The sequence below is a fragment of the Neomonachus schauinslandi genome, chromosome 14, assembly GCF_002201575.2.
Source record: "Neomonachus schauinslandi chromosome 14, ASM220157v2, whole genome shotgun sequence".
Taxonomy (NCBI): Eukaryota; Metazoa; Chordata; class Mammalia; order Carnivora; family Phocidae; genus Neomonachus; species Neomonachus schauinslandi.
In genome coordinates this window covers 66,841,368-66,903,128 of record NC_058416.1, presented here as the reverse complement: position 1 = coordinate 66,903,128, position 61,761 = coordinate 66,841,368, and the positions used below count along the sequence as shown (strand labels likewise).

Here is a 61,761-nt window from a genome sequence, read left to right as displayed (position 1 = left end):
CGCCCCACCCTTATCCATTCGATGGGGGGGTTGGGTTAGTGTTTGCTGGTGAGGGGCTGAGGCAGTGGTTGGGGTGGCGGGAGACGGGGAGGGGGGGGGGGGGGTGGTCAGAAGGAGAAGCAGACTGCCCACCGAGCTGGGAGCCCGACGTGGGACTTGATCCCGGAACTCCAGGATGATGACCCGAGCCGAAGGCAGTCGCTTAATTGACAGAGCCACCCAGGCGCCCCTCTTCCTGGATTCTTAAGGCCCCCATCACAGCGTCTGCCTCTCCTCCAGGGCCCTGGGTGCCTCCTCCTCCCTGGCTGACCATACTAAGCCCATCTTCAATCCTGCTGTGGGCTCCCTGAGAAAAGACTCTGGACAGGCCAGGCTTAGATGGGGGAATGACTGAATGGATGAGTTTAGGCGAGGGCCATGCTAGTGGTGGTCATGCTGGCCACAAGTGGGTCTCAGAGACACAGGTAGTCTTGGGCCTGCCAGCCCTGTGGGGGCACCCACCCTATCTCATTCAATGGGCCAGAGCAGCCAGGGCCACGAGCACACAACCCCATCTCCTGCCCTTACCGCCATGTGTCCTTCATCAGCCTTCCTGCTCATGACCCCAGAAATGTAGGGGATGAGGAAAGGCTCCCCTGGGTCATGCGACTTCCTTCAGTCCAGGTCACCAGGGTCCTTGGAGTGACAGCCCCTAGACTCAACCTGTAGCCTCAAGGGTCAGGGAGAGGGCATGTTTGGAGGAGCATCCCCTATTCCAGAGTCGTGGAGAGAATCCTAGACTCCTCAGCCTGCTAGGGCCTCAGATGCTTACACTCCCAACCCCAGTGGTGTGGGTATCTGGTTGCACCCCTGTCTGGACATCGTAAGTTGAGGGAAGCCCACCTCCTCCCAGGGGACGCTTGGCCTGAACTGCCTCTGCCTGAAACCCAGCCTCATTCAGCCCCACTGAGGCCTCCAAAGCTCAGGTCTCTCATTCAGGATTAGGGACCCTACTGGACTCAAAGAGGCCAGCAGCTGTCCCAGGTCACACAGCCCCAGGGACAGGACGAGGAGGCAGCCCAGTTCCCACCTGGAAAGGTTCCTGTGCCTTTAAAGCCTCCCTCCACCCAAGCCGGCAGGGAGAGGGAGGGGAGGAGCTGGGTAACAACTGGGCACTGGGGACTCCCCTCTGTGCTGGAGAGTAGCAGGAGGACCAGCCCTGGAGCCAGGTGAGCCAGGAGGGGCATCTGACTGTGCCTCAGTACTATGTGACCCCAAAGGACAGCTCATCCTGTCTGAGCTACTAGACATTGTAGGTTGGGGTCGCCCAGGCTTAGGGCCTCCCGGAAGCGTGGGTTCCATTTCCAGCTCTGCCATGTGCTGGCCCCTTCCTCTCCAGCCTCAGTTTATGCACCTGAGTAATGGGAGTGAGCTGACCTTCAGGGTGAAGGGGACGGGGCTTGTGTGAAAGGCTCCTGAAGAGGGGTTGCACAGGTCTTTGTCTGACCGGCTCTAGGCTGGGGGTCCTCTGTTTTTTTTGTCTGGTAAGGGGGTTTGAGAGTGCCTGTCCAAGCTTTCTGGCTCACTGTGCCACAGGTGTGGGGTGGGTGGAGGAGGGCCGCGTGCAGCTGCTGGACTTCTCTAAGGAAGCCTTTGAAGAAGCCACAACACCCCGGAAGTGGACTTTTGGAATTAAGAGGGAGGAGCAGCACGGAGAAACTGAGGCCCAGGAGGATCTGGTAGCCTGGAGCGAGGGAGCTGTGACGGGGGCTGAGGTACTGTGTCCTCTGGCCATGCTTTGCCCCTCCCCGGGCTCCGGGTTGCGGCTGTGATGGGGCGCAGGGCAGGCTTAGTTGTGCAAGGGGTCATTGCACAACTCTGGGGGGCGCCCATCACCTTGTGGTCATTGCAGGCATGTAGAGCTATTTCGACAGGTATCTGGCTTAGTGGTTGTCAAGCACTGGGGGAGGGAGATTTTTCTAATTCCCCACCTTGTGCCACCAGGGTGGGCAGTGAGGGAGATAGATCCCAACCCGCCTGGGTAACGGTAAGCTTTCCGTTGGGGGTGTGGGCAGGGCTCAGGAAGACGCCAAGAGCTATGTTCTCATGCCTGGTCGGGGGTGGGGGTGACTCCTCACTGCGGGTGGAGGTGTTAGGGCCAGCCGTGTGGGTTCTGGGCTCACCTGCAGGTCCCCATGTCTCCCCCAACCCGGGGCCAGCTGACGCGTGAGTTGCTTCAACCTAAGCCTTGGTTTCCTATCTGTGAATGGGTCTGGGGTTGTGCCCCAGTTTCACCCCTGGGGCTCTGAGGTTGTGGTGACATAGTCCTCAAGCTGGGTTGGAGGTTTAACAGAGAAACTTCAGGCTTCCTCATGCTCCCCTCTCTGAGATTCCCACCCCTCCCCAAGCTACTCCACTCAGCCTAGATTCAGCGTGTGTGTGTGTGTGTGTGTGTGTGTGTGTGTGTGTGTGTGTGTGTTGGCTTTTATATTCCTGGGGACGGGGAGCTTACTATCTTATGTGCCTAGGACAGGAACCATGGGGCCTGGAGGAGACTTTTCAGGCCAGCCCCTGCAGTCTTTTCTGGGGTGACATGGTTTCCCCAGACCAACACCCCTCAGGTCCCTTCTCAGTGTGTAGGGGTTGGGGGGCCTGACCAGAATAGAATGTGACACACTCAACATGTGAGGAAGATTCTTTGTTCTGTAAATCATGCCTTTGGGTTTTTGTTTTGTTTTGTTTTTAAGATTTTATTTATTCATTTGAGAGAGAGAGAGAGAGAGAAAACACAAGGCGGGAGGGGCAGAGAGACAAGCAGACTTCCTGCTGAGCAGGGGAGCCCCATGCAGGCTCCATCCCAGGACCTGGAGATCATAACCTGAGCTGAAGTCAGACACTTAACCGAGTGAGCCACCTGGGTGCCCCCATCATGCCTTTGTTGACAAAGCTTTTAATGAGACCCCTTTCTCCTCGCTCCCCTCCCTGGAACCTTCAGCTGCTGCTGGGCTTTGTGCCCCCAGGCAGCTTCCCCTCCCCAGCTTGCCCCAGGCCAGGGATTTCCTGTTGGGACCACCTGGGGTTTTGGGCCACCCTCTGCCCACTCACATTCTTCGTACCCTCCGCCGCTGGAGATATGTCCATGTCTTACGCCTTCCCAGGCAGGGAGACAATTGCTGAGCAGGCTCAGGCTAGGGGCAGCCCCATGTCTCTCCACTATAGACCCCTCCCAGCCGACTGCCCTGCAGTGCAAATCCCCTGACATCCTGGCTGGTGTCTAGCCCTCAGGGAAGAGCCATGGGCCTTGGTCCCTGGATCCTGGCCTGTCCATCTTCTCAGTCATCCTGGTCTGCAGGTGATGTCCCGGGAAAAAGCTTAGTCATAGCACCACCATCCTGGGGCCATGGAGGATTTACGTAGAAATGCATTTTTTGGTGGATTTCATCCCAAGCTTGCTCAAGAGCAGTGGGTGAGAGGACAAGACTTGTTTTGATTGTGTGACCCAGGATGGGCAGCAATACCTGGTCTGCCTCTGTCTCTCTACCTGCTTATCAGCTGGCACAGCCTTGTAGGGTGGTCATAGATTAGATATTCCAGATGGTGACTGTGGGGGCTCCCAGGCAGCCTAGACACAGATGGTTGGGAGCCAGGGAAGGAACCGTGACTCAAGGAGTGGCTCAACCTTATTCTTGGCAGATGGAAGCCAAAGGGGAATGGGAAGCAGGGTCCAAGGTCTCCTGGACTGGGCATGCACTTGTTCCTGGCTCAAGCTCTCCTTGTTGGGCTGGTAGGGACACGCAGCAACTAGGGGGCCGGTATGGGGTGGCCTGGTGTGTATTGCTGGGCTCTGTGACTTGGACCAGCTCTGGCCCTCTCTGGGGGGCCTTTCCAGGCTGCTCAGGTGGTTTCTTGGGCCTGAGGTGCTAACATTCCTGCATAGGCAGTGGAACTGGTCTGGACTCGAGGCCCCAGGCTATGTTTCAGGAAGTCACCCTTGGCATCTGCCTGAGTGGTGTGGTAAAGGCTCTCAGGTCCTGGTTCTGGACATCATGTTTGGCCCTGGAGTTCAGGTGCTCTGAACAGGGACAGGGTGAGCCAGGAGGGTACCCAGCCTAGGGCTTGCTGGTGGGGTGCTTGCCAGTGGACTCTGCCCTTTGAGGGGAACCGAGGCCAAGAGAGGGGGACCCTCTGCCTCTGTCACTGCACCTCTCCTTCCCTGCTGGGGCCATACTCCTCACCTCCTGCCATTGCCAGGGCGACCCCAAGAGTCACTGCTGTTAAAGCACTTCCCATCTCCTGCCCAGGGCCCTCCCAGGACTGCGTGAACTTTAGTCACTTAGTGACAGGCCGAGTCACTGCGCCTCCCTGCTGCCTTGACGTCAGACTCTGGGGCTGTCCTCCCTGCCAGGCTGGATCTTTTAGAGGACAGCCTGTTCTCCACCCCACTCCGATACCTTCAACTGCTCCATGAGGTGGCTGGGTGTCACCTGGCCAACCGCTTGCCCGCTCTGGGACTCGGTGAGCAGGAGAGTTCCTCTGCCCTCTCCTGCCCCTTTCCTGCCTCTGTTCCTCCTCGGAGGTGCCCTCCCTCGGATCCCAATCCCAGTTCAGAGGCCCCCTGAGGAGCTCTGCAGGGGCTGCAGGCGTGGCTCTGGGCCACTCCTGGGAGTGTGGGGGGGTGGAGGGCCAGCCGGAGCTGTGGCCCAGACTTTCCCAGGCAGACAGATCTGGCTGTGTCCCAGCCCAGAACTTCTTCTGAGGACAGGAGCTTTCTTGGGCCCCTGCCAACCCCAGGCCTCAGGTAAGCCCCCCTGGGTCATGAGGAGTGGGGTGGGGGTTTGAGGCCAAGCGCTGTGCCCGACCTATTCTCTGGCTACCTACCCTCCATCCCCAGGAGGAGGGTTCCCCTCCTGACACCGATTTGGGTGAGAGCCAGGCCTCTGGACTTGGACATTATTTTAATAAGTCTTTGAGAAAAACGTGGGGTGTGGGAGGGGGGTGGGAAACGGAAGCCCAGTCCCCCGCAGGGTGTCTTCCGCAGGGCAGGGGATGTCTGCCTGCAGGGCCTGGGCTAGGCCTCCCTGCTGCCCTGCCCAGGGAGGAGAGGATGGGGGTCGGTGCTGTCCACCCCTCTCCATACTCCCTGGCAATCTGAGCCTTGCTGGGTGCCCCCTGGCCCTCTGGAAGCCCACCTGAGCCCTGGGGTGGATGGATGGATGGATAGAGAGATGGATGGACAGGGGAGACTGGAGTACAGACCACAGGAGGTCATGGCTGGACACTACAGGGGCCCAGGGGGAGGGGAGAGAGGAGGGCCCTGAAGGGGGTCTTGGCTCACAGCCCCAAGCCCAGGAGAAATGAGGCAATGCCCCCAAGGTGCCTGGTGGATGGGACTGGAGGGCCTTCTTGGCGGGTGTGGCTGTGCCCATGCTGATAAGGGGGTCATGGCCTCTGTCCTACCCCACCCACTCCCACCACGTGTGGTGGGAAAGTTCTGTGTTCCTGGCCCAGCTCCTAAGGTCCCTTGGACCTCCCAGTGCGGTTATCTCAAGGAGGAATCCTTAACCCTGACCCAGCCTCCAGGGTGTGCTCCGAGGGCTCTCAGGCCTGCGGGAGGGCAGAGGGCATAGACTGTCCCCTGGAGCAGTGGCAGGGGGAAGGGCCTGGTTGGCACTTTGGAGAGAGCCTTCTGCTGCTTTTCGGAGGACTGAGGAGCCGGTGATGCTGACGGGAGGGAGGGCGGGGAGGAGGCTTTGCAGGAGTCCCGCCAGAAAGGCTGGTGCCTGGATTCAGTCAGGGTGGGGAGGAGAACCTGGCTTGAATCCTCCTGGGGATGGAGGGTAGTGTCTGCCATGCGGCTGCCCACTGAGCCTGGGAGGGGAAAGCCCTTTCTTGCTGGCTGGCTTCTGGATGTCCCCGACGTGGGGTGGGACTCCATTCCTAGACCATTTCTGGGACACCGTGTCTGGCCCTGGAGCTCAGGCCCTCTGAATAGAGACAGGGTGACCCAGAGGGAGTCGCAGCCTGGGGCTTATCGGCAGACACCCCCCCTTTGGAGGTAACTGAGATTGCCTCTGTCACCACACCTCTCCTTCCTTGCGGGGGTCACACCCCTCACCTACTGCCAACACCGCGAGGACCCAAAAGCTCGCCGCTGTCTCTCCCTGCACAGCCCGGCAAGGAGTCAGCAGGGCAACAGTGAGCAGGAGGCTGATCAGCTTCCTCCTGCCCTAGCTGTAGGCCTCCAGGGCATCACCCTGGTAGCCGATGACCATTACAGCCAAGTCCCCTAGCACTCCAGCCTTTCCAATTTACTTAACCTCCGCAACATCCCCCTGCAGGATGCCTCTGTCATTCACGCTGGGCAGGTGGTCAGTGACGTGCCCAAGACCCCACATCAGATGAGGGGCAAGACTCAGATGGGATGAGCTGGCTCCAGGGCCTGCATGCCCCATCCCCTTGGCCCGGCACACGTGGGCTTCACCACTTTGTCACATGACGCTCACACCACTGAACCCGGGCCTCGCTCTGGGCAAACCCTCTCTCGGCAGTGCCTGGAGACCTCCCTCAAACGTGGGAGCGGCTGACAGCCTCCTCTTCGGCTCCAGAGTTCATCTGGAGGCAGAGGAACCTCACAGAGCTCCCGGGGGAGGGCTGACTCGGCCTGTTTCAGGTACACTGTCTCAATTTTCAGGAGAACAAGGGGGCTGTGTGGTCACGGTGTCTCTCTGGAGCAGACTCTGCGGTCGTGGGTGCCTGCAGTGTGTGAGGGAGACCCCAGTTATCTCATCAGCTGCTTCAGCCAACCTCCCCCCCCACCCCAGCTTTGGTGGCTACCCCTGCAGGCAAGGCGTGGGGCTCCCATCTGCTGAGAAAGGTAGGTCCCTGCCCTGTGGCAGCTCATCTGACGATTGGAGGAGACATGGCTGGCTGCTCTCTGAACCCCACAGTCTGTGGCAGGCCACTCTGGGGGGCCCATGGATGGTGCATGGCTCTGGGCTGAGGTGGGGGTCACAGAAGGAATCGGACCAGGCTTGTCCCTCGTGGAGTTCCCTGCTTGGCAGTGACTCCCACTGTAGGAGATAGACAAGGCCCGGCCGAAGCAGGAGCACGTGAAATCTGGGGGGCTCCCTGGAGAGGTTTCTGTTGGAGATGGGGTCTTTACCGGAATGGGGCCTTGAGGATAAGCAGGGAGATTTGGGAGGGCAGAGAATGGCGTGAGCAAAAGTCCGGGGGCTGGAAGGAGACACAGGGACATGTTTCTGAGGCTTGATTTTGGGCTGTGCGCTGTGAAGGTGAGGGTCAGGATGTGCCCAAAGGCAGTCCCCTGACCCTGTTAACCTCCACCCCTTCCCCCACCACCAGCGCCCGCAGAGCCATGAGGAGGCGCCATGTGTTCCTGGCCCTGCTGGCCGTGGTCCTAGTGCTCTTCCTCATCATTGGCCTATGCCTTTGGCTGCCCTCAGCTTCCAAGCCACACAACCATGTCTACGCCAGGGCGGCCGTGGCTGCAGACGCCAAGCATTGCTCGGAGATCGGGAGGTGAGTGGGCAGGGCGTGGGAACACAGGAGGACCACTGCAAGTGGACCTGGGCAAGACCCTCATCCCTCTGAGACTCAGTTTCCCCACCTGTCCATGAGCTACCCAGACAAGGAGTGTCTGATGCATGTGGAGCTGCCTGTCCTTTCCTTGGAACTTCTCCGCAGCCTCTGGTCAGGGCAGAAGGGGACACTAACTCCAAGAGCAGGGTGCAGGTTTCCCAGTGCTCTGCTGGGCCCCTTTTCTCAGACCTAAGGATCTCTGTCTCTTTGGATAAACTGCTGTTTTATGCTATTTTGGACCCCTGTCTCACATTATCTACAAAGATCAGGTCCCACTTAGAGACTTAAACAGAAAAAAAAAGTTACTGATAAAAGTAACAATTTTCCAATTTTCTTTCTATTATAAAAGTCATGTACATCTGTTTGCTTGAAAAGGAAGAACATACAAGCCCACTGGCTTTAAACTTATATGTAAAACCCCAGAACTATGGGCTCTTCTTCCATCCTCCTTTGGGCAGTGTGGCCCGGCAGGGTGGAGGTGAGTGGCAGGGTGCCCGTGTTGGGGGGGTTGGGGAGCCTTTAGGTGCTCACTCCCTGCCACATGCCACGGGTAGGGACGTGCTGAGGGAAGGCGGCTCGGCGGTGGATGCTGCCATCGCAGCCCTGCTGTGTGTGGGGCTCATGAACGTCCACAGCATGGGCATTGGGGGCGGCCTGTTCCTCACCATCTACAACAGCACCACACGTGAGTGCCCCCGGGGAGCTGGACTTGGGCTGGGGGCAGGCAGAGCTGGGCGGCCCCTGGGCTCACACCTGGGGTGAGGGGGTTGGTGCTGGTCCAGACTGCCCACCTGCTTCTGCTTCCAGGAAAAGTTGAGATCATCAATGCCCGCGAGGTGGCCCCGGGGCTGGCCTCTAATGACATGTTTAACACCTCGGAGCAGTCACAGGAAGGTGAGGTGTAAGCTCAGGGTGTGGGTGCAGAGCTGGGCTGAGCTGCTGGGAAGGCATGGGCATCTGGGGCTGGGGACAGCTCTGGCTGAGCTGATGCCTACCCTTCTCAGCCTTTCCTGGCCCCACAACAACCTCCCATAATGAACAGTCAAGACCATCATCACAGAGGGAAAAGAGACAGAGCTTCCGTTATTTCTGCTCAGGTCCCTCCAGAGCCACCCCGTGTTAGTACATGGAGAGAATAATTATTTCAACAGCTCGCACATACCGGGGGTCACTGGGGCCAGCCCTCTGCTCAGCCCTTTTCACCGATGAGCCCCTTGAATCCTCCCCGTATGCCTGGGAGTCCGGGGAAGCGCTGTGTTGATTCTCATTTTACAGGTCCAGAGAGGTCATGCAAACCAACTGAGGTCACACAGCTGGATGGTGCTGAGGCCAAAATTGAACCCAGGCTGTCGAAACCCTGAGTTTTTCAAAGGCATCTAAGTCATTCATTTATTCGTTCATTTGTGGGGCTAGCTCTTGAGAGGCAGCAGAGTCTTTTTTTAACAAGGTCTTATGCGGAGAAGAGGCCCCCAATCTCCCCATGCAGCTGAGGGGAAGCCAGTGGCCACCAGGGCGTGCTGCTCCCAAGGACCCGAATGGATTGCAGGGTAGGAGGTTGGAGGCAGGAAGTTCCGGCTGTTGACCGTAACCGATCTGATCTCTAACGACAGCCTCTGGGCGGGGCCCTGTGAGTAGCCCAGCCCTCTTAGCGTCCTCTCCAACCTACAGAATCTCCGAATTCTTACATCCATTGGGAAACTCCAAATGGGTAGAATTGAAATCATTCAGTGTGATTGCTGGAGTCTTAGACTTAGCACCTTAGGGACGCTTGGGATTCATTTATTTAAGCAGGGCTTATTGGGCACCTCTTAAAATGCCAGGGGCTGTCCCGCAAGCCAGGGGACAAAGCAAGGGCAACAGGTGAAATCCGTGGCCCAGTCAAGCCAGGATAGCAGAGGCGGGAAGAGCCGGAAGGCATGCGATTCACCAAGTACAGCCTGCTCAGGGAGGGTGTGTCTAAGCAAAGACCCGGAGGCTGGAGTGGAGTGAGGGGTGTGCAGGTGTCTGGGGGCAGAGCAAGTGGCCCACGTGGGAACCAGTGAGGCTGCAGTGGGTGACCCCAGGGTCAGAATGGTTCAGGTGGTGTCAGACCTCATGGATCATTGCGAAGACCCTGCCTCTTGTCTGAGAGAAGTAGCAGTGTCCCCTGGGGTGTTTGTGGGGGTGGATCTAGGCCTAGGTAGGACAGAACCCCTTGGGCTGCCGCAGAAGGGTCAGGGAGCAAGCTGCCTGCCTGTCAGGTGACCTGTCAGGAGGTCACCACGATAATCAGGGAGAGAAGAGGGTGTTGGGAGGCGGTTGGTACTCAACATACTTAGAAGGTGGAGCCTGTGCATCTGCTGATGGGTTAGGTGGGACACATATGCCAAGTGTCCTGGATGACTGGTCTTTGATCTGTATCTGGAAGGATGGGGTGCCCCTAAGAGAGAACGGCAAGGCTTCGGGGGACTGGGTTTGGGTGACAGGCAGGAGTCGAGTGTGTTAAGTTTGAGATGCCTTTTTGGCACGGGCAGGTGCATCCTCAGATCTGACCCTTAGAGGAGCAGGCCGGGCCAGAGAGTACATTTGGAGTTGTCGGCACATAAATGGAACTTGAAGCTCTGATCTGGGGGAGTAGACAGAGGAGGCTCTAGGAGAGCCTGGCAGGTGGGATGCAGAGGCGACCTGGAAGGAGTGAAGGGTTGGGTAAAGTGAAGTTAGGAGGGGACCTGGTCTGCCAGTATGGGGGTCACTGGTGACCTTGGCGAGCAGGGTGGTGTGAGACCTGATTGGCCCAAGTTCAGGGCAGCATTTATTTAAGTTGGGGGGAATTATGGGCTGGGTGTCAGACCTTCTGAGATGTGCAGACATGCAGATCCTAACAACCTGGCTCTCGTGCCCAACTTCATGTTGTTATGAACCTAGAAGCTGCCTAGTCTGGGAGTAGCTGAAATGGCCCTGGTCATCCAGGGTGAAAGCAAGAGGGTGTCTGGGAGCAAGGGCCGTGGCTGTACCTTTCTGCATCAGTGTCCAGCTTAGGGCATGGTGGGCGGTGGGGGTAGATGGGAATCAGGGTCCATGGGTGTTTCCACTGGAACTGTGGGTTCCTCTAAAGTCAACTGGAAGAGACAAGCTCTTTGTGGTCAGATGGGGAAACTGAGGCCCAGAGAGGGTACAGGGCAAGGGTTTGGGTTCAGGTGCTGGTTGTTGTTGTTGTTTTTAAGATTTTATTTATATGACAGAGCGAGAGTGAGCACACAAGCGGGGGGAGCAGGAGAGGGAGATGCAGGATCCCTGTTGAGCAGGGAGCCCGATGCGGGGCTCGATCCCAACCCGAGCTGAAGGCAGCCTCTTAACCAACTGACCCACCCAGGGGCCCCTTAGGTCCTGGTTCTGGGACAGTAGAAGGGAGGAAGGGGGAGGTCTTGCCTTGGCACTGGCTCAGTGTCGAGGGTGGCCCGGGCTTGCACTGGGGACTTTGGTGGGTTCTGGTGGACCCCTTGAGCCTGTGGGCGAGGAGGCTCAGACTGAGAGATGGCAGGGGTCTGGCTTCCCCACCGTCTTGGTGCGCAGCTGTGGGCCTGACACAGGATTTCAAACCTGGTGGCCCCTGCAGAGGCAGACATCTAGTCCTGGGACTGCAGAACCCAGCACAGGAGGCGCTTGTCCCCCCTGTGGCCTCCCTCACGTGTCCCAAGCCAATCTACACCCTTGCCTGCCAAGTCCAGATATGACAACTCCCATTTCTTTCTGAAACCTCACTAATCCCATGTGGGGACTGTGCCTAGGTTGTGGCCTGAGAGAGCATCCCTCCCGATGTCCCCGGCCCGGAGCCACTAATTGTGTGTGTCCCTGTCCCTGTGCAGGGGGCCTGTCGGTGGCGGTTCCCGGTGAGATCCGCGGCTATGAGCTGGCCCACCAGCGGCACGGGCGGCTGCCCTGGGCTCGCCTCTTCCAGCCCAGCATCCAGCTGGCCCGCCAGGGCTTCGCTGTGGGGAAGGGCTTGGCAGCAGCCCTGGAGAAAAGCCAGGCCGTCATCGAGCGGCAGCCTGCGCTGTGGTATGTCTGTGGGGGTTGGCTTGCCCTGGGCCACAGGCTGGGCAGACGTGGCCCAAGGTCCCTGCGGGCTCTGAATGACTGGCAGAGTGCTTTCAGGAACGTGTGCTGATGGAGGGACGAGGTCTAGAATCCAAGAACCCTTCCCAGTGTGTGTGGGATCACATTCTGAGCCTGGTGCCCGGGGTCCCAGGCTTGTGTGTCCTGAGTGGCAGGGGCTCTAGGAGGCATGGGCTGGACACCAGAGGATGAGGGCCACCCGCCTGTGGACAGGTGCTCACTGTCCTTTGATCTCCTGTGTGGTTGGGTGGGGCCGAATCTGCCCCGCCTGCCGGCCTCACGGGAGCCTCTCTGCCCCAGCGAGGTGTTCTGCCGGGATGGGAAGGTGCTGCGGGAGGGGGACAGAGTGATCATGCCGCGGTTGGCCGACACGTACGAGACGCTGGCCTTGGAGGGAGCCCAGGCCTTCTACAACGGAAGCCTCACAGCCCAGATTATCAAGGACATCCGGGCTGCTGGTGAGTGGGCAACCTCAGGGGCCCCAGAGAAGGAACCCTGAGCCAGAGCTGAGAGGCCTTAGGTCCTCTGGTCCTGCGTGGCCCAGGCACTGGGCCCTCAGGCAGCATCTGGCGGGGGAGGGGGAGGCAAAGGATACATCTGCAGTCAGTGACAGTCCACATGGATCTACAGATCTTGGTTAGGTCAAAACTGAGAGATCAGTGCAGTTCAGGAGAGAAAGTTCTCGGTGGATAAATGCAGGCCTAGGCAGGAGCTCGGGCTGAGGGAGCATTGAAATGCAGATCTGGGAGGACTTCCCAGAGGAGGTGGTACTTGAGCTACAGATGAGGCTGGAGAGAGGAAGAGCATTTCTGGCAGATGCAATAGGCTAAGGCCCAGAGAGAGTAAGCTATAATTATCCCTGAGGGTCACAGCAGATGAGGGTGGGCTTGGTGGGCTTGGTGAGAGAGGCCTTGGAGGGGCTGCAAGCCGGGACAGGTTCTGATGAATTTCAGCCAGGCAGCCTTCCGCAGCCTCTCTGTCCCCAGCTGTGGATTTCTTCAAACTGTTATTTTGGTCCGAGACACGGAAGAGGGTGATTAGCATGTTGACCTTTAGCACTGATGCAGGAAATTAGCCTATAAATACCTGGTCTGTCTGGAGCCTGTTCCCTGTAGAATTAAGAGCCTCCTTTCACCCACCTGTTCGTCTCTGGAGGAGAGGGACTGGGCGGGGGGAGATGGGAGCAGATACTTTCCACTTGGAGAAGACTCTCTGGCCGCCAGGAGGAGAGAAGGCAGACCTAGAGGCCAGTGGGGCAGACAGGTGGAGGGCAGCTGGCCTGAGCCTGGCAGTGGGGAGGTGGCATCTTCAGGGAGCACAGAGGGATTGGGGGGTGGGGCCACGGGGAGGTGGAGGGGCGGGGACCCACAAGGTGGGCAGGGCTTTCAGTTGGATGGTCTTGTCCTCCCCTCAGATGTGGGGCCCCATCCCCATGTCCACCCACTGAGCTGCTCTTTGCAGGGGGCATTATGACCGCCAAGGACCTGAACAACTACCGTGCTGAGCTAATAGAGAACCCACTGAACGTCAGCCTTGGGGACGCCCATCTCTACGTGCCCAGCGCCCCACTCAGTGGGCCGGTGCTTGCTCTTATCCTCAACATCCTCAAGGGTGAGCTGTCCCACCACGACCCTGCAAGAGGCAGAGCAAAGTGACCAGGGCTGTGGGGGGCGATGGTCAGGGGCTGGAGGAGGGGGAGGAGTGGTCGGGAGGTAAAAAGGTTTGGAGCAGTGTCCTGGGGTAGGAACAGCTCCTGCAAGGGCTTAGGGGTGACAGGGTCTGTCTGGCTTGCCCAGTTACTCAATGCTGGAAGTTCACAGCTCGGGGGGCCTAGTCCAGAGGATGCGTCTGGCAAATCTAAGTGATCTTCTGGGACTGGGTAAGACTGGGTAGCCCTTCCGGCTGGACGTTTGAGGCCCAGACACAGAGGTCCCTTGCCTCATTCCATCCTTACATTCCTCCAAAGTGTCCACTGGTAGTTATTAAATGTTCCCCTTCTCAAGCTGGGCCAAGCGAAGCGATTAGGGAGGTGTGAGCCTACCCCGGGGGCACCCAGCTGTCTTGGCCGAGCGGGGGTGTCCCAAGGGCCCCAGGACTGCCAACGTGTCCCCATCTCTGCTCAACCAGGGTACAACTTCTCCCGGGCGAGTGTGGAGACACCGGAGCAGAAGGGTCTGACCTACCACCGCATTGTGGAGGCCTTCCGGTTCGCCTATGCCAAGAGGACCCTGCTTGGGGACCCCAAGTTTGTCAATGTGATGGCGGTAAGAGGCAGGCGCTGGCCCGTGATGGGTGGGGGGCCTGCCGTGGAGGTGCCAGGATGGCTCCCTGGGGCCACCCCAGCCTCACACATGCTTAGTTAATCCATTCCTACCACCAACTTTGGTGGTGGGCCCGCCATGTGCTGGGGTGGACGACCCCGAGTTCGGCCCTCTGCCACAGGGAGCTCACAGTGGGACAGACTCGACAGTGAGTGCTTAGTGCCCCCTACCCCTGGCCACACTCCCACCTTGGGGGCTGTACCCTTGGCCTGGGAGGTTTGGGAGTGTTCAGTGTTCAGTGCTGAGGTGAGGAATCCCTGGGGGGGCCTTGCAACCCTCAAGGGTAATGAGGAGGATGGGGGAGGGAGGGGGTGGTGGACTGGGTGGCAGAGGCCTCGGCCACCGGCTTGCTGGTCACACCTGGGACCTAACGCTTCCCTGATCCCCACCCAGGCCCTGCACAGCCTGACCCACTCACGGCCAGATGCCCCAGCTCCAGGCTGGGCCTTCACTGAGACTCCCGTCATGGCCCCCCTTACCTACTTGGATCCCCCATCCCGGGGCAGACCCGCAGACCCCCTCACACGGACCTGTGCCTCTCAGCTGCCCCTCTGCTCTCCTGGATCTCTTTTCTTTCCCGAGGACCATTTCATAGTACTCCCCACTGCAGCCGTGACTTGGGGTCGCGTACCCCTGGGGCCACTCCCCCTCCGCCCTCCCTCCTGGCTGAGGCTGGCCCCTCTGCTCAAGCACTTGCCGACTCAGCATGCCCCTCTCACAGCACTGCTCTCGAGAGAGAGGCATATCCTTGTCACTTCAAGCTGCTGCCCCCATTCCTCTGCTTCCACTCAGAGCACACTGGGCCGCTCCATCCCTTTCTCACGCCCTCTCCCATAAGGCTCTGCCCTCCTCACTCCACATTCCCCCTGCCAGGACCCCTTACTCCACCCCCGGAGTCCAGCCTCAGTTTCCCCATTCGGCCCCCCTCAGCAGCATCTCATGCAGTTCAGTTTGCCACCTCCTTTCCTCAGCTTTTCATTTTGCAAAGTTGTGGACATTTTGCCACATTCCCTCCCTCTCTCCCTACCTCCATCCACCCCTTTATCAATATGCATGTGTTTTTTCGGGTCAGTCCCCGATATCATACTTTGGGTCATAGCTCCTAAGACAGGACTCCTACATACTGCCATCAAGAGGACCTGGCCTGTTAGACACCTGTGTTCCCGAGGGTCCCAGGCTTGTTTAGGTCCCGAGCCCCTCAGACTCAACCCTCGTTGTTCTGTCCCTCCAGTCTCTGAACCTACAATAGACCTCTTGGCTGTTTTGCTGATTTTTATTATTTTTTTAAGATTTTATTTATTTATTTGACAGAGAGAGACACAGCGAGAGAGGGAACACAGGGGGAGTGGGAGAGGGAGAGGGAGAAGCAGGCTTCCTGCGGAGTAGGGAGCCCAATGCGGGGCTTGATCCCAGGACCCTGAGATCATGACCTGAGCCGAAGGCAGACGCTTAACGACTGAGCCACCCAGGTGCCCTGTTTTGCTGATTTTCAAAGCCCAGGGCAGTCATGTTGCAGAACCATCCCACATCCTGGATTTGACTTTCTGTTTTCTTGGGAGTCGATTCAGGCTGAACATTTTCCTTGTGGGGGTGTTGCTGGAAAATTCTGGAGGCATTTCCTTTGCTCAGTCCCCAGGGGCCTTCCTTGCTGGCTCCTATGTCATCTCCTCTCCTCTTTGTCTGTCCTCACCGCCGTGGGGACCCTGTTCAGGCTCACGGCTTTAAGCAGCCACCAGAAGCTAGTGGCTCCATGTTTATCCCTCAGCCAGGTCTTGCCTGTCAACTCCACACACATAGATCCACCACCCACCTGAAACAGGAAAGGGCACCTGTTCAGAATCAAGCTCCCGACTGTCCCCTTCACTGACCCTTCTGCAGTGTTTACCTCCCCAGTTCAATGGCCGCTCTGGACGGAAGACTTCGGGGCCATTGTTTCTCTCCCATCTGGGTCAGCCACCATCTGTCACTTGGTTGATGCCATAGCCTCCCAGTTGGGTTCTACGCTACACCCCCCCACAGCTGCCAGAGAGGTCCTGTGAACTACCGGTGCGCCCCTTCCTCTGTCCCAGGCCCAGGTGGCTCAAAGCAAAAGCCAGACTCCTTATAGGGCCTATGAAGACTTACGGGATAACCCCCTGCTAACATCTTCCACCACTTCTCTCTTTGACCCTATTCACCCTCTGCCTGTCACTCACAGGCCTGCCTCAGGGCCTTTGCATTTACCACCAGACCTCATTCAGGCCTCTTTTCAGCTGTCACCTCCTCTGAGAAGCCCTCCCTGACCACCTCGCCCCCACCTCATCCCTCTCCATCCCCTTTACCTGGCTTGTTCTTTCCAGCATGTCCCTGCCTGCCTTTGTCTTCCCTGCCAGGAGGGCAGGGACCTGTGTGTCTGTTCCCTGTTGATCCAAGCATGCAACACAAGCTCCATGAATGAATGAATGATTGAATGCGGCAAGAGTGGGGGCTTGTGGGTGGACAGACAAATACTAAGAGTTGCTGGACTGCAACTCCAACAGCCGTTGCAGAGGCAAAGGCTGGAAAGGGGATCAGACGGGCCACGTGAGGTTGGGGGTGCAGGAGTGTTGTGGTCAGGGCCATGTCGGGGGGCTTCCCAAGAGCTGCTCGCACAAGCCTGTGCCCCCTCCCCCTCCTCCCCCCCCCACCTCCTCAGGCCAGCTCTGGGGTCTCGGCAGGTGGTCCGCAACATGAGCTCCGAGTTCTTTGCCGCTCAGCTCCGGGCCCGGATCTCTGACAACACCACTCACCCGACCTCCTACTATGAGCCTGAGTTCTACACGCCTGATGATGGTGGCACTGCTCACCTGTCCGTGGTTGCAGAGGACGGCAGCGCTGTGTCGGCCACCAGCACCATCAACCTCTAGTAGGGGCTGCCAGGTGGCCCTGGATGGGCCAGGGGCTGCTTGCATCTCCCAGATGGGAGCTCCATCAACCCCTTTCATGGGGGGGAGACCAAGGCACTGGACCTTGGTAGAGCACCTGCCCCCAGCCTCACTGGGGTCAAGCTGGAGAGCTTTGGTGGGTGGGGTGGGGCTGGGTCTGGCATAGCTGTCTGATTCAGCTGGTCTGCAGCTTTGGTTCCAAGGTACGATCACGGGTCAGCGGGATCCTATTCAATGATGAGATGGATGACTTCAGCTCCCCCAACATCACCAACCAGTTTGGGGTGCCCCCCTCACCAGCCAACTTCATCGAACCAGGTGTGGGGCGGGGGGCTCAGGTGGGGAGAGGGCTGGTGTCCTGGGCAGGCAGCTGACCGGCATCTCTGTCCCTGCCCACCCATCTGGTGACCACAGGGAAGCAGCCGCTCTCATCCATGTGTCCGGCGATCATCGTGGGCCAGGATGGCCAGGTCCGCATGGTGGTGGGTGCCTCTGGGGGCACACATATCACCACGGCCACCGCGCTGGTATGTGCCACCTACCTGTCCCCCCCAGCCCCTGCCCCTGGGCCACACTGACCCCTTCCCCTCCACCCCCAGGCCATCATCCATAACCTGTGGTTTGGCTATGATGTGAAACGGGCAGTAGAGGAACCCCGGCTGCACAACCAGCTTCTGCCCAACACCACGACGCTGGAGAGAGGCATTGACCAGGTGGGGCAGAGCCAAGGAAACTGAGTCACAAGGGGAGGGTCACAGGGTGTCCTAGGATGGAGGCCTGGATCTCCCGAGTCATCATAGACCACAGCCTCTGCCTGGGGCAGATGACCTTCACATCCACTGCCTGGGCCATCTTGAACCCCTGTGCGATGGGGGTCAGACCACCTGCTCCAGGGAGACCCAATAGGCCCAGTTGCCCCCAGCTTGTTGTTCCTGGCCACTGGGCTGGAAATGGCACCTCCTATGCGGTTCAGCGTGGCTCTGTGTGGTTCCGATGGCATCGTGGGCCCTGCTGAGGCCTCTCTCTCCCCTCCCACCCCCAGGCGGTGACTGCAGCTCTGAAGACCCGGCACCACGACACTGAGGTCACGTCCACCTTCATCGCTGTGGTGCAGGCCATTGTCCACACGGCCGGTGGCTGGGCAGCTGCCTCAGACTCCAGGAAAGGCGGGGAGCCTGCTGGCTACTGAGTGCTCAGGGCGGGCAAGGCTTACTGGCAACCTAGGGATGAGATGCCTGCTGGGGCCAGAGTGGGACCTTGAGGGATTTGCTTCCCCTGTGAGTGACAAAGCAGTGCAATAAATGGGGGTCGCAGCGTGAGGCTCTGGGCAGCCTTGCCGGCCCGGCTCCCATATCCCTGGGCCTCAGTATCCTATGTGTGAAATGGAGTTGTCTGGTGGGGAAGGGAGGAGTGGTGGGATTCGGAGGTCTTTACCCCTCAGGTGCTGGAGCTAGACTGAGAATGTTCTCGAGAGCCCGGCGGGTGGGTGAGTGGGGACAGGGGCAACTCATACCAAGTGCTGTCCTTCCTCACCCTGAGCCCCAGGACCAGGGGGCCCAGTCGTCCCTTTTCTGGCCTGGGTAGTGGCACTTGCTAGGATCGACCACCAGGGGGCGGTGCGGCTCTGGAGTTTTGGGGCAGTCCGCCGCCGGCAGATGCTTGTACCCCAGCTACCCCGTCAGCCTGGCGGGTGTCCCCTGCTCACACCGTGGAGGACACATGGAGGTGAATCTGAGGTCTGAAGAGTGGGATTGGGCAAGAGGCTGGAGCAAAACATCTTGGTCAGAGCCAGGCCTGGGGGGGTTTTCCAAGCACAAACCCAGAATGAAAACCAAGCTGTGATCAGCTCCAGAAAGAGGCCCAGTTCTCAGGAAACAGTGAACTGGGAGAGGTCCCCGGATCCCAAGGGTCAGGGCTTGGACCTGTGGGAGGCTGCATAATGCAGCCCAGAAAAAGGGGCCTGGAGGGGAGCAGTGAGACACAGCGGCCTCCCTCCTCCCCCATGCACCAGCCCCTCCCACCCTCCCTCAGGGTCTGCTAACTTGATGAAATGTCTGACTGAGGAGATGTGAGAGACTGGCGGGGGTGTGCAGGGGAGGATGGGTCACGGCCTGATGGCCAGGTATCCCCCTGACCAGGGAGCATAAGTGCAGACCCCTGAGGGCACGGGCACAGGGGCCACCCCAAGTCTGGACTCTCCTTCAGGAGGCAGGAAAACTTGGTGTTTCTAAAGTGCCCACAAGGAAATGGGGTTTTGTGTCTGCAGAGTCTGGGCCCTGAGCCCGGGAGGGCGGTACCTCTGGGGTCTTCTGGGGACAGGATGGAGGCTGGGCTGGTGGGGTGTGCAAGTCTCCTCAGCCTTCATTTTGGCCCCAGAGGAAAGGCCATGGCCCCGTTTGCAGGAGAGAAGACTGAGAGGCCTGAGGGCTAGTCTTGCTCTGGGTGGAGGTTAAGCTCCTTGTGTTCCTGCACATGGGCTGGGTGCACCCAGTTCCCCAGGCCCCATGGGGCTCAGCTGAGGGCTCCGTCAGGTGCTGGGGGACTTGGTTTCCTCTCTTTCCTTCCCATTGACCCCTGCACACCTCACCTCCTGCACAAGGATATTCAGGGCCTTTCCCAGCTCAGCCTGTCCAGCCATACCTCTAGCCAGGCCTAGCATGATGTTTTCCTTTCCTGGGACTTTGCTCCTCTGGTCCCTGCACCCTGACCTCAGCCTGACCAGGATGGCTGGGGAGATGGGGGAATGTCCCACCCTCAGCGCCTCAGACCCGCTGTCTCTGCTGCCCCTGCCTTCCCAGCAGGGGGGCTGGCCCTGGCCCAGCAATGCACTTTGTTTCCGGGCTAAGCAATGTCACTGGCATGGGGGACAGTGGGGGAAGAAGAAGGCGCCCACAGCCCTCCCCACCCCACAGAGCAGCTGTAGGAAGAGGCCCACTGGAGAGCCTGCCCAGGCTGACTGGGGGCTTGGGATGGGGCCTGGCGGGCTGTGTGGTTGTGTGGGCAGTTCCTCTGCTGTACCAGGAGCTGTCGAGAGGCCTGGGGGGGGGCAATGCTCAGCTGGGAAGGAAGCCAGAGAAGGGGGGGTGTGTGGGTGGGAGTCCTGCCTGTGGACCCTGCACCCTGTGCTCCTGCTAAGCCTGGTCAAGAGGGGCCTCAAGGGTCCCGCTCCCCCAGCTGCCTCCCTGTTGGGTACCCTGAGGCCTGGGCAGGGGAGGATCCAGGCTAGTGTCCCCAGGAGAGGAAGCACAGCCAGCACAGAAGGACACAGGGAAGCAGACACGCAGCCAGGGAAGCGCCGAGATGCTTCCCTGGGAGGGGAGGGCAGCCTCATTCTCAGGAGGCCCATGGTGGGCCATTTAGACAGCGGGCCCCAGGGGTGGATGGTCTGGTGGGCAGTGGGTGCCAAGGGCCAGATGCAGGCCCTGTTTGCTTTCCTCACACAGATGTCTTGTAGTCCTGGGCGTTTGATGCAGATTGGGAAGCTGAGCCCCGTCCTGGTCACTCCTGTTTCCTGGCTAGGCTGCGGCTGAGCTGGGACTCGAACCCGGGTCCTGAGTGACATTGCCTTGGGTCCCTCCTCCCTCTGTCTCTGGCCCCCTTCAGCCCCAGTGCTGGGCCCCAGACATCCTCAGTGTCCTCTGGCTCTGGGGATGCTGAGGCAAGCTGTTGCTGGCGGGAACCGCACCAAGAAGGCAGGAGCCAGGGCGTCACTGCGGTCCCCTTGTCCCTCGGAGACAGATCCAGGGGAGGGGACTGGGCAGGCCTGAGCCCTGCTGTCCCGGCTTTGCTGGGAACTGGAGAACAGCCGTGGGGGCTCTGGGCAGCCCGTACCCTGGCTCCCTCGGGGGCAGGAGGTGCCAAGTCCTCAAGCACGTGGGTTGGGATAGCCCTGGGCAGGAGGGGTGTCTGGACCATCAAGACAAGGCTGTGGGAATGAGGGAGTTAACAGCAGTTGCTTCTCCTCTCTGGAAGGAAAACTCCCCATAAACGCCCTGCTCCCTGGCCTCCTGCCAGGGCCAAGAACAGGGGCTGAACACTGAAAGTTCAGGCGCGCGGCCAGCCCTGCTTCTGTAGCAGGAGCTTAGGTAGGGCAGCAACCCCGCCGCTGGCTGCCAGTCCATATACCCACCTGGCCTCCGGGGCGCCGCCCTTCGTCTGTAAGCCCGTCTGTCCCTCCGTCTGCAATCCCGTGTCTGTCCAGCTGGCTCTCTGACCATCCTTCTCTCACTGTCCTATGTCTAGCTGTCTAGACTGTCAATCCGTTTGTCTGTCTCTGGACTCCATCTGTTTGTTCACCTGCCCAGTCACCTGCGAATCCGTCTGCACATCTTCTTGTGCGTTCATCCACGCATCTGTCTGTCCACCTGCCTTCTCTCCACTCTGAGCCTCCGAGCCATGGCCCAAGGCCGCAGGACCATAGTCAGCATGGTGCTGCTGGGGTTGGGGCTGGCCTTGGCCATTATCGTGCCCGCTGTGGTCCTCTCCCGCCGGCACACCGGCTGCGGCCCCCAGGCCTTTGCCCATGCTGCGGTCGCCGCTGACTCCAAGGTCTGCTCGGACATTGGACGGTGAGTAAGAGGTGGGTGGGAGCTGGGTGGCTCTCGGTGGCTGGCCCCTCCTGGAGACTTTGTGACTGGTGGTGAGAGTGTGGAGAAGGTGTGTGTGTGTGTGTGTGTGTGTGTGCGTGCGTGTACTCATTGTGGGGGCCACACGGGTTTGGATTCCAGCAAGGACGTAGCCCCAGGACCCTTGCACAGAGCAGGAGGCAGATGTGTGCCCAGGACAGAAGGGGGGTTGGGGTATTGACGGAGATGGTGTGTGAGTCTCTTCCTAGCTCTAGGGCTCAGGAGGCCTGGAGAGGGCACTGCCACAGCGTCACTGGTCTGGCCCAGGCTGACCCTGGTGACTGGTGCTGGCCCTTCAGAGAAGCCACAGCCATTCTCCAAGGCTGGGGTTGTTCCCCAGAAGCATGGGCAAGTCCTGGCCTGTCAGTGTGCACTCAGTGCTGCCCAGGGCCAGTCTCTCATCCTGGCCCAGGCCCTGGGAAACCTGCCCTTGCCAGCACCATGTCCCCCACTGCCTCCCCTTCTGATGTCAGGGCCTGGGGCCCAGCCAGTGACTGTTGGATGTTTGCGGCCCGGGCAAGGTGGGTGTTAGAGAGGGGCCCCAGCTGGTGTTTTCCAACCCTTTTCCAGGAAGCCCAGCCCATGGAAGCCTTCCGCTGCCCACCGGGGCAGAACATAGCAGGACACCCCTCCTGGCCCTTGGCCACCAGCCCGGGCCAACGAGAAGCTCGAGCAATCATCCCCCTCCCTGCGGGCTGGGTCTGTTTCCTGGAATAATTGCCTCATGGATCATTGTCAGGATCAAAAGTGCTTTGTAAACCCAGGGGACAGTCCCGGAGCAAGGGGGAGCGTGGCCAAGTCCTGGCCCAGGTGGTGTCCCATGTCACCTTTGTGCTGGCTTCCCCATTCCTGCATGCTTTATCTTTCTGTTTCAATCATTCGCCTTCTCCTTCTTTCCTTCCTCCCTTTGTCTGTCTGTCCATCTGTCTCTCCTGACCTGGTCCTCTTTCCCCTCCCTCAGTGCTCCTTCTAGGATGAGGGTGGCAGCTCAGGCGGCATGGTCTCCCCAGGGGCCTTCCAGGTGACGGCAGGGGAGTGGGCCCCCCTGCCCCCTGCTCTGGACAGCGTGCAGAGGTCCCGAGCCCACCGGAACCTATAGCTGTAAAGATGCAACCAGGGCCCGGGGCTTCAGGCCCCAGAGACCACTGACGGGGCGTGGCCCCCAGCAGTGGGAGCCACTGACACATTTCTCTGCGGGGGAGGGGTCTCTGTGGCATGTCCTGCTGTGCGTGTGAGGGTCGGGCTGGGGGTCTCTGCTCGGAGCCCATGATGCCCCCTGCAATTCTCCTTGGTGAGGAGAGAGGATGTGGTTTCTCCCCGTGTTTTGTGTATTTGTCAAACAGCGCTCTCCACTTCCTGTTCTTGTTTTAAGAAGCCTGGAGTGGGAGGGAGCCTGGAGCTGGCCCCAGCTGCTGTGGAACATGGGACAAGAGACCCTGGCTGGGCTGGGGGCCTCCTGGCCAAGGTCCATCCCCTTGAGGGCTCCTGGCCATGCTGTTGTGGGGTCTGAAAGGAGCTGCCGGTCTGAAGCCCACTCTCCTTCCCCTTGCTGTTCCCAGCTTCCCCACCACCATCTCCTCTCTCCAGCAGGGCCTCCCAGACCCAATCTCCTCCTACCCGACCAGCACCAGGTTTACTCCTTTGGGGCTGGGCCTTCTGCTGCAGCCAGAGCTCCTGGGGGAGGGTTCTTTTCTTTTTTTTTTTTTTTTAAGGTTTTATTTATTTGAGAGAGCGAGCGAGAGAGAGAGAACACAAGCAGGGTGATGGGCAGAGGGAGAAGCAGACTCCCCGCTGAGCAGGGAGCCTGATGCGGGACTCGATCCTGGGACCCCGGGATCATGACCTGAGCCGAAGGCGGGTGCCTAACCGACTGAGCCACCCAGGCAGTCCTGGGGGAAGGTTCTTAAGGTTGGCATGATGAGGACCCAGTCCCATGAGTAATGGATAAATAGACACACGGTGATGGTGAGGTCCCTTCCCTTCTAGTCTGTCATCTTCCAGCACTATGTCCCAGCGTGTTAGGCTTGTGTGCAAACTGGGTGTTCTGAGGCTCTGAGTAAGTGCTTGTCTTCTAGGCAGACTGTGAGCTTCAGGGTCGTGGTGTCTTTTAGGTCTGTGACCTGTGTCTGCTATGAGCACTCAGAAATACCTGCCCTCCCATAGGATCCTCAGTGTGACGGTTCACTGCTTTTCCCAGAATCCAGTGGGATTCATTGCTGCACTTGATTTATAAGGAAATGAGGCCTGCCCAGAAGGGAGCTCTCTGGTGTCACAGAGCGAGCAGGCCCAGCTGGGACTGTCCTTCTGTGCTGCCTCTGCAGGGGTAGAAACAGTCCTGAGCTGCTGGAGGGGTGGGGTCCTCCCAGAGCCCTCCATCGCCTGTCCTATATCCCAGTGCCTGCCCAGCCCCTAGCAGGCCTATAAAGGCCAGAGTTTTACTCGTAAAGGGAGGAGCTGTAGAAGAGGATGGGGAAGGGGGGGCGCCTGGGTGGCTCAGTCAGTTAAGCGTCTGCCCTCGGCTCAGGTCATGATCCCAGGGTCCTGGGATCCAGCCCCGCATCGCGCTCCCGGCTCCCTGGGAAGCCTGCTTCTCCCTCTGCCCCTCCCCCTGCTTGTGCTTGCTCTCTATTTCTCTCTCTCTGTGACAAATAAATGGGTGAAATCTTTTAAAAAATTTTTTTAAATCAAAATTAAAAAAAAAAAGAAGAAGAGGATGGTGGGGTGCAGAGTGCTCACCTTCTAGAGCGCTGAAGTCTGGGCTGGTACTGGACTGTAGAGGTGAGGATGGGGATGGGCCCCTGAGAGCTGGGTCTTATCAGCTGCTCCAGCCCCATCCAGCAGTCTGTGGGCCACGCTCTTGGTGCAGAGGAAAGCAGGGACTCTGGCAAGTGGTTGCAACCTTCGAGCCTCAGTTTCCCCACCTGTGAAATGGGACTCAGCCAGTGCTTCCTTCATGGGGGTAGGGGGCACCTGAACCTCGCCTGGTCCGTAGGACGTGCTCCCTTGATGGCAGCAGTCTGACCACCAACTGTTACAGTGGCTTGGACTGGATGTGAGGAGCCAGAGTTAGGGCCCAGAGTCAGAGCGGGGGACCCTACTATGGGGAGGGCTCATAGGGGTGTGACCCCACCCCTTCCTTCAGTCCCAGCTCCCATGACTCTAGTGGCTCTCCAGACTCCTGGCCAGCTCACCAGGAGATTACTGCATTTCCTCCCCTCCGGGGCTGTGCACCTGGACGCGGTGCACCCGCACGTGGGAGTGTGCATACCTGGATGGCTGTGTGACGTGACGGTGATAGCAGACTCTCAGCTCCTTGGGGACAGACATGTTAGAAATGCACAACCGTTCTGCACGGCAGCTCTCTGCTGGCCAGGCCTGCTCCCACTCACAGCTGAAAAGACCCAGGTTTGGGGTTCTGGGCTGGCTCAGTCTGTAGAACATGTGACTCTTGATCTCGGGGTCGTGAGTTTGAGCCTCATGTTGTAGAGTTTACTTAAAAAAAAACAAAACAGGGATGCCTGGATGGCTCAGTCGGTTGAACGTCTGCCTTTGGCTCAAGTCATGATCCCAGGGTCCTGGGATCGAGTTCCGCATTGGGCTCCCTGCTCAGCAGGAAGCCTGCTTCTCCCTCTGCCTGCCGCTCCCCCGCTTGTGCTCTCTCTCTCTCTTGCTCTAATAAATAAATAAAATCTTCAGGGGCGCCTGGGTGGCTCAGATGGTTAAGCGTCTGCCTTCGGCTCAGGTCATGATCCCAGGGTCCTGGGATCGAGTCCCACATCAGGCTCCCTGCTCCTTGGGAGCCTGCTTCTCCCTCTGCCTCTCTCTCTCTCTGTCTCTCATGAATAAATAAATAAAATCTTTAAAAAAAAAAATCTTTAAAAACAAAACAAAACAAGGGCGCCTGGGTGGCTCAGTTGGTTGGGCGACTGCCTTCGGCTCAGGTCATGATCCTGGAGTCCCTGGATCGAGTCCCGCATCGGGCTTCCTGCTCGGCAGGGAGTCTGCTTCTCCCTCTGACCCTCCCCCTCTCATGTGCTTGCTCTCTCTCATTCTCTCTCTCTCAAATTTAAAAAAAAAAAAAATCTTTAAAAAAAAAATAAAAACAAAACAAAACAAAATAAAAAAACCCCAAAAACCAGGCTCAGGGAGGTTGAATCACATGCCCCGTATCATGCAGCTGGAATGCAAGGATGGTTTAACATATTTTAGAAGACAGAAAAATTATTTGATTGTCTTGATAATGCCGAAAATGCATTTGATGTAAAACCTGATAGGAAAGTGGGCAAAAGATTTTGACAGAAACTTCATGAAAGAGGATATTCAAATGGCCAGGAATCACAACTCCTCAGCATTGGGCATGGGTTTGTTGATTGTCTGTCTCAGCCACCACAAAGGCAAGGACTCTGACCATCTGGTCACCACTGTGCCCCCAGGACAATGTCTGCCTTGCAGACAGTAGGTGCTGCATTCCTATTTGATGAAGGATCCTGCAGGTAGAGAAGCGTGTATGCACCTCACGCATCCACAATGCCCACTGACTTGTACTTCATACACACGTCCACAGGCATGATGGTCCTGGCTCAGGACTACCTGGGCTGGAGTTCCTACTCACCAGCTGCGTGATACAGGGCACGAGATTCAACCTCCCTGAGCCTGGGTCTTTCTTTTTTCTTTTCTTTTTTAAATAAACTCTATACCCAACATGGGGTTCAAACTCATGACCCTGAGATCAAGAATCACATGCTTAGCTGCATTTCACACATTTTTTTGCTGTTGTTTTGGCTATTTCCCCCCAAATGCTTATATTTTTATGTTTTCAAAGATTTATTTATTTATTTTAGAGAGAGAGAGCGAGAGCTGGAGGCGCCGAGGAGGGAGAGAGAATCTCAAGCAGGCTCAACACTGAGCACAGAGCCTGATGCGGGGCTCTATCCCAAGACCCTGAGATCATGACCTGAGCCAAAATCAAGCATCAGACGCTTAACCCACTGTGCCACCCAGGCGCCCCTGTTTTTATTTGGAAAAAGTTTTAAACCCACAGAAAAATGGAAAGAATGCTCATTTACACTTCACTTAGGTTTACCAATTGTTAATATTTCACCTCATTTTCTTTTTCTCTCTCCATATATTATGTATCTACAGTTTTTAAAAGTTGCATTAATCATGGCACTTTATCCCTAAATACTTAAGTATATATCTACTAAGATCATTCTCCTATATAACATTGATACCATTATCACACTGAAGAAATTTGACCTTGATATAATAGTAGTATTTGATACCTCATCCAATTCAGATTTTCCCAATTGATTCAATAATTCTGTCATCTATCTATCTACCCATCTATCTATCTTCTATTATCTCTTTAGATCCAGTATCCAATCAGTGATTGTCATGTTTTTTTAGTCTTCTTTAATCTAGAACTATCTCCTACTTCTTAAAAAAAACCACAAACTGGGGCGCCTGGGTGGCTCAGTCGGTTAAGCGACTGCCTTCGGCTCAGGTCATGATCCTGGAGTCCCGGGATCGAGTCCCGCATCGGGCTCCCTGCTCGGCGGGGAGTCTGCTCCTCCCTCTGACCCTCCTCCCTCTCATGCTCTCTGTCTCTCATTGTCTCTCTCGCAAATAAATAAAATCTTAAAAAAAAAAAAAAAAAATTAAAAAAAACCACAAACTGATCTTCTATGACATTAAGTTTTTAAAGATTGATTGATTGATTTAGAGAGCATGTGGGTGGGGGGAGGAGCAGAGGGAGAGGATAGAGATAATCTCAAGTGGACTCCCGGTTGAGCATCGAGCCTGATGTGGGGCTCAATCCCAGGACCCTGAGATCATGACCTGAGCCGAAATCAAGAGTGGGCTGCCTAACCAACTGAGGCAGCCAGGCGCCCCTATAACATTAACGTTTTTAAAGAAGCCTGTCCAGCTGAATCACAGCCTTGCTTCACAATCCTGGTTTGTCTGATTATTTCCTCATTATCAGATTCTGGTTCAACATGAAGGCTCTTTCATCATTGGTGATGCTGAGTTGGATCACTTCATGAAGGTGATACCTTCCAGATCTCTCCTTTGTAAGGGATATCATTTTCCTTATTAAATTAGTAACATATGGTTTGATACATTGAGACCAGGTGAATATCCTTTTTTCAAACAACACTTGACCCCATGTTTTAGCATCTATTCTGATCCTTGTCTGAATAAATAAATTTGTGTTTGCAAAAAGGTGATTTCTAAACCTGTCATTTCTTCAACATTCAGTAGTTTGCATTCTTCTGTAGAAAAAAGAACCCCTGCTCCCAAACCTAGATGTTCTTGAATATCACTATTGACTCAAGGATTGTTTTGATTCAATATGTTATAATCCATCCCTGTTCTTCTTTCTGATGCCCAAATCGTCACAAATTTGACCAATGGGAGCCTCTGTAAGCCAGCAACTATATTCTTTTACCGCAAATCCATTAGTCTTAGAAAATTTTCTTGACTTCCAGCCCAGAATGTTCCAGGATCTACTTGTATATTCCCTCAGCCAGATCTGAAATCAGGAATCAGTAGACTATGGTATTTCAGAAATCAAGATCTGAGGGCTAGGGGTGTTCATTGAGACAGGGAAACCATTGCTTCTACATTGTGTCCGTGCATAGAACCAGAAGAAATGTACAAATATCATGAGTCTGTACCGAGACCTCCAGTTGAGATCCACGACCATAGGCTTCTTTCCATTTCCTCGGTCTGATACTGTGTGTCTCTTCTGCCATGGTCAAAGGAATTCCCATCAATGTTAATATATTTACGTACTCGTTCTATCTCCAGTAATCACAAAATAGTTTCAAAATTACTTCAACAAGACCACTATGAACAACAAATCTACTAAGTAAAATTTGAGATGCCTTTGCAGGTTGTTTTTGTTGTTGTTGTTGTTTTGTTGTCCTTAGGTTATATCCCACAAAGGATGTATGGTGAAGTTAAATTATTTTTCCTCTGTGGTTATCAGTTCAATATACCATTAGCTTAATTTTTTTTTCAGTTTGTATTCAGTTTTAGGGTTTCCTTTTTGTTTTAATTTTACTTTTGAATATAAGTCAAAACTATGTAAAAAGATATCCTCAAAGATCTCATTCACATCACCTTCATCCTGTTCCTGTTCAGTCTTTTAGAGGGAATGATTTTCATTTGTCTCTGATTTATTTTTTTTCTGTGTTTTTTTTTAATTTACGTATCTTTCTTTTCATTTCCTTTTTTGCTCTTCTTTTTGCTATTATTTCTGTATTTCTATTTGCAAAACAAGCAAATATATCACTTATTTTCTCTTTTTGGCATAGCTTTTGATATCAAGAAAAGTTTGTATTTTTGCTCTAATGGTTATTATATTTCTGTTGATATCTTTATTGTATGTTATATATTATATGTAATTACAATATCAGATATATAAATATGGTACTTTTAGTTCTTCTACTTTTTTTGGATATTCTTTATTTGCTCTTCTGATGGTTAAACTAGGCTATGGTGCCCAGTCATTTGGTCAAATACTAGTCTAGAATTTGCTCTGAGGGTATTTTGTAGATGTGATTAACATTTCATTCAGTTGACTTTAAGTAAAACATTACCCCCAAATGTTGGGTGGTCCACATCCAATCAATTGAAGGACTGAAATGCAAATCGGGTTTCCCAGAGAAGGAATTCTGCCTCAAATCTGTGACATAAAAATCCCATCTGAGGGGTGCCTGGGTGGCTCAGTTGGTTAAGCATCTGCCTCTGGCTTAGGTCATGATCCCGGGGCCCTGGGATTGAGGCCTGCATTGGACTCTCTGCTCAGCGGGGAGTGTGCTTCTCCCTCTCCCCCTTCCCCCACCCATGCTTTCTCTCTCTCTCTGAAATAAATAAAACAAAATCTTTAAAAAGAAATCCTGTCTGAGTTTCCATCCTCCTGGCCTGCCCTACAGATTTTGAACTTGCCAGCCTCTGTAATAACATGAACCAATTCTTTAAAATAAAAATCTCTCTTTCTACATCTATCCCATTGGACTGATAGACTTCCCTACTATGAGTAATACTGAAACCACCTAGAAACTTCTTATTTCCCCTGTTCCTCCTCTTTCCCAAGATAGGATCTGAAGGGATATGGGATATCTTTTTACTCTCAGTTAATACCTATCAGTCAGTCAATAACCTTATTCTACTTCTCACATAGCCTCTCCCTTCTCACTCCTACCCTCCTTTTTTTATCCACACAACAGGCCTTACCACCCATAATAGCTTTAGCTGTTTCTACTGTTTTTTTCAGTTAATTTTCTCTCTTTCCACCAAATGAGTTTTCTGTCCACACAATCATTAAAAGGAAAATTTTCACTGGTTCATTTAACACAACCAAACATCCGGTTTCGTGCACAATAACAGAGGCACATTTACTTTTATCAATACTGGGGGCCTGTAAACCAGAGTATTTTTTTTAACCTGTCGTTTGACTGGCCCATAAGTAAAAGACAACAGTCATGTCCTCAAAACCATATCCCCACTCCATTTTTTATGGTTGTACTGTGCCTTCATTTTCAGAGCAATAGACATTACATTGCTGTCCTGTTTCCATAATAACTATCATTTTTAGTCTTAGATCTAGAGTAAATATATATTTAATTCCTACTCCCACTCATGTCAGTCTTTCCCATTATTTTGGTTGTCTGAAGTTTGTTTTCTATTAGATTCCTCAGGGAGTTTTCATGGGGAAAATATTCACTGAGTTCTTGCATGTTTATAACAGTTTGTGGCCTTTGTAGGTGATGATCAGTTTAGCTGGATATAAAATCTTTGGTTCACATTTTCTTTCCTTGAACGTGTTGATTATAACACTTCATCATTCCTGGCACAAAGCATTGGTGTTGAAAAGTCTGATGACAATTTGATTTTCTTTCTCTTATAAGTGAGTTAATATTTTTCTCTAGATACCCAAATAATTATTGTTATTAAAGTCCAATAGGTTTGTTAGAATATGCCTCAGTGTTGGCTATTTAATTGATTTTTCCATGCAGTGGAGTGCCCTTTTCAATACAGAGTAAGTTTTGTGTTTTGTTTTGTTTTTTTCTTTTTAAATGAAGAAAGTTATCTTGAATTATAGTGTTTATTATTTTCTTTGTCCCAGAGATTTGGCTTTCCACTTTGGGGCTCCTACTAAGTTTATGTTTGATCTTCTTGCCTATCTTTTATATTTTAAAATCTCTTTTCCATTTCTTTTTGATTAAAAAAATTTCCCCCTTCTCATCTTCTCTTTCTTTTTAAGGAAACTCTGTAGGTGTTTGCTCTGTGTTTATCTTTGTTTAGCCTTCATTTCTGAGAGTTTTTTCTTTTATGTTTTATTTTTTCCTGAGTCATATAATTTTAGTTTTTTTTTCTATAATTGTGTTTTTTAAGTCATCTTTTCCAATCTCTTCATTTGCAGTTTTTCTAATTCTGATGTATGCTGCCCCTTCATTGCTTCTATAATCCTTTTAATTTATTTTGGCACATTTTGAAATATTAAGTTGCTATTTATATCTGCTTTGTAGGCTTGTCTTTCTGGTATGCCTCCATAGGTCATTATTCTGCTCCTTATATCTTTTTTCCTTATAACATCTCTGTAGGGGGTGTGACTTCAATATGTTTTATTGTTCATGTTCAAGCAAGATGAATTTTCCTATACTTTTAGGCTGGAAGGCAGGTCAAAATAGTTTTATCACTTTGTGGCTCTTGAATTCCTTCTGCTGTTTTCACAAAATGGACATATATATCTGGTCTCTTACTTTCTGATAATTGTTTTCTCTTTCTTTTGCCTCTGTGGTTCCAGTCCTGTTCAATTTGCTTCTACTACAGGAGCTTCTCATCAGGGCAGGTCTCTCTCCCCTGGAGGAGAACATTGGTTTATTCATTTTGAGAATTCTCAGGATCCAGAACTCTTTAGCACCATGCCTTCCCTTGTCCACCTTTCACTCACCCATAAGCTGGAGACTACCAAACCCAATCTGTAACACTCATCTGAGTGAAGATTCTCAGATTGATTGGCCCTCCAGACTTTCCTATGACCTTGTGGCGAATGTGGGAATTCTTCAGACCCATTGCCTCCCTTCCCCGTCCTCCCACACCATTGCTGATTACCCCACACATTCTGATGTTTGGTATTTTCATTGCACTTGGTTCAAAACACTTTCTAATCTCCATTGTAATGTCTTCTTTGTCCCATGGGCTATGTATCAGTGTTTTTCTTGATTTCCAAATACATGAGGATTTCCTTTTATTTTCATTTTTTAAAATTTAAATTCAATTAATTAACATATAGTGTATTATTAATTTCAGAGGTAGAGGTCAGTGATTCATCAGTCTTAGATAATACCCAGTGCTCATTATATCACATGCCTTCCTTAATGTTCATGACCCAGTTACCCCATCCCCTCACCCCCTTGGCCTCCAGCAACCCTCAGTTTGTTTCCTATGATTAAGAGTCTCTCATAGTTTGTCTCCCTCTCTGATTTTGTCTTGTTTTTCCCTCCCTTCCCCCATGATCCTCTGTTTTGTTTCTTAAATTCCACATGAGTGAGATCATATGATAATTGTCTTTCTCTGATGGACTTATTTCACTTAGCATAATACCCTCTAGTTCCATCCACGTCGTTGCAAATGGCAAGATTTCATTTTTTTGATGGCTGAGTAGTATTCTATTGTGTGTGTGTGTGTGTGTGTGTGTGTATACCACATCTTCTTTATCCGTTCATCTGTCAATGGACATCTGGGCTCTTTCCATAGTTTGGCTATTGTGGACACTGCTACTATAAACATTGGGGGGCACCTACCCCTTCAGATCCCTACATTTGTATCTTTGGGGTAAATACCCAGTAGAGCAATTGCTAGATCATATGGTAGCTCTATTTTCAACTGTTTGAGGCATCTCCATACTGTTTTCCGGGGTGGTTGTACAAGCTTGCATGCCCACCAAGAGTGTAAGAGTCTACATGGGGATTTTCTTTCCTTTTCTTTTTTTTAAGATTTTCTTTATTTATTTGAAAGAGAGAGAGAGATAGCAAGAGAGAAGCACAAGCAGGGAGGAGAGGGAGAAGCAGGCTCCCCGCTGAGGAGAGAGCCCCATGTGGGGTTCAATCCCAGGACCCTAAGATCATGACCCGAGCCGAAGGCAGCCGCTTAACTGACTGAGCCACCCAGGCGCCCCTACATGGGGGTTTTCTAAGTCATTTATATTATTTCAGTTTTCTGACATTTGATGATCTGTTTATATAAATATTCTATGTGTTCTTGAACATGTATTCAACTGCTTGACTGTTGAGTACTGCATTCTGTACATGTCAATTCATTCAGCTTATTATAGTGGTGGCATTCAAATCTTCTATAGCCTCACTGATTTTTTTTCCTGCTTGTTCTATAAGTTTCTGGGAGAAGTATGTTAAAGTCTCCTACCATGTATATTTGTCTACTTCTTCTTTTCATTCTGCCAAGTTTTGCTTTATATGTTTTTAAACTGTTTGTGTACACACATCCAGATTTTTATATCTTCCTGTTGAATTGAGCTTTTTATAATATTAATGTGTTCCTGTTGTCTCTAATAATGTTTTTCTTCTTAAAGTCTACTTTGTCTGAAATTAATATAGTTATACATGTTGGTTAGCGCTCACATGATATATATATATATATATATATATATATATATATATATATTTGTCATTTTATCCCTGTGTCTCTTAATATATTTTCTATATGTTCTATACTTTTTTCCCCGCTCTGTACTTAAATTTCAATATTTTGTATTGAATTAATCTTTTTTTTTTAATTTGTGTCCAGGGAGCCTGGGTGGCTCAGTAGGTTAAGCATCTACCTTTGGCTCAGGTCATGATCTCAGGGTCCTGGGATCGAGCCCCGCATCCGGCTCCCTGTTCAGGAGGGAGTGCGCTTCTCCCTCTGCCTCTGTCGCTCCTCCCCGCTCATGCTCTTGCTCTCTTTCTCATACTCTCACTCAAATAAATAAATAAAAATCTCTTAAAAATTTTTGTGTCCAATCTGTTGTTAATGCACTGTTAGCTTTGAGCTCCTAATTCCATGTTTTATCATTGCCATTTCTCTGGGGAAATCCTTAATCTTGTCTTTTATATCCTTAAATGTAGTTATTTAAAGTCTGTGGTCTGACAGTTTCATAATCTGGAGGTCCTATGGGTCTCTTTCTTCTATTGTTTGTGCTTTCTCTTGGGCTTTGTTTATGTTGTATTACTGCCTTGTTTGCTCGGTTATTTTATTTATTTATTTTTGAAGATTTTATTTATTTATTTGACAGAGAGAGACACAGCGAGAGAGGGAACACAAGCAGGGAGAGTGGGAGAGAGAGAAGCAGGCTTCCCGCCGAGCAGGGAGCCCGATGAGGGGCTCGATCCCAGGACCCTGGGACCATGACCTCAGCCGAAGGCAGATGCTTAACGACTGAGCCACCCGGGCGCCCCTGGCTCGGTTATTTTAAAGTTAACCTTTGGAAAGTGTGCTGAAAATTGTTAAAAATAATTGTTAGAAATAATCTGAGGCCCAGGATACCAGCATTCTGGAACTAATTTAATCCCATTTGATTGAAAGTGATGATTTGAAGCTGGGCCACTGGGCTTGTTAGGGCTGGCTTATTTCTCTTTTTACTCCCAGAGTGAGGACCCATTGCCAAGGGCGGTTCACCAGCATGGCCCGGCCCCAGCCACATAAGGATGTCAAAAGCACTACGTGGCCTCTCGGCCACTTCTTTCAGGACTGGCAAACATCTTGAGGGGGAAAGCACCTCCAAATGCCAGGTTCCTCCGTCTCTAGGCCTGCATTTCTTCCCTGCTTGTGGTGCCTTTAAGTGGATATTTTCTCTTTATCTGGCTCGTCTAGAGGTCTGTGGGAAATCTGACCTGAATGATTTCATTTCCCATTACAGGGATGTCTGATTTACATTTTGCCAGATAATTTTGTTAAAACGGAAGGGGTAAGGCAGATGTGGGGGACCAAGTAGGAGACCGTTGCAATAACCCAGTGAGAGACGCTGGTGGCTTGGATCTGGGGATGAAAGAAAGTGACCAACCAAGAGTGACTCCAACGTTCATGGCCTGAGCAAAAAGGTGAATGGTTGTGTCCTTTTCTAAGGTAGTGAAGGTAGGAAGGGAGCCATTTTGGGGGGCAGAGTTGGGAAGGAAGTGCAGTTTAGGTCATGTTAAGAGTGAAATGCCTCAAATAAAAACTTAAAGAAACAAACAAACCCAAGCCAATCCAAAAAAAAAAGAAATGCCTCTTAGACGCCCAGAGGAGTCATCTTGTGAATGGCTGGGGATGTGTCTGGAGTTTAGGCGAGAGGCCTGAGCTGGAGATAAAACTTGGGGGTCATCAGTGTGGAGGTTGCATTTTAAGCTCTGAGCCTAGATCAGCTCATCTGGGAGAAGATATAGGTGTAAAAGGATGGAGGACTGAGCGCGAGGCCCCCAACAGCATGAGGCCAGGGAGGTAGGGGGAAACGAGAGCACGGTGGGTGGTGGTGGTGGGAGCATGTCTTCTGGAAGCAGAGTGCAGAGAGCACTTCCAGAGGCAGGGAACAATGGGTCAGACGAGATGAGGCTTTTGTGATGGGAATTTTTTTTTTAAATTATTTTCCAGTTTGTCTTTTGTTTTTGTTTGTGGTGTTTTAATCTTATGAAGCATCTGTGTTTCTCTCTGTCTGGATGTGACCGTCTTTGTTGTGTCATGCTGCTGGCTTCCGCCCGTTTCCTTGTTCCAACATTGCATGTATCCACGCTGTAGCCATGTGTGCCCACGGGTGGGCCCAGAGCAGGGGCATGTGGCTCAGGGGAGGCTGTGAGCCCAGGGTGGAGTGGTCAGGCTGAGGTGCCCGAGCCGAGGGAGGCCCTGTGGGGTCAGAGGTCTTATGGGGTGCGGGAGGGCCACCAGTTCCACTCCCTCTTTGGGCCTTGGTTTCCCCTTCTGTAACTGGTTTAAATGCTTGCTTCCTTGAAGTGCTGGGGAGGATTCCTGAGTGTGCAGGAAGAGGCAGCTCCCCCGTGAACTGGGCAGGGCTGTGCCCTGGGAACAGGGTCATTTCCTCAACACAGACCAGTCTGACTAGCACCTTGGAGCTAAAAGGCCCACCCCTTGGTGCCCACAGACAAGTGGGAGACTGAGACCAGAGAATATTCCTCCAGACGCTGGGGCCCCAGGAGCGGCTGGAGAACTCATTAGCCCAAGCCCCTGGTGGCAGAGCAAGATCCTGGGGTCACCTGAAAAAGTCCAGTTTTAAAAGGGTTGGGACCTGTTGTAGCCCCACTGGGATGTGGATTGGGGGCTGCCTAGGCTGGGCTCCTGGACTGCTGGGAGGGACTGGGGGTCTGGCTCAGGCAAATGAGCCAGGGCTGCTGGGAGGGGCTAGGGAATCATGGCGGCAAAAGCCCAGCACAGACTGAGAAGTACCTTCTATAAGGCAAGGGGCAGTGTAAATGGTATTACAATTTGCAATCTGTAGAGGGCTCTGGACCTGTGAGCAGCTGGACTTGAGGGGGCAGCCCAATGTGGTCTCTGACCAGAGTTCGGTGGCAGCAGGTGGTCACCCACCTGTCACCATTCCCTGGTAAATGCCAGCCAAGCAAGCCCATGTTGGGAGGCTGGGGCTGGGGAGCCAGGCCTCTTATTCTGTGCTGTGTCCCCTAGAGCCATCCTCCAGCAGCATGGCTCACCTGTGGATGCCACCATTGCGGCTCTGGTCTGCACCGGAGTCGTCAACCCTCAGAGCATGGGCCTGGGCGGAGGGGTCATCTTCACCATCTACAATGCAACCACAGGTGAGTTCATACCAGGGACCCCATGGGGAGGACGGACACGTCCACAAGCACTAAGAGTGAGGTGCTTACAAACATCTGAAGTGTTTGCCGAGCTGTCCTGTGTACCCATGGCCCTTCTTGGGTCCTCTTGGTGCCCCCCACTTCCTCTACCTTGTCTGGGCAAAGCCATCGCAACCTATCTCAAATAGAAGCATTGTCAGGGAGGAAGAAATTCTTCTGCCCTTCAAGGTCCTTCTAGCTGGACTAAGGATTAAATTGACATGAGATAAATTAACAGGACAAAATCGAATTTAATTTCCCATGTATGGGGAATCCACACAGACATGGAAATCCCAAAGACAGACAAAATGAGCTAAGGAGAAGGGGGTAGGGGTCTGGGACTTCAAAGGGAAGGAATGCAATTCACGGGAAGATAAAGAAGAGTAAACTGTTTGCGGGGCCACTGGGCAACAATGGGACACAGAGGACTTTTACCAAAGGCCTTGCAATGTCCCTCCCTGTCGCCCCTTACTAGTTCATATCCTACTGTAGTTATCTATGGTGATGGCTCTCTTCCTGGAGCAGGTCCTCTGTCTAAATTCTTTCAGGCAGCAGTAGGGGGGAGGTATAAAGCTCTTCTGGATTCTTTTGGGTCTTAATTGCTTTTAACTCAAAAATAATCTTCAAGCCAAAGTGGCCTATCTTTGGGTGGCCCACTCTTGGCCCCTACAGCACAGAGGCCAGTTCAAAGTACAAAGAGAGAAACTGAGGCCTAGAGCAGGGCCAGGGCCATATGAGGGGGGACTATGGTGTGGGGTGAGGACTGGCAGCCCCAGGAATGCCCCTGAGCACTCACATGCCCTGCCCCAACTCTAGGGAAGGTGGAAGTCATCAATGCCAGGGAGACAGTGCCTGCCAACTACATCCCGGGCCTACTGGACCAGTGTGAACGGGCCCAGCCACTGGGCACAGGTGAGGCCCTTGGAGGGGCCACCCTCTCTCATCCCACCAGGCCACTGGGGTGGATCAGAACCCTCCCCCGAAGGGGCTTTGTGGACAGGCTGTGCAGCTCTCGAATGGGGATCCCCCGGGGAGGTCCTGACCCGCCGGAGTTGGGGGAGTCTTCCTGGGACAGGGCTGAGTAGGGAGTGGTGATCCAAGCAGAGGGACCAGCCTGGCAAAGGCCTGGAAGGTTCAGTGGAGATGGGGTGTTGGGTGGGGTAGGGGGTCCCGGGGCCTGTTTGTGCTGGGCCCTGATGGAAGGCAGTGGGGAGCCACGGGGCGATGGGGGGGGGGAGGGTTGAGCAGGGAGGGACCAAGTCAGGTGTGGGCTCCAGAAAGCTCATTCTGGCTGCCATGCCAGGGGGACCAAGCGGGTGGGCGAGTGTGGGGGTGGTGGAGAACCCCTGCGGAAGGCTAGGGGGCTGAGGGCAGGGACATGACACCACTGTGCCTTGCAGGGGCCCAGTGGATTGCAGTGCCGGGGGAGCTCCGTGGCTATGCCGAGGCCCACCGCCGCCACGGCCGCCTGCCCTGGGCACGGCTCTTCTGGCCGACCGTCTCCTTGCTCCGAGGGGACTACCGCATGCCCTCCATCCTCAGTCAGTTCCTGCAGAACGACTTCCTACGGCCTTCCTTGTACAAGACATCCCTGAGGTGAGCACTTCCCCAAGGCGTCCCCGGGCCCCCGCTCAGCTCCTGGGTTCAGGCTATGGCCTGTCTGCCTGGCTCCCACCCCAGTCCCACCTCAGCCCCTCCTTGAACTGGAGTAGGGTTGACCCTGTGCAGGTGTTGGGGGCCCGAAGGCCAGGAAGGCCCGTACTTTGCTGTCTCGGTTGCCAGAACTTTGAGCAAGGTGGCAGAATAATCAGAGGGGCTCAGGCCAGAAGGGGTTTATATCCAAGTGATGGGACTCCAGGATGTGGATTTGGGCTCAGCCACCACCCTCTTGTCCCGCCCTTCTTCTCCACCCCCCAAGCCCGTGTCAGGCCACTGACCCTGTCTTCCCAGGGGTGTCCCAGGCCCGAGGAGGGAGCGTGCCCTCCCCCAGCCAGGGTGATGAGTGAGGTGAGAGGCTTCAGCCTCCCAATCTTAGAGGAACTGTCTCCCCTGATGTCTACACCAGCCCCTCAGGACCCCAGACCAGGACTGCCTCCCTGAAGGGTCCCAAGGAACCCACAAGAGCCCCTGCAGGAATGTGGCTGCCTCCCGGGGCCCCGCTCCACCCTGAGGCTGCCCCCACCTCCCCAGGCAGCTCTTTTTCAACGGCACAGAACCCCTGAGGGCTCAGGACCCATTCCCCTGGCCCGCACTGGCCGCCACCCTGGAAACCGTGGCCACGGAGGGTGCAGAGGCCTTCTACACAGGGACGCTGGGCCAGACGCTGCTGGAGGACATTGCCAATCAAGGTCAGCTGCGCTGAGGCCCCAGAGCCCCCAGCCCTGCCAGAGAAAGAGTTGGGCTCTGGGTGCTAGGGGTGAGGGCAGGCCCTTCCCCAAGCCCTGCCGGAATGTCAGCTGCTCCCAGGACTTGGGGAAGCCAGGCGTCCAGGCCTGCCCACTGCTGGCCTCAAGGACCCTGTGGTGGGGGCCCTCGAGGAGCAGAGCCCCCCATAAATTAGGGAGCTAGTGGTAGCCATAGGGGGTCACAGTGGGCTCCTGGGCCTGGAGCTGGCCACCCTCACGATCTGTCAGAGTGTGACTGACACTCTCTCACCTTCCTGTCCTCTTCCCACCAACCTGCCCGCCTCTGGCCTCTGTCCACCCATCCCTCGCCTGGCTCTAGGGTCCAGCCCGGACGGCACTGCCCGCAGACCCTCCATCACCCCTAGGGCTCTCAGAGGCTAGTTGGTGTGAGGAGCCCCAGCATGTGACCCGGGATCAGGGGCTGTCACTCTGCCTGTTTTCCCGTCCGTACATGGGGTCTCTTCTGTCTTGCCTCAGGCAGCAGGCTGACCCCGCAGGACCTGGCCTCCTTCCAGCCGGAGGTAGTGGATGCCCTGGAGATGCCCCTGGGGGACTACACCCTGTACTCACCGCCACCACCTGCAGGGGGCGCGATTCTCAGCCTCATCCTCAACGTGCTCAAAGGTAAGACTCCCGGTGCTCCCACCCAGAGTCCTGCCCCACTGGGAGCTCTGGGCCGGCTGTCGCTTTGGGCCGCCTTCCTTTTCCGGCTCAGCCCCTCCTCGGACACCAAAGATGGGGCTGTGGAAACGGGTCAAGACATTGTGTCCTAGAGCTGGCCTCTGGCGCAGTCCACGCTGGGGCTTCACTGAAGGGTCGGAGGTCGTCCACCCGGCCAATCCGGCCCCACAGGTGGGCTCGGAAGGTGGTGAGCGGCCTGGTCAGCGTGTGCATCCAAGGCTGAGGCTTGGCCTGTGGGATGGCGAGGGGGGTTCCCGGCTGTGCCCAGGGTTGGGGCTGCCTGCAGCTAGCCTGTGTCACTTCCCTGTGACTCCCGTGACAGAGTACCACAAACTTGAGGCTTAAAGCAACAGAAATCTATTTTCTCCTAGTTCTGGAGGCCAGATGTCCCAAATCAAGGTGTCAGCTGATCCATGTCTCCTCTGGGGACTCTGGGGGGCAATCTGTTCTTTGTCTCATCCAGCTCTTGGTGGCCGCGAGCGCTCCCAGGCTGCGGCTGTATCCCCGTCTCTGCCTCCTGCTCACTCACACAGCCTCGCCCTCTTCTCTGTGCGTCTGTTTTATAAGATTACATTTAATTGTGTGATTACATTTAGAACCCACCGGGATAATCCAGGATAATCTGCTCTTCTCAAGAGCCTTAACTTAATCACACATTTTGCCATATAAGGTAAAATTCACTCTTGCCATTTAAGGTAGTATTCACAGGTTCTGGGGATTAGGACATGGACACGTCTTTTCTGAGGGGGGCCAACATTCCACCCACGACACAGGGTGACCCCGACCTGCGCCCGGCCCCTCCCCAGGGTTCAACTTCTCCTCGGAGTCAGCGGCCAGGTCCGAGGGGAGTGTGAACTTGTACCATCACCTTGTGGAGACGCTCAAGTTTGCCGGGGGACAGAGGTGGCGGCTGTGGGACCCCCGCAGCCACCTGGATATCCAGGTGAGGCGGCTTGTGGCCGCTGGAGGCCCCCCTTCCCGGCCCCCGGGCTCAGCATGAAGGGAAGGTGAGGCTGTCCCTGGACCCCGAGAGTCTGACTGGGTGAGGTTGGAGGGGTGTATATGGAGTTTTAGGACAGGACAGCCTGGCAGTGGCCCAGGGCAGGGAGGGTGAGTGGGTCTGTGGACTAGAAGGGGCCCAGAAGTGGCAAGTACTACAGGGACCTTAGTGGGTGTTGGCACCATGCTTCAGAGGACCTGGAGGATGGGCCGGGTCTGGGGGTAGCCTGGGCTCGAGCGGCACACACTGGGGAGGGCCTCCCAAGGGACCCTCTTCTCTGTGGGCCCCCCCGGCCCCTCACTGACCTGCCACCTGCCCGGCCACCCCAGAACGCCTCCCAGGACCTGCTGGGAGAGGCTTTGGCCCAGCATATCCGCCAGCAGATCGACGCTCGGGGTGACCACCAGCTCAGCCACTACAGCCTGGCCAGGGCCTGGGGCCACAAGACGGGCACGTCGCATGTGTCTGTGTTGGGGGAGGACGGAAGCGCTGTGGCAGCTACCAGCACCATCAACACGCCGTATGTGCCTGCCGGGCCCCGGGCCCTGCCCCTTTGCCCCCTCAGCTGGTTTGACGAGCCCCCGGTGTCCCCTTGCTTGTGTCCATGGGGCAATACCTTGCTTTTCCCTTTGCTTCTTCCTCTCTGTCGGAGGGGCCATCCACCTCTGGCTTCTCCGGCTGGGAGGCTGCTGATGGGTGGCCCGGAGCCAGGACCTGCTTGGGCATGAGCTTTACCCAGAAGGACACCCTGATGGGGGGCACAGGTGCATCTTCGGGGGGAGTGGCGGCTCCGGCGTGCTAGCAGGCTGTCGCGAACACGAGGGGCTCGGGCACCCGTGCCGGGCCGGGAGCCCAGACTCCACCTCTGCCCGCAGCTTTGGAGCAATGCTGTACTCCCCACGCACGGGTGTCCTGCTCAACAACGAGCTTCTGGACTTATGCTGGAGGCGCCCCCCGGGCTCCAAGGTCACCCCCCAACCCGGTGAGCCTGAGGGCCCCACTGGTGAGAAGGGGGAAGGCGGGCAGCCCCTGGGCCAGCCCCAGTGTGCACAGCGGTGAATGGAGACACAGACGGAGGGGGGTTCCGGAGGGTGCTGGCTGAAAGTGAGGCCGCAGGTGACACTTGTCCGGCCTCCAGTTCCAGGTGAGCGGCCTCCATCATCCATGGTTCCCTCCATCTTGGTCAACACAGCCCAGGGGTCAAAGCTGGTGATCGGTGGGGCTGGTGGGGAGCTCATCATCTCTGCTGTGGCCCAGGTGAGTCAGGGAGCTCCTGGCTGGAACTTCCGCTCTCCCAGGGCCAGGGATGGGTTGGTGTACGGTGGCCCTGGGAGAGCGGAAGTTCCAGCCAGGAACTGGTGGGTCCACCACCCAGGGCTGGTGACCCCTCCTTCCCCTCCTGTGTTCTCCTTCTCTCCCCCAGGCCATCATAAACAAGCTGTGGCTTGGCTTTGACCTGAGAACTGCCATTGCAGCCCCTATCTTGCATGTCAACAGCAAGGGCCATGTGGAGTACGAGCCCAACTTCAGCCAGGTAAGGCCGCTGTCCCCGCCACCACCGAGACACATGCCTCAGTGCATGCTGCTCAAAGCCCCCTGTGGGATCTCAGCCCCTGAGTGTCTTAGGCTGGGCGCACTTCCCCTGCTGGGGCCATCGGCAGGTCAGAAGCTCAGTGGGGAAGGCACCAGGCCAGTCTTGTGGCCTCCAAGGCAGAAAACCGGGTGTCGTCCATGCTTCTCCCAGGCCAAGCACCTCTGCACGTTGGTCTCCGCTCTGTTCTGTTCCCTCTGGGCGCTAGTGTTCCTGGCTGTGGCCTCTCGGACTCTCTCTCATGATGATCTGTTTCCTTGTATGACTTGTGGCTTTTCTGTGTGAAGTTTAGTTGTAAGAGTATTATTCTGTGACAGTCTGCATAGCGATTTCCTTCTGAGGCGTGGGGGTCACATTAGTGCTGGTGCTTACGAACATTTCTTGCTTCCCCCCACACGAGCAGGTCCCCAGAGCTAGATTCTCTCATCCAGACTGCTGCCCAGCAGATAGTCACCTCCCGCAGAGCTCCTCTGGGCGGGCAGACACCCTTTGCTAAGGTCTAATTTAAAAGTCTGGCAGCTTTTGGGGCGCCTGGGTGTCTCAGTTAGTTAAGCATCTGCCTTCTGCTCGGGTCAGGATCCCAGGGTCCTGGGATCGAGTCCCACAACCGGCTCCCTGCTCAGCAAGGAGTCTGCTTCTCCCTCTCCATCCACCTCTCCCCTGCTTATGCTTTCTCTCTTTCTCTCTCACTTGCTCTCGCTCAAATAAATGAATAAAATCTTAAAAAAAAAAAAAGCCTGGCAGCTTTTGAAGGCTCTTAGCTTCCTGCCTGGGGTCCGTTCAGCCAGCTGGGGTTTAAGGTCCTCAAAGCTGCCTTGTCCATGGTGAGGTGCTCTTGGTGTCAAGGCTTCCTCCCATGGCGCTTAGAGCGCCGAGGACCATAGAGTGAGGAACTTTACTTCAAGGGAGTGTGTAGTCCCTGAGAACCTTGGCCTTGGGGGCTGGAGACTAAGGACTCTCGGAGTCTGAGGCGCTCCCTCCCTATATAGGGTACTCCCCGGGGTGTCCTCAGATCCAGGCCAGAAATGATCTTGCATCTCAAGCTCCCTCTGGCCTGGGTGATGTCCTCCCTGCCATGCTCCCTGGGGCCCAGCTTCTCCACTGGGACTTTTTGTGGGAGGCCACAGACTCCAGGCCCTCCAGACGAGGCTACACCCAGTGCCCTCCCATCCTCACCGCCACTGATGCCCAGTCCTGCCTTCTCAGTCGGGACTCAGATCTCTGCCCGGAGCCCCGTCCCCTGGACAGGTGGAGCTAAGCTGTCTTTACCTGTGTACTGGCCTTCTCTCCCCTCCAGGAGGTGCAGAAGGGGCTCCGGGCCAGGGGCCACAACGAGACCAAGAGTCCCTTTTTCCTGAATGTGGTCCAGGCTGTGTCCCAGGATGGGGTCTGTGTGTATGCCGCAGCAGACCCAAGGAAAGGTGGGGAGGCCTCCGGCTACTGAGGACACTGCTCCTGAGAGCTGCAATCCGGCCCACCATCAGTGTGTGCCCAGGCTGGCCTTGACTGTGGGACCAAGCACTCAGGCAGGATCTGGACCCTTTGGCGGAGGGTCGGCCTGGGGCTACAAGAGGTGGGGACAGCCTGGAAGATGGACAACTGTGGGGGCTGAGCCCTCTCCCAGAGCCCCCTGTGGCCCTGCCCTGACCCCCAAGCCTTCCCTAGGCCTGTCACCCAAGACTGTGGCCTACCCTCCCCCCAGGCTCCACTCCCCATCTGTATACCCTCTAGTCCAGGATTAAAGAGGAGGGTGGATCTCAGCCTGATTTGGGGTCTAGTTGTGGGAAGGCGCCCTTAGAAAGCACACACACGGAGTTCCTAAGTCCTCCACAACACACCAGCAGGGAGGTGCCGGGCCTCCGCAGTATGGCTGTCTGGGGCCTGCCTTTTGGTGGGAAGGCAGGGCTGTGGCCAGGGGCACCTGCCCCTGACTCTTGCCAGGCCTTAGGACCATCTCTGGATCTTGCGCTCTGTGCCAGGAAAAGGTTGGATGAAATAGGACCCCGCCCCAGTCCCCAGGCCCAACAATTGCCCATGTTCTCACGCTCAGCACTGTTGACATTTTGAGTGAAATAGTCTTGCTGGGGAGCTGTCCCGCCATTGCTGTGTGTTGAGCAGCATCCCTGGCTTCTACTTGCTAGATGTGACAGCACCTACTACCACCACCACCAGTAGCCAAATCATCCCGAGTTGAGAACGGCTCTCCCGGACCCATTAGCCCCCAGTTGCTGAGACGGCTTTGCCAGTTGCTGGGGGGACTGCCCTCCCTGAGGGTGCCTCGCTGGACTGGCCTGGGGGTCCTGCCCCACACTGGGTCCTGGGAGCATTGGGTGTTACCCCAGCGTCCTGCAGGGGCATACCTCCACCTGGCAGGGTCTGAGGCCTGGTTCCACTGTTGGAGCCACGGCCTCCCACCCTGCTCTTCCTATTTGGCCAAACAGGACGGGAGTGGCTATTATTCCCCTGTGGCTGCTGAGACAAATACCACGGAGTGCATTCAAACTACAGAAATCTACGCTCTCACAGGCTAGGAGTCTGAAATCAGTATCACCGGGCTAAAAGCAAGGTGTAAGCAGGGCTGAGTTCCCTCTGGGGGCTCCAGGGAGACTCCTTCCTGCCTCTGTCCGTTTCTGGTGGCTGCTGGGGTCCCTTGCTTTGTGGCCACATCACTCCAGCTCCTCCCTCTTGGTCATGTGGCCTTCTCCTTTGCATGTGAAGGCTCCTTCTGCTCTGCATGGGTCTGGGTGGAGAAGGTGCCCCCAAAAAGGGGGTAAGGGCACCTGTGGGCATCTAGGTACCATTCAGATAACCCAGGATACTCTCTTGTCTCAAGATTCTTAACTCAGTGGCAAAGTCACTTCCGCCATATAAGGTAATATTCACAAGTGCTGGGGATTGGGACGGGGACCTGATGTCAACCACACATTGGGAGAGGGGGCTGGATGGGGCAGATCTCTGATCTGAGCTTGCCTGCGCGGGTGTGTGTTGGGGGGTATTCTGACAGACTCCAAGAGAAACGACTGGGGACAGGGGTGGCTGACTTTGAGAAGGGGGACAGGCTTGCCATGGTCACTGTGCTCCATGGTGACCTCGGGGCCACTCACTGCTGCACTCAGGCAGCCTGGAGGTCACAGCTCTCTCAGAGTCTGACTTTGGGAGGGAGTGGGAAGAGGACTTCTGGGAAGGGCAGGTCTAGTTCAAGAGTCAGGGGTGCAGAAAAAGTGGGCTTAGACAAGCAGGAGTGGGAGGGCAGTTTCTGACCTGGTGGGGTCCAGAGTCTGGCCCTGTGCTGTCAGGAGCGTCCGTAGTGTGGCCTCCCCCTAGGGGAGGCGCCTTGGCCGCTATCCTGATGACTCTAGCACATCGCTCACTGAACTTCACAGCCAGCGGGGGTGACAGAGCTTCCCTCCACGCTGCTTTTGAGGCTTAACAAAAGTCTCAGGTGCAGCTCTCATGGGCCCAGCAGGTCCCTCCCTGAGGCTGTTACCACTCGTGAGCTGATGGGTCCCCACCCCGGCTCTGTCCCAGGTTTCTGGATCATCAGACCCCACACCCACACACCAACAGGGGCCACAGGCACTTCAGACTCAACACACCAAACTGGAAGCCAGCTCTGAGGCAACCAGAGGCTCTCTGGTGTCCACCTCTCCCACTCTGGGCACCCAGTCCTCTCTCTCCCTCTGCGTGGCTCAGCCCTGGCTCCGTCTCCTTATCCCTCTCCACCTCCTTGCTGCTGCCCCGGCCTCCATCCACTCCCCACTCATGACAATGATGGGCCTTGGAAAACGCATACCTGATCCACGAGGCAGCACGGAGCTCTCCTTGGTTCTTGGTGCCCCTGGAGGAACCCCATTCCTCTCCCTCCCTGCTCATCCCACCCTCGGAGACCTGCCCAGCCCGTGCCCACATCCCACCCAGACCACCAGCAACGCCAGTGATGCCCAGTCAGGGACTCTTACAGCTGGCTCTTTGAACGTCTGGTTACACAGGGGCAATCAGACCCAGGGCTGCAGTATCTTCAAAATCACACTGGCACAGTACAGATCAACCCCTACTGCAGGATCAAAGGAAAATTCATTGCCTTAAACAATTGCATTAATAATAAGAATCAAAATGAATAAAGCATCTAAGTGAAAGTTAGTGAAGGAACAGTCAGAGCAATCAGGAAAGCAGGAGGAAAGGCTCAGTAACAACAGCAGAGATTGATAAATCTGAAATCAGAAAAACAGGTCTTTGAAAAAAAAATAGGTTTTCAACAGCTTACAGTACAAATGAAGAAATGGCAACGGGGAAATGAGTTAAGATATAGAGGAAGTTAAAAGATCATTCATCCAAATAAATTTGGCTAGTTCAATAAAATAAATTACTTTCTAAGACAATGTAAGTAGGGTTGCAATATGTGAGACTTACACTGAAAATATTGTTTATCTGAAATACAGATTTAATTGGGCATCCTATATTTTTGGTTGCTAAATCTGGCAACCTTAAATATAAATGACAGATCCAAGAAAGGGCAAAGATCTAGATGTGACAACAATCATCACAAAAAATTAAGAACATTGCAGGAACACTAGCCTACCTCAAACACCCTTCTAGAAAGTTCCTCAGGTGAAGTGTGTCCTGCCAGCTAAGCCCCACAGTGAGGAGCAAGAAGGAAAATGTCCACACTCACTTTATGAAGCCAGCAAAAGACTGACCCCAAACCTGCCAAAGCAAACCACGGACCGGTCGTGTTTATGACACTCAACACGAAGTTCCTAAAAACTATTAGCAAGGAGATTCTAGCAACGCATGAAAACATGACATGTCCCACCTCCCCCAGTGGGGTGGACACCAGCGCTGCAAGGAAGGTCTTCTCTCGGTGTGTCCATGAGCGTGACTCTTACCTCTTATTTTTCACCCTGAGGAGAAAAGGTTTATCTCCACAGAGAATGAAGGAGCATTTGAGAAAATTCAATAACACCCATTCTTTTTTTTTTTTTTTTAAGATTTTATTTATTTATTTGAGAGAGAGAGAACATGAACGGGGGAGGGGGAAGAGGGAGAAGCAGGCTTCCCTGCCGAGCAGGGAGCCTGGGGTCATGACCTGAGCCAAAGGAAGGCAGAGGCTTAATGACTGAGCCCTCCAGGCGCCCCTCAACACCCATTCCTGATAAAAACGGACAAAAAAGAAAGAAAGAAACCCACCAAAAAACCACTGAATAGAAGGGGAATGAATGGATACTCCTTTAATATGAATATATGCCCCAAGGCGACAATAGCAACCTCTCTGGGCATTGACTGTGGGCTGGGTACTAGTCTATTGCTTTACGTGTATTAACTAATTCATATAATTCTCCTTAATGAAGTGGAGCTATGATTATCCCAATTTTACAGACGAGGATCCTGAAGTCACAATGGACCAAGGGTCATGCAGAATAAATGCCAGAAGTGAACGCCTGATACACTGATGGAGAAAATGAATCTTGAACCCTACCTCACACCGAATATAAAAATAATTTAAGATGATCTTAGGAGAGGCGCCTGGGGAGCTCAGTTGGTTAAGCCTCTGCCTTTGGCTCAGGTCATGATCTCAGGATCCTGGGATCAAGCCCCTGGTCAGGATTCCTGCTCAGCAGGGAGTCCACTTCTCCCTCTCCCCACCATCCCCCCTCATGCTCTCTTGCTCTCTCAAATAAATAAGAAAAATTTTTTTAAATCAATTAAACAAATCCATCCAAATTTGTTTTAAAACAAATTATAAACATACAGTTGTTAAAGCAGCATATGAATAAACCTAAGAAATCATGGGGCGCCTGGGTGGCTCAGTTGCTAAGCATCTGGCTCAGGTCATGATCCCGGGGTCCTGGGATGGAACCCCACATCGGGCTCCTTGCTCGGCGGGAAGCCTGCTTCTCCCTTTCCCACTCCCCCTGCTTGTGTTCCCTCTCTCACTGTGTCTCTCTCTGTCAGATAAATAAAATCTTAAAAAACAAAACAAAACAAAGTTTTGGGCAGCCACCTAGGAAAATAATGAAGTGGGATCCCTACCTCTTTATTTACACCAAAATAAATGCCAGTTGGGTCAAGATGGAAGTGTTAAAAGTGAAACCATATAGATCTATAAAAAAACCAAACCAAAACAAAACCTCGCAAGGAAGTTTTATTTATATTTTTAGAGTGGGGAAAGCCTTTTCAGGCATGACATAAAAACAAGAAGTAAAACAAAAAAAAACCACAGATATATTTGAACACATAAAAAGTAAAAATTTTGATGTGGAAAACTTCTTTAAAGACCGACAAACATTTGCAACAATGTGGCTGGAACTAGAGTGTAGTATGCGAAGCGAAATCAGTCAGAGGAAGACAAATACCATATGATTTCACTCATATGTGGAATTTAAGAAACGAGACAAACAAGCAAAGAAAACAAGAGAGGAACCAAAAAACAGACTCTTAACTATAGAGAACAAAGTGGTAGTAACCAGAGGAGAGGTGGGAGGGGGGAGGGGAGATGGGTAAACTAGGTGATGGGAATTAAAAAGTACATTTACCATGATGAGCACTGAGTAATGTACAGAATTGTTGAGTCATGATATTGTACGTCTGAAACTAATATAATAGTTTATGTTAGTTATGCTGGAATTAAAGAAAAATCTTAAATTTTACACAATCGCAGGGATCAAGGAAAATACACAAATAAAAATAAAAAATAAAAATAAATCATAAAGGCCAATGAAAAATTTGGGGAAAATACTTTCAGTACATAATATGATATGGGGTTGGTCTCTTTAATATTTAAATACTTAAGGGCGCCTGGGTGGCTCTCATTAAGCATCTGCCTTCGGCTCAGGTCATGATCCCAGGGTCCTGGAATCGAGCCCCGCATCTGCATCCGGCTCCCTGCTCAGCGGGGAGCCTGCTTCTCCCTCTCCCACTCCCCCTGCTTGTGTTCCCTCTCTCGCTGTCTCTCTCTCTGTCAAATAAATAAATAAATACTTAAATATTTAATGTAAAAGACCAAGTATCCATTAGAAAGACGCACAGGGATATGACTCAATTTAGACCACAGAAAGAGAGCTACAAATGGGCTGCTTTAACATTGAAAAAGTTGCTCAACCTCCCTCATAAATAAGCGTCGCCAATAAAAACAACAGTGAGACCCCACTCAGGGACAAAGTAAACAACTCCAGGCGCAGAAGTCTTCCTCTGTGAATTCTTCCAAACACTGATGGAAGGAAAAACACCAGTCTTAAACAAACTCTTCCAGAGAACAGAAAAGAGGAAAGAAACATTGCCCAATGCTTTAAATGAGGACAGCATCATCCTGAGAACAAAACCTGAACAAAGAAATTTCAAAAATGAAAAGTAGAGGGCGATTTCATTCACGGACAGAAATGCAAAACTCCTAAATGAAAGATGAACAGGCCAAATCATCCCCGATTGGGGTTTATTCTGGGAGTGCAAGATTGGTTGCACACGAGAAAGTCAAGCCATGTAATTCATTGTGCTAACACACTAACAGAATAAAGCGAAAAAAGAGAGAGAGAGAGAATCGACCATCTCGATATATGCAGAAGAGTGTTTGATTAAAGTTCCCAACTTGCATTCACAATAAGAACCTTCAGTAACTATAAATGGAAAGAAACTTTCCTAATCTGATAAATTGCAGCTGCAGAACCTTTACAGAAAACGTCATACTTCGTGGTAAAACATAAAAAGCCTTCCTTCTGAGATTGAGACCAATTCCTTTTGAGACCAAGATAAGCATGGCCGGCTGTTATAATTTCCTTTCATTAGTGGAAGGGAAGTTTTCACTAACATAATAAAGTGAGGGAAAAAAATAAAAGACACAAGGATTGGGAAGGAGAACATAAAACTGTAGCTACTTTACCGATAAACTGTTAGAAACAGGTGAATTTTACACAATCGCAGGGATCAAGGAAAATACACAAAAACCAATAATATTTCTACATATAGCCACAAACAGAAAACATCTTCTGGAATTGAAATCATAAAAGCATAAAAAAAAATCAAAGTTAGTAAAACTAACATGGGTACGCGAGATCTCTACAATGAACATTATAAAATATAATTCGGAGAATTTTAAAAAGACCTAAATAAATGGAGTCTTATACTATACTCATGAACTAGGAGGCTTAGTTTTGTGAAGATGCTCATTCTCCCCACATTCATCCAGAGGGTCAGTGCAACCTTAATAAAAATCCTAAAAGATTTTTTTGTGGAAATTGGCAAGCTGCTTCTAAAATTCATATGGAAACACCAAGAACCAAGACCAGCCCAGGCAATTTTGAAGAATAACATAAATGGAGGACTCACACTACCAGGTATCAAGAACAAGCTATGTAATTAAATAATTAGATAATTGATAAGTAAGGCAATTTGGTATTGGAGCAAAGATAAACTAGGCAATAGGACAGAACAGAGACTCATCGTGTCTCTGATAGAAGGGACACAGCAGTGCAGAGGGGAAGGAGTGCTGTTTCAATACGTGGTCTGAGTCAACTGGATATCTGCATGAAAAATGGGTATCCTGACCCCTACTTCACACCATGCACAATCTATTCCAGATGGCTTGCAGATCTCATTATAAAGTATGAAGCAATAATGCTTTTATTGGAAAACACAGGACAGCTTTGTAACTTTGGAGTAGGTGAATGTTCTTAAACAGGACACGAAAAGTACTAACTATAAAAGAAAAAAATTGATAAATTGGACTATATTAAAGTCAAGAACCTCTGTTCAACAAAAGACATCATTAAACAGTGAAAATCATTAAAACAGCAACTCACGGAGTGGGAGAGTATTTACAGTATTTATATCTGACAACAAACTTATCCAGAGTCAAAAATTTCTACAGATAAAGCGCGCCTGGGTGGCTCAGTCGTTAAGTGTCTGCCTTCGGCTCGGGTCATGATCCCAGGGTCCTGGGATCGAGCCCCGCATCGGGCTCCCTGCTCGGCGGGAAGCCTGCTTCTCCCTCTCCCACTCCCCCTGCTTGTGTTCCCTCTCTCGCTGTGTCTCTCTCTGTCAAATGAATAAATAAAATCTTAAAAAAAAAACTTTCTACAAATTAATTTGAGAAATGCAGGTAACCCAACAGAAAATGGGCAAAGGACTTGAACGGGCACCTCACAAAAGAGGTGCTCCAGATGGCCAATGAACATATGAAAAGGTGTATAGCTTCACTAATTGTGAGAAAAATGCAAAATAAGTCCACAATATGTCACCAGTACATACCCATGAGAATGGCCAAAATGAAAAAGACTGACAATACCAAGTGTTGGCAAAAATATGGCAAAATGGAACTATCATATGCTGCCGGTGGGAATGTCAGTTGTTAAAATCACTTGGGAAAACTGGTATTATCTACTAAAGTTACCAACACACATGCCTCATGCCCAGCATGCTGCTCCTGGGAACTTAGCCAACATAAATTCATATATTTGTGCATCAAAGGACACATACAAGAATGTTCACGGCACTGGCCATTACAGCTCCAAACTAAGAAACCAACCCAACGTGCCTCGGCAGGAAAACGGATGAACAAATTCATTTGATGGAATAGTATTCAGGAAAAAAAAAAGTCAAGGACAGCCTTATACCTCAACATGGAGGAATCTCATAAACATGCAAAAGAAGCCAGACACAAAAGAGGATCTACTTTACGATTCTATCTATTTAAAGTACAAAACCACACAAAACTAACATTTGGTGTGAGAAATCAGTGGCTACCCTGGCAGTGACTGATAGATAAAATGGTGGGGTAGGTGTGAAGGGGTTGGTACTGTTCAGTTTCTTTTTTTTTTTTTTAATATTTATTTATTTGACACAGAGAGAGCACAAGCAGGGGAAGCGGCAGGCAGGGGGAGAAGCAGACTCCCCGCTGAGCAGGGAGCCCGATGCGGGGCTCGATCCCAGGACCCTGGGATCATGACCTGAGCCGAAGGCAGACGCTTAACCGACTGAACCACCCAGGCACTCGTTACTGTTCAATTTCTTGACATAAGTGGTGGTTAACTGGGCATGTTCACTTGGATTAATTCATTGAGCTGAACCCGGAGCGCTGTGCTGTCTTTTTTTTTTTTTTTTTTTTGACAGAGAGAGACAGCGAGAGAGGGAACACAAGCAGGGGGAGTGGGAGTGGGAGAAGCAGCCTTCCCGCTGAGCGGGGAGCCCAATGCGGGGCTCAATCCCAGGACCCTGGGATCATGACCTGAGCCAAAGGCAGACGCCTAACGACTGAGCCACCCAGACACCCGCGGTGTACTTTCTTGCATACAACTTATACTTTATTTATCAGGGTTCCACCAGAGAACCTGCAACTGTGGGAGCTGGTCAAGGGGCCTCTGTAAGGCTGTTGTCTTCCATCTGATGTTGGAGCTTGAGGTTCATGTAGCAGAGAGTCTGGAGGGCAGGTGGGTGTTAGGTGGAGGGGAGGATCCAGAGCTGGCTGGAACCCCACTTGTTGGCTGGAGCCCACGTGGCTTGGTTGAAACCCAAGAGCCTTCTTGTTGCCAAGGGAGATAAGGGTTTCCTGGACTCCCCTGTCAGGCACCTGGCAAAGGAGCAGGGAAGCTGAACGTGGCCTGAGGGCAAGTGAAGGCGCTGCAACCTTGCCTCTCCTGGTGCGGATGAGCTGAGTCAGCAGACACACCATGATGAGTGTGAGCTATGAACGAGACTGCTGATTCACTTCCTGCCTCCGAATCTGGGCATGGGACTCTTTCTTGCAGTCCATCCTGACCAGGATGGGAATTCTGGGGGTGTTCAGCCTAGCCAAGTTGAGGTGGGCCTCACCACATGTTTTGTCTGTCTGGCAAAGAGCAAAAAAATGTGAAGCCTCCTCGTACTGACGAGGGGGAGGGGACCGGGCTCTCTCAGTAGGTTAGGGTGTCACTGAGCACCACTCCAGGAGGAAAATGCATGTGCTGTTTAACCAGCCAGTCCTCTGGTATGAACTGCTCCTGCAAGTAACCCTGGACTTCTTTACAAGGGACAACAGTGTTTGAAGAAGCCAAAGACTGAGCACAGCTTCATGCCCACCAACCGGGGACCAGTTAACTTTGAATTCTTTATTTATTGTAGTAAAGTACATAAATACATAATGTTTACCATCGTAACCATTTAGAAGTGTCCAGCTCGATGGCATTACGCCTTTCACGGTCTTGGGCAACCATCGGCGTCATTCCTCTGCAGAACGTTTTCATCTTCCCAGACTGAGACTCTGGCCCCATTAAACACTAGCTCCCCATTCCCCGACCCAGGCCCCGGTAAGCTCTATTTTACTGTCTCTATGAATTTGATGACTCTAGGAACTTCGTATGAGCGGAATGGTACAGCATTGTCCTTTTGTGTCTGGCTTATTTCACTGAGCAAGATGTCTCAACATTCATCCATGTTAGAGCCTGTGAACGACATTCCACGCGTGGGTGGACCATGTTTCCTTTACCCCTTCAGTCATCCGTGGACACTTGGTTGCTCCCACCTTTTTGGCGATCATGAGCAACACTGCTATGAACACTGGCCTATCTTGAGTTTTTAAAAACCTTGTGCCCACAGTATTGTAAGACCATCTTTTCTCACCCCTGCCTCTGGCATTTATAGAGGAAACGACTGCTGCAACAAATAGACCCAAAAATGTATTATGGTTTAATCACAAGTTTGTTTCTTGTCCCGGTAGTAATACTGGATGGGTGAACAGGACAGTGAGGGAGGGAGAGGGTTCCCTGCCACATGCTGGGGACTCAGGTTAGCACGGGGTCCAGAGCCACCCTCGCAACAGAAAGATCTTGGAAGGATGCTGGTGGAGAGTGTTATGGCTCAGGCGTGCAAGTGCCCCGTCCTTTTCTGCTAGCTTTGCACGAGGACCACTTAGTGCACTTAGTCACGTGACCACCCCAGTGCAAGGGGCGCTGGGAAATGCAGTCTAGAGTGCAACCCAGCAGAGGTATCTGGGTGTCGTGGGCTGTTCTGCTGCTTGCAGTCACCTACTCAACCTCATTTCCCTAATGGTTTTTGTCCTTTCAAGTTCCACCTCAATGGGACTCCTCCAGGAAGCATCCCTTGATTTCCCACTCCCAACATGTGCTGCACTGAGCATCCCCTCCCCGCTGGGCAGCCATCGGAATGTCAGCTCTGAGGACAGAGGTGGCCCAGGGCAGGGACTCAGCCACCCCAGGGCTTGCAGAAGGAACCAGCCTGGCCAAGGAGGGGGCCCTGATCCCCACTGTGCTGTTTTGGCCCCTCAGCCCTATGCTCCCCACTGCGTTCAGCTAATGGGAGGCCCTAGTGGGAGGTCGGAGGGCAGGAGAAGCAGGTGCTTCGCCCGTCTTGGGCCTGTGGCTCCTGCCAGCGCCCATGGGCCTGCACGGTTTCTGCTGTGAGGTTCCCGCTTTTGTGAGTGCCTGGGCCTGGCTCTGGCACCCTCCTTCCTCTGTCCCTCGGCCCAGGGCTGTTGCTGGGGTCCTATGGCATCCTCACCAGCTATTTGACTTCCCGATTCATCCCTGTGTTTCTAAGTCCCTGGATTTCTGTCCCTCAGGCCCTGACCAGTACAAAAGGTAGGGGACTGGACATTGGCTTCTGATGCCTTGGGACTGTGGTTTGGGGTGACCACTTCCCGAGGCGGTGGTCCCTGCCTTTGAGGTCTCTAAAGGGAGTCTATGTGGGGCTCTGGGACCTTCTGCCTCACACAGGCCCAATAGTGCCCCTGACTCCCTACAGGCCCCTGGGAAAACCCGTCAGGTGTCGGGGCTTCCCAGCCTGGCCTGTCCCTGGCACTGGGAATGCCAGATGTCTGGGGCAAGGGCCACAGACAGTGCACCCCTTCTGCTGGGGATGGGTGGGGACAACTCTCGGTCCCAATCTGGAGGGACAAGTGTAGGGTGGGGAAGCCAGAGGGAGGCCATGTTTTACTCTTTTAGGATGAAGCTTAACCGCCACTGGCTGGTGGACCAGGGGCCTCACTATTCCTCAGACCGGACTACACTTCTCTCTGAGCCTTTGCCCAGGCTGTTCCTCTGCCTGGAATATCCTCTCTGACCAATCACATCTCTGAGAATTTGACCTAGCCTTTCAGTTATGGCCCTGGAGCTGTGAAGCTGCCCCTGCCCTCCTGGGCCCTGGTGTGCCTGCTCCCACATGTCCAGGCTGCCTAGACAAGGAAACCACCCTGTCACACACTGGTTCGTGCCCAGCCCAGCACTGAGGACTCAGGTCGGTGGAAATGCCAGCCCTGCCTTACCTCATCTGCAGAGAGGAAAGTACCTCCCCAGTGGCCAAAGGGCCAGCCCTCAGCTCCACCCTGCCCTGAGCGGGAAGCCAGTGGGGAAGCAGGGGGGTGGGGCCTGGAAGGGCAAAGACTGACCCCATCCCCCTCCTTTAGTCTCTGGGGTACCACCCCAGGGAGACCCCCCCAACCCCACTCTCATCTCTGTTCCTTTGAATGTGCCCCACTGTGCAAGACTGCCTCCTCCAGGAAGCCTTCCAGACTGCAGCTGCCCCTACTGCCCAGCTTTCCCACCTCTGCCCAGGACCCTCAGCCAATGGCCAGTCTAATGGTGTGGGGAAGCTTCACTTCTGACCCTGGCGGTCAGAGCCAGCTGGACGGCCTCTGCTCCTGAGACCGGGGGATGACTCAAGGCCCTCTTAGCAGAGACAGATGCAGAAGTGGGCCTGCACGAGCCTTGGCCAAGGTTGTGACAAGCCAACTGGCCCAGCTGGAGCTGCCGCTGACTGCCCTCTCCTAGGACCTGGTGTAGCCTCCACCTCCCATCTCTGTTCCTACCCTCTGCTGCCCCCATGTGGCCTCTCTCAGCACTGCAGGTTGCTGGGAAGAGGGCCTCCGCTCATTACCTCCCACCCCAAGGTTCTGCGTCCCTTGGGCAACCTCCTCCCGCCCCTACCTCCCAGGGTGAGCCACTGGCCTCGACCAGGGGGCACTAGCCTCCAACCCCGCCCTCCACTGTGCTTTCGCAGAGACAAGCCTGGCCCTATCCTATGCTGCCAAGGCCCTCCCATGGCCCCCACTCAGCACCCTCACTAGAGGGCAGCAGTAGCGGGAAGCCTGGGTAAAGAACCCAGGGACCCAGAACATGGGCTCTGGTCAGGAACTACTAGTCACTGCCTACCTGCAGGGCAGTGCTGGTGCAGGGGAGGGGCCCAGGGCCCCCCAACCTGCTCCTGGGGGAAGGGGCGGGTGCCTGTGCCAGCCCTATCCCGTCTCCTGGGCACCCAGCATGACACTCCACCTGCACCCTTTGCAGACACTTGCCCCATGAAGTGGCCACCGTTCTCAATCCCACTTTTCAGTGGAGACAGGCTAGGGAGGGACCCACCCCAGGTGGCCTTCCAGTGGACTAAGGTTGCTCTGGGTGCTGCTGGCCCCACAAAGCAACCATGGAACTCTCCAGAACCAAAGTGTAGCATGAGCACCGGACACCAGGGAGGGGGCACCACATGCTTGTTTTCTCTGGGTAGACAGGGAAGGGTATTTCAAGTGCCATTCCAGTAGAGTTAGAAGTGACATTCCAGAAGGGTTAGAATTACAAGCCTGGAGCTCAAAGAGTGACCCTCCACACTGCGGTCCTGAGGCCTCTCCCACTCAGGTGGGGCCAAGTCCAGCAATCAAGGCAGCTGGGTGTTAGGGCTCCCGGGCTGGGGCACCGGGGATCAGTGGATCAGGGTCACAGGCATCCGACACGGGATCTGAGGTACTAGCATTTGCATTTCAGGTGCCCCCCGAGTGTTGGGTCTCCAGAGACAGGCGTTAGAATTCGCGGGTATGGAGTCTGGGGAATTGGAGCTGAGACTACCCGGGGACTAGAGGACCAGACGCCTTCCGGGAGCTGCACGGCTGGAGCCAGGTGTCCATGTCTGAGGGGACAGAGCAGGGCACCAGGCCTGGTGTGCACGGACATTAAAGGCTCAGGTTATCAGGTGTCCAGGTCCCAGTAAATGGTGCCAGGGATTTGGGGATCGAAGTGCTGGGGTGCACGTTCTCCGGGGTGGCCCCGTGTGCCTCTTGCTGTTGCCAAAGGCGCTCCCCTCAGGGCTGCGAACCCCAGCTGGCCCTGCAACAGAGACACGGTCTGCAGCGGACATGGGGGGCACTCCGGAGCCTCAGGAGAGCCAAGGAGGGGCACAGACGGGGTCCCGCTGGTAGAACCCTGGGTCCGGGGGGGCGGGGGCGGGGGCCTTACACGTTGCGCTTCCTGTGACGCAGCAGCACATAGGTGAGCGCGACCAGAGCCACCACCGCCAGGCCTCCGAAGATGATGCTCAGCAGCACCGTGTAGCTCCGCGCTGGAGAGGGCGCAGAGCGGTGAGGGCTGCCCGAGGGCGGGCGGGGGCGGGGGGCTGGGGCAGGTGGGCAGGGCATCCTCACCTGGCTGGCACACGGGGGTGGGCCTGGACCAGGTGCCATCAGCCTGGCAGGTGCTCGCCTCCGACCCAAACAGGCTGTAGCCGCTGTCACAGCGGAAGGAGACGGTGGAGCCCGACAGGTACCTGATACCCTCCTTGCGCCCATTGCGGGGCGGAGCCAGCCAGCCACAGGACGTCACTGGGGGTAGGGGACCAGGAGCAGACCACAGGATGAAGCCACTGGCTGACACCCCCCTACAGCTGCCGGCTTAGGAGGTCATGTCCCAGCATCCAGTGCCCACCCCATCGCCCTCACCAGGCTGCAGGCTCTGCACACGATGCTGGTGCCCCTGGTGGGCCATCCGCGTAGCATTGCCCACGCTCAGGCTCCCAGTGGCCATCACGTCGAATATGCAGAAATCGTTGTCTCCACACAATTCAGCTGCCTCAGTGGCCTGACGGGGGTCGGGGACGGTCTCCTCGGGGAACAGGGGCTGAAAGCTGTAGTCATGCTTGGACTGATACAGGAAGTTGTTGACCAGGGACCAGGAGTCATAGGTGAGCAGGGACGAGGCGTTCTCCACGGCCCCTGGGGAGACACGCAGCAGGTCTTGCTGGTGGCCGAGGGTTCTGGGGTCTCTCCCCTCACTGCCATGGCCATGTCCCCCCACCCCCCACCCCCAGTGGGCCTCAGGGTCACTCACAGTCGGCCCCAAAGCGGAAGAGCTCGCGGGAAGTGGCCTTGGGGGGCAAGACCTTCCCGTTGCGCAGGGTGAAGTCATCGGTGGGGTCATCATTCAGTGTCCCGAGAAGGCCTTGCGTGTGGGTAAGGAACTTCTCAGGCAGGAGGACAGTCACACTCAGGAATGGACCCTGGACGCTGACCTCCAGGCCAGCCCCTGATGACAGCATGATGGATACGCTGTCCTGGGCAGCTACGGACAGGAACATACCTGGGCACAGGTGGAACTGGGGTCAGGGCTGCCCACTCAGGGCACCGTGCCGTGACTCCACAGCCCCAGGATGAGAGGGTCAGCATCCGTGCACTCCCAGGGAAGGGACGGGCATCCCCAGGGCCAGCCCTGCTGTGACACTCCCTCACCCCAGGCCCATACCTGTACTGGGACCCCCACACTGACACCAAGTGCCCAGGCTCCAAAGGGACCCCTCACACCGAGGCCTGCCTGGGGTCCCCCGTCGGCCCTTGCTCCTTGAGGAAGGCAGCAGCCATGCCCACCTCTGCCCTTCCGGGGGTTCCCTGCACCCTCAGCAGCAGCAGGCCCATCCCAAGTCCCCACCCATCCCAACCGCAAGAAACTCGTTTCATTAGTTCAGTTCCCTGAGGCAGCACAGGGAAGGGGGTGCACAGGGGGCTGCTCCTTAGCCCTCAGGGTCAGCCAGCGTCCTCGAAGCAGGCAGTTCCTATTATTGTAGCTTCCAGCTCCTCGTCCCACCGTCCGGGCATCTCAGGGTTCTGATCACATGTCTGGGGCTCCATGGGTGTGAAAGCACGAGATCACAGCAGGTCCCCAGGCTGGACCTCCCTACCTGGGGCCCAGAACGTCACCTGCCCAGACAGCCGTGGGCTGGGGACATGTGTCCACTGTGCTGGGCCCCTCACCGTGGGGCGCAGGGGAGCGGAGCGGACTTGCACCACTATGCTGGGGACAGCATATGGATCATATTGCGAGGCCTCCATCTCCGCATCCACGCTCTGAAGCCCAGGGCCATGCTGGTGAGAGGCACGGAGGCTCAGGCGGGAGGGAAAGGGCAAGAGAGCGGCCCCCGGAAGCTCCCCGGCCATCGCACTCACCCTTCAGGTCCATCCAGCTCTGCTCGGTGAAGCTGAGCACCTCCTGGTTCAGCAGCACCTGCAGGACCCGGCCCTCGCCAGCCAGCCGGACCTCCACCACGTCGGAGTTGCCCTCCTGCACGGCCACGGCCACCAGCCCCGTGCCCCGGTCCTGCGGGCCTGCGGTGGCGCGTGCAGAACGCGGAGCACTCAGCTCCAGCCTTCCTCCTGGGAAGGCCCTGAGCCTCCCGGAGCCCACGGGGCCCCAGCCTCACCCTCCGAAGTTGTCCGGGGCTGGGCCCGCCCCTGCACCCTCAAGTTGGTCAGCGTGGCCTCCAGCAGCACGTACTCGCCACGCCCGTTGAACGAGAAGTTGGCACCGTCAAAGGTGACAAAATGTGGGTCCCCGAAAGCGGAGGCTGGGGAGAGCAGAGGGTCAGGGGGGCCGCGCGGGTGCAGCCCTGCCCGGGGTCCAGCCTCAGCCGGCACCCACCTAGGCGCGACGGCCGGTAGCTGCGACAGTCACTGGAGGGCCGCCGCCGCATGTACCGGGAGCACTCAGGCGCCCAGAGACAGCAGTGATAGAAACTGACGACATCGTAGAGCCAATGGGAGAGGCCAGGCACGCGGGGTGGTGTGCGGAACGGGGGCGCGCCCCAGTCGTGGCCGCGGTCCGGGGTGCTGCCCCCGGTTGAGTCGGCTGTCAGGAGCAGGGTGCCGGCCTCTGTGTAGCAGCACTGCTGGCCGGAGGCGTACTGGGGGCTGGGGGTGAGGACAGGTCAGGGCCGCTGTCGGCCCCCCCCCGCCCCCCCCCGCAAATGGGGACTCACCTGGCTTGCACGGAGCGCACACAGTGCACGGCCCCGGGGTGGTAGGTGCACACGCTGCCGTGCTCAATGTCACAGCCGTAGTCCGTCTGCAGAGCGGGAGGCTGCTGTCAGCTGGACTGGCCTCAGGCTCTGCCATCCCCTCCCTGGGAGCCAACCCCTGAGGGCCCTCAGACCCCAGCCTGGCCTCCCTGGGGCCTCTATCTACCGCCACTGCCTCCAGCTGGCCCCTCGCCCTCTCCTGGGCCCCGACTGGGGTAGGGGCTTACGTGGAAGCGGCCTGAGTCAGCCCGGGCCTGAGCCAGGGTGCAGGGGCAGTCAGGCAGCTCCGGCAGGAAGTTGGGCAGTTGGTTCTCCAGCTCTTCCCAGGCCAGGCACTGGGCCCGGGCCCAGGCCTCGGGGTCTGCCTGGAAGTCCTCACCCAGGTGCCAGGCCAGCGCGTGCTCGCTGCTCCAGAGGGCCTGCACGTCCCTGTGGGGGCCATGCACACACTTAAGGGCCGCTCCTACCCTCCGTCCCACAGCCCCGGGCCTCCCTGTCCAGCCTGCGGAGCAGCAGCCCAGGCCCAGCAGCCCGTCCTCTGCGTGGCCGGCGGCCCTTACTTCTCCCCTGCGTAGTATTTGCTGTTGATGATCCGAAGTGCACCCACTTCCCATTTCTGGTAGTTTGGAGGTGCGGGTTTCGGAGTGAAGGTGAAGAAGCCAGAGTTGGGGATGCTTGTGGCCAGGGGGTACAGGTACGACCACTTTGCTGCCCACTTATCTGAATAGGGCTTCCCTAAGGGAGAGAAGGCCTCAAGTCAGCCCCGGGGTCCCTCCAAAGAGTCCTGGGGCCCCTCCAGAGTCCTGGGGCAGAGGAGGGGCCAGGCGCCTGTCTTTGGTGCTCAGAGAGGCCTGATAGATGGACAGACAAGACGATTCCCAGAGGAAGACCTGCCCTGCTGCCCCAGCAAATATCCTGGCTCAAGGGACGACCATCTCCTCCTCCCACATGTTAGGGTCCCAGCCCCACCTCGCGGCCAGGCCTTGAGCCAAGCTAGCAGTCCAGGGGCTTGGGGAGGCTGGGTGGAGCAAGCTTTTCCTGTTTCCAAGGCAAGCCTTGGATCCAAGGGCTGGGAATGCCCATACCTCCTCCTGGAGCTGGTAGCAAGCAGCTGGGGGTTCCCAGCCTGCCCCCCACTCCCACACTTTCCCCAGTTCCCCTTTCTTGCCTGTACTCTTCCTGCTCAAAATCCCCACTGGGATTGGGCCCTGTCTGGAACCCCCTTGCTCCCCTCTCTGCAAGCGCCACACTCCCAGCCCTATGGGCCCACAGAGCTCCCCCGCCGGTCCAGCCTTGGGCCGGCCTTACCTGTCTCCTCATAACCCCAGAGCTCAATGGTGACAGACTGCGCGGACAGAGCCGAGGGCTCCCAGGTCACGGTGAGGTTGCCCGTGATGCCAGCCGTGCCATGGTATTGCCAGTGGGTCTCGTTCACCAGCTCGCTCTTCTCCGTCTGCGACACCTTGCTGGGGTGCACTGGGCAGGGGGTGGGGGGTGAGTGAAGGCCTGAGGCCCCAGGGGCTCTGAGAGCTGGGGTGCCCTCCCAGGGACGAAGCATGGCAGTCCCATTAGAGTATGGTCTCCCCCAGAGCCTCGTGTCAGGCTGCCTTGTGTTGCCCAGGCCTCTGGCCTCCACCTGGCTTCCCCCCTTCCCCTAGCCTGGTTGAGTCGAGTGGCCCACCTTGC

General features: G+C 54.6%; 3 protein-coding genes across 4 annotated transcripts in view; 2 read left to right on the top strand and 1 right to left on the bottom strand.

Annotated features, from left to right (window-relative positions):
* Window positions 1–4,648: 4,648 nt before the first annotated feature.
* Window positions 4,649–18,260, top strand: GGT1 (gamma-glutamyltransferase 1). 2 transcript variants are annotated; one of them, XM_021687910.2, is made up of 14 exons: window positions 4,649–4,777; window positions 6,671–6,853; window positions 7,342–7,518; window positions 8,133–8,263; window positions 8,386–8,472; window positions 11,424–11,616; window positions 11,974–12,131; window positions 13,135–13,284; window positions 13,801–13,937; window positions 16,691–16,878; window positions 17,088–17,215; window positions 17,312–17,424; window positions 17,497–17,610; window positions 17,940–18,260. In XM_021687910.2, the coding sequence occupies exons 3-14, from the start codon at window positions 7,355–7,357 to the stop codon at window positions 18,084–18,086; spliced, it is 1,710 nt and encodes a 569-aa protein (XP_021543585.1). In that variant the 5' UTR covers window positions 4,649–4,777; window positions 6,671–6,853; window positions 7,342–7,354; the 3' UTR covers window positions 18,087–18,260. The 2 variants fall into 2 exon arrangements, with proteins under 2 accessions (XP_021543585.1, XP_021543586.1); XM_021687911.1 differs by lacking the exons at window positions 4,649–4,777; window positions 6,671–6,853; window positions 7,342–7,518; ... (4 more) ...; window positions 13,135–13,284; window positions 13,801–13,937 and adding an exon at window positions 14,178–14,240 and having other exon boundaries at window positions 16,669–16,878.
* Window positions 18,261–21,279: 3,019 nt separating this feature from the next.
* On the top strand, window positions 21,280–43,779 carry GGT5 (gamma-glutamyltransferase 5). Its single transcript, XM_021687912.1, is given in 13 exon segments — window positions 21,280–21,465; window positions 36,202–36,332; window positions 37,188–37,283; window positions 37,772–37,967; window positions 38,562–38,719; window positions 39,254–39,400; window positions 40,264–40,400; window positions 40,787–40,977; window positions 41,333–41,439; window positions 41,511–41,533; window positions 41,535–41,714; window positions 41,881–41,991; window positions 43,346–43,779. Coding segments are annotated over 13 exon segments (1,797 nt in total). The 5' UTR covers window positions 21,280–21,292; the 3' UTR covers window positions 43,493–43,779.
* A 9,389-nt stretch (window positions 43,780–53,168) lies between these two features.
* Window positions 53,169–61,761, bottom strand: part of SUSD2 (sushi domain containing 2) — a 10,884-nt gene continuing 2,291 nt past the window's right edge. Inside the window, exons 4-15 of the mRNA XM_021687868.1 lie at window positions 61,384–61,551; window positions 60,636–60,810; window positions 60,303–60,504; window positions 60,037–60,122; window positions 59,700–59,968; window positions 59,482–59,625; window positions 59,228–59,386; window positions 58,119–58,367; window positions 57,731–58,003; window positions 57,437–57,613; window positions 57,252–57,354; window positions 53,169–57,122 (exon numbers count right to left, since the gene is read on the bottom strand). Coding sequence (XP_021543543.1) covers window positions 57,098–57,122; window positions 57,252–57,354; window positions 57,437–57,613; window positions 57,731–58,003; window positions 58,119–58,367; window positions 59,228–59,386; window positions 59,482–59,625; window positions 59,700–59,968; window positions 60,037–60,122; window positions 60,303–60,504; window positions 60,636–60,810; window positions 61,384–61,551 — 2,030 coding nt within the window. The 3' untranslated portion in view covers window positions 53,169–57,097. The remainder of the gene's footprint in view (window positions 57,123–57,251; window positions 57,355–57,436; window positions 57,614–57,730; window positions 58,004–58,118; window positions 58,368–59,227; window positions 59,387–59,481; window positions 59,626–59,699; window positions 59,969–60,036; window positions 60,123–60,302; window positions 60,505–60,635; window positions 60,811–61,383; window positions 61,552–61,761) is intronic.

Coding starts and splice junctions, on each gene's coding strand:
- GGT1 (XM_021687910.2), top strand. CDS start 7,355: ATGAGGAGGCGCCATGTGTTCCTGGCCCTGCTGGCCGTGGTCCTAGTG. Junction 11,617..11,973: donor GAGCGGCAGCCTGCGCTGTG/GTATGTCTGTGG, acceptor TCTCTGCCCCAG/CGAGGTGTTCTGCCGGGATG. Junction 12,132..13,134: donor CAAGGACATCCGGGCTGCTG/GTGAGTGGGCAA, acceptor TGCTCTTTGCAG/GGGGCATTATGACCGCCAAG.